At 37.7% G+C, this 72,089-nt stretch overlaps 1 protein-coding gene and 1 long non-coding RNA gene across 2 annotated transcripts in view; one reads left to right on the forward strand and one right to left on the reverse strand.

Moving 5' to 3' along the window:
* Positions 1 to 24, reverse strand: part of LOC118490439 (DNA-directed RNA polymerase subunit alpha-like) — a 3,431-nt gene extending 3,407 nt beyond the window's left edge. Inside the window, exon 1 of the mRNA XM_035988080.1 lies at positions 1 to 24. This exon is cut by the window's left edge and continues 411 nt beyond it. Coding sequence (XP_035843973.1) covers positions 1 to 24 — 24 coding nt within the window.
* Positions 25 to 5,664: 5,640 nt separating this feature from the next.
* LOC118490159 lies at positions 5,665 to 40,366 on the forward strand. The gene is made up of 3 exons (XR_004888413.1): positions 5,665 to 5,806; positions 6,212 to 6,285; positions 40,247 to 40,366. It is a non-coding gene; the product is annotated as an uncharacterized LOC118490159 (long non-coding RNA).
* Positions 40,367 to 72,089: the final 31,723 nt, after the last annotated feature.

Consider the following 72,089-nt stretch of genomic DNA (forward strand, 5'->3'; position numbering starts at 1 on the left):
TACTGTTATTTTCTCTCGAACCATAATAATATTATTTGATCTGATCATTGAATCATTTATTTCTCTTGTTTCTCTTGCTCTCTTGTTTCTCTTGCTATTGAAATATCTTCAATTTTGATTTCTACACACGTCTTTTTTTCGGGGGTCTACAGCCATTATGTGGCATAGGGGTTACATCCCGTACGAAAGTTAATAGTATACCACTTCTGCGAATAGCTCGTAATGCTGCGTCTCTTCCAAGACCGGGACCTTTAATCATGACTTCTGCTCGTTGCATACCTTGATCTACTACTGCACGAATAGCATTTGCCGCTGCGGTTTGAGCAGCAAACGGCGTCCCTCTTCTTGTACCTTGACTTCACTATTTTAGTTATTTTCATTTTAGTTTAGGGTTTGTTCTTTCTTCGACAGAATCCTGAAAAAAAGAAGGGATAATAATAACAAAAATGAAATTTATAACATAACATTCCATAAATTTCAAATATGATTATACGCTGCCCTAAACGGGACTTTTTTTTAATAAATAAATACCTACGCAGAGGTTTATAGAAAAACAAGTCCACGTAGGGACCGATACAAGATAGATGTCCGCGCAGGGACTAAAAGATAAGTCCACGTAGGGACTGAAATGCAATTGTCCACGCAGGGATTAAATTGTAATAGTAAATACAACAATACATAAGGAGACTAATGATCTCGTTTCTTCCTCCCTTTTAGTAGGTTTGCTAGGCCCTTGAGGAATCCACGATTACTCTTACGTTCTTGTTCGAAGTCTCGTTCCACACGGTTTAAACGGTGTAGGATTTCTTCTTGCTCCGGTGGAGAAAAACGTGGCTGCTGCGACGGTTGCTGAACCGGAGGTCTAGGAGGTATTGGATACCCATGAGCCGAGTAATCTGGTCTCCAAGAGGTTCCATGGAGGGCATTGTAATTAGCCGCTACCACGTATGGATCAGCATCGTAGTTATAATTGTAGTGCGTGTGAGTTGGCTGCTCAAACGGATTGTATGCGGTGGAACCGCCATATGCTGGTATAGGGTTATCATAGCCGAAAGGTGCCGGAGGTGCTGCAAATGGTGCAGAATTCACCTCTGCAGGGTGACCCGAAGGTTCACCTAATTGTGGTTCTTCTTCAGGCACTGACGGAAAGTGACTCGCACTCGAGTGGCGAGGGGTGCTGAAATGGAATTCCCCTCCTCGGGTGGACATCCACGCGCCTGATCTTCTACGCCTTGGCGGATCTGGAATTACTGGTTGAACTGGTGGCGGTGGTGGTGGCGTAATTGCCACGAACCGCGAATCCTCCGAAGGATCCTGTTGTTGCTGTTGGTCATGAGGAGAGAAATGATGAGATGGTGTGAAGTACCAATTACATTGGTCAAACCTCGCCTGATAACTATCGGGACCTTGATAGGGTGTTCCATGAAAGGATGACCCATCAGAGATCTCGATTGGATGATTGGGAGTACCCCTTGCAGGCTCGACGGGATCCTTATCTTCATCCATATCAACTGCATTATCTTCAGAAAAGTGATCCTCTGGTCCTAAAGGGTTATACCCTATTGGCTCTTGGACATAATCCGCCGGGTTGAACTGTCCTATGAAGAAAGGAGAAGGATCGCCATAAGAACGATGCGAAGCAGATCGCTGGAGAGGTATAAATGATGGTTGAGGGTTATTGGGGTCATTTTCTGAGTTTGGTCCAAAAGAATGACGGTATGAAGGTGTTGAACTATGCGAGGTAGAATGTCTTGCAGGTTCAAAGAGGTTTCTTCTTCGTCTCTGTGGTTCCTCACTTCTTGTGCTGGAAGGAGCTCGCATGTTTGAAGGTCCAGCCTCGTGATCATTGTGAGTAATGATCGTCCCTTTGCCTCTTCCTCCTCTTCCCCGTCTGATTGCTGGTGGCATAATTCCTGCTTTCAAAACTTTAAATAACAATAAACAATAAAAAGACAAACCGGAATAACAATTCGAATTTGTCCTATGTTCTTGTCTAGACTCAAGTATGTGCAATTGTGTAACTGAGATTAAACACAAAGGCTAGTGTTTAATTCACTCAGCGTTGGCTCTGATACCAACCTGTCACACCCCGATTTCCACGTGTCTCACCGATGGGCCCGGTGGGGGATTACCGTGACGTAGTTGGCAACAATATAGTCAAACCACACAATATATATGAATGCACAGCGGAAGCATAAAGATAATTATATTTCAACCATTGTTTGCAATATCAAATGTATTGTGAATAGTCGAAAAGTATCCACAGGGGATCAAATAAAAATATAAGTTTTGTTCAACAGACGAAGGCATTTTAAGCTTGCGAGACTGTTTATGATGCTAAGGAGAATATCCAGCCAATTACGCATAGTACCTGCATTTAGTCTTTTTGGGAAAATACGTCAGTTTACACTGGTAAATACATTCAACCGACACTTTTGTAAAATGTTTATTAAAATTGATTTGAATGCACAAGGCACAAACTCTTTTATAACTTGGGAGAATTATTTAAATATATAATCTTGTGAACGAATTATATGTTCCTTATGCGTTCAGTAGCCCGGATCAAGTCCGGGTTAAAGATCAATAGACACACCATATCGACTATTTATGCACTGACGAGTGTACGCCTACACTCCGTGCTAGGTCGTGGCCATTTCGTAAAATGATGCCAGGGATATCCGGGACATGGTCATTAACCCCCCAAAGGCTTTTAAGTAACAACACTGTTTAAACGAGCCGATCAAATTTATTCAATTACCCACTCAACGGTGGAGAATTTGATGCCCGATCAAGCGGTATGCTATATACCGTAACCCAAGCCCGTATAACGGAAAATAAGTTAAAAGTATTTACCTTTGCAAGTATAAATCCTTAATCGAAATAAATTGCAGATAACTTTTACTGGTCTCCTATTCTGGAACGGAGGTTTATAATAACCTATTAGAATCCTAACGGTCAGTTTCAAAGGATAGTTACGGTTTAATCGCGTGAAAGGCGAAAACCGTGAATGGAATGTGATTTGGACCCAGCAAGTTTGAAGACTTGTTTTATATAGGTATAATAACCACACTCTGGATTTTGGGGTTAAAACAATATGGTTTGACCCGTTTTGGCTAGTTTATGTAAACTAGTTACATAAGCCGAATCGTGCGCGCAAAAGGCGCAACGGGTAACCGTAAGAGTCCTACACTGGTTTCCTATGTCAATATGCTTTTAAAGAGGTCGTGGTATCAGTAGGATACCTTCCATAATGCTCGTAACGAGTTTAAATCCATTTTATGCCCCGTAGGGGTATTTTGGTCTTTTTAAAGATTATAAAAGAGGTTTATGAGTTCTACAGGAAATTTGAGTTTCCCGAACAGTATATAAAGTCTAAAATACTTTGAGTAGCAACTAGAATCGGGTCAAAAGACCTTGTAGAACTCAAGTTATGGCCGAAAAGGGTATATTCGGTATTTACCGAACCGTTGCCACAACCGTAGGTTATGAGCAGGTTAAAAATAATTAAAAATCTTTATAAATCCCAAAATATTATTTTACATCAGTGTGTAAAAGGTTTGATGTCGAAATCTGGGTTTAGATAGGTGTTATGCTAATTGCGCTATTTAATTACTAAAGTTTTCGTAATTTGCGCTATTTAGCATAACTCCTATTCTGGACCTCGGATTGACGTGAAATTTTAGGGACATGCTTAGAAATCAGTAACTAAGATTATGGTTCTTTCACATGTCCAAAATTCTCGTTTTAAATTAAAAAGGGCGTTACGGTCAACTTTTAAGCATTTAACGGAAAGGTGTAATAGACTCGGACAAACAACGAACCGGTCACAGAGGGTTATACCATCATGTAACCTGGTGCTAAGAGAGTCCTAAGGCATATCTAAATCATACTTTAACGGGTCAGAACTGAAGTCAATGCAAAAGTCAAAGCTTTGCGACTTTCGGCTCCGAACCGGGTCAAAACAGTAAATGGTCGGATCAAACAAGCTTAGACTAGTTAATATACTTATTATCATGTTTTATGAGTGTTTAAACAGGTTACACACCATCTACATTACTGATTATGCAGTAAACCGCAAAATAGCTTTTCTGTTGACTTTTTCTAAGCACGTTTGACTCGACATTCGGACTAGTTAGAGTGGGAATCAGAGGGTGCCCATTTAGGGGTTTAAAGCCCACATGATTACCAACATACAACTACCTTTGTTTCGACAAACCACTGGACCATTTGTGATTTATCGCAAAGTCAATCGTTAATTACGACAGATTGACTTTTAAGCTAAACTATGCATAAACTAAGCCACAAAAGGGTAGGCATACTTACAGAAGCTTGGTGCACGACTAGGGATGATAGAAGAATGCTTTAGAGCTCCAGAGATGAACTAGAATGCAGGTTTGAGGTGTGTTGAACATTGGTGCAATGCATTGGCTTTTATAGTGAATTTCCATGCTTAAGATCATTACAACTCACTCTACAATGGTTCATGGATGATCAGCAGGTGTCCTATAGTGCTAGGGGACATGTAGAGGGCGCCCATGCTTCAATTAATGCAGACAAGATCGTTCACAAGCTCAAACATTGAATCTGTCCAAGAATTCTGCATCTGGGACTCGTACGCGGCCCGCATTAGGATTCTGGCTTGGCTCACGCGGGCCGCCTGAATCCCAATGTCAGTAACCGTATCTTCATAAGGCGCGCGGCCCACATCATCTTGATGGTTTCCTCAACGCGGCCCGCCTGAGGCCTGTAAATCCAGATTTTCAAATCTTTTGTCATGATTAACCTGACCTTTCGGTTTCGAAGGGGTAACTTTGCGATTTGGCCCTCGATTATTTACAATTAAGGGCCTCGTGACTTTTACCCGCATTGTTAAGTCCCCGGTTAGTTTAATTACTATCCGAAAAGCCTTAACTTTTGTTGTTGACGCTTTTAACCCCTCGCATACGAATTTGATCATAACTTTCTCGTTTTAAAACGGAACTTCGCGAAATTTAAATCGTATATTCTAGTGAGCGTATTTTACTGTTACAAAGCCTCGGGTTCGTCAAAGAGTCACTCAGAGGTATAAATTAAACATGTTGACACAATTAACCCCTGTAGCTTGTAATCTCTCACTTTCTCCCGCGTTTCGCTCCGTACGATCCATGATTCATTCGTTTGAAGGTACGAGCATCATTTAGGGTTACTATGCAGTATATTTACCCCCCGTTGACATTTTTAACCCTCGAATTTACATACTTTCAAGGTTTGTCAACTTTAGTCCTTTATTTAGTATTTAATACCACGTGTAAACTCATGACACGTGTCAACACATTATTGTACACAAAATTTCGAGGTGTTACATGTATCGTGACTAATCTTTAGTCTCAAACATGGAAGGAACATATTAGAGATTAAAATCAATTCTTAATATTCTAAAATGTGTGGAGTTAGGGACCGAAATTCAGTCTTGAACGGGTTTTCTACACAAAAAAGGATCAAAATGACATAATGTAAAACCTTGTAAATAATTTTATACAAAAAGTTAGACGTTAGGCTGCAGGAAGGGGTCTAAAATAACATGGTACTCTTGTTGAAACGCACATTATGGGATGTTTTCAATCATTATAAAATGGGAAACTAACTGAACTATGTGTAGATACACACATATATATAGCACCAAGACTAACGTTTAAAAAAAAAACCATTTGTCTACTTTGAGGCTGAATTCAGTTATTCACCATGAACTTTGATTTGATTCCAGCAGGTGTTTGCAGTGGCAAGTTGACACAGAAGCAATGAAGCCCTCCACAAAGGTAGTACCAAGGTTTGTATTCCGTTCACTTAATTTTCAATATCATTTAGACAAAAGAAACATAACATGCTTTTACAAAATTTTAGTTATTTGGTTCCAACTTTCTCCTGCATTAGTCAACCTTTGTTCTTGATTCATCTTGCATTTCATGGCCATATATTTGACTAAATGTCTTCATGAAATTTCATACAATTGTACATACAATTCAATGTAATTTCTTTAGTTTATTGCATTATTTGTGGCTTGTTAGATCAGAGAAACTCATATGTTTTTTCCTGATTAGACAAACTCACATGAAATATCCATAATGATGCATATGTCTAGATGTTTCAAGGGTTCCCATCCTAGTAGTTTATTTACTATAATTCAGTCATATGCAGATTATTTAATCCGGTCACTTGTTTTGTTTTGTATTAGGATGTTATTAACAGATTCTTGCCTATAAGAATTTCAAAGTTTGGGATTTTGGTGCTTGTTCAACGCTTCTTAAGGTTAATGTTTAATCTCTTTTTAAATCATTTAGTTTGAACATATTTTATTATCAATACAAGTAAATTTTGTTCTACATAAGACTTTGTGTTTTTTTTTTTGTAATTTGTAACAACATTTACCAATGACTATAATGCATCAGGTGTTGGGATCTGGGGGTCATCATGATTGTGTTTGTTTGCATAAGACGAATAAGTGCAGCGGAAATGAGTAGCAAACTTTGTAAACATAATCAAAAGAAAGTATAGATTGATAAACAATTGCTATTTCATTGAGTCAAAAGATTTACAATAGAAAGCAAATGATTACAGCAAGCTTACAATCTAAACTCCCCCTCAGCCTGATACACCAGAGTTGGTTGCACAAGATGAAAGGATGAATTGAGGAGAAGAACTCACTCAAAACGATCAAATATAACAGTACAGAATACTGTCATATTTATAGGCAAACCAAACTACTGATCTACCTCAGCTGACGTCACCATGATAGTGACATCTAACGACCTAACAAACTATAAATACTGTTCTATACAAACTACTGACATGTAACATCTGATAAGTAATAAAATGTAAAGCTAAGGAAAACTACTGCTTCACGTTCCACTGTTGTAGCCTTAGTACAGATGTTGAGTCTTCAGTGCTTTCTTTAAAGGTGATCAGTCTTTGGGAGGGCAGTGCTTGAGTCTTCAGCAGTACTTAGGAAACAACAGTAGATAGAGGAGCAGTGTTTGTCTTCAGCAGTCTTTAAGGTATCATCAGTGTTTGGTTCATCGGTTGTTGTAGTTTGAGCAGCACTTAAGATTCATCAGCTGTTAGAAAACCATTGTCAAGGGGAGAGCATAGGGTAAACTGCTGCTTATTGATGGTCCACTGATGAGATCCGGTTTTGGCTTTACATTATCTGTTCCTCTGTTAGGGTTCAATCCCAACAATCTCCCCCTGGAACAGATAATGCCAAAACCCTTCCTTATTCAGGACCTTTATTACTCATCAAGAGTGCCTTAGCTTGTTCCTTAAATTCAGCTTCAAATTCTTTGGCACTCTGGTCATCTTCATCCCTGCACAGTGAGAGCTCAAGGAGATCCTGCAAATCTTTAACACTAAGGCCTAGTGCTTCTTTCCTTGATATATGCTTCACCTCACCATTGGCTCTGACCAGGGTCAATACGTGGGTCTTTTGATCAGACATCCACTTTAGTATTTTAAAGCCTAATGGGTTTCTTGGGAGAGATTTATCTTCTGATGAGTTGAGGGATAATGGCCTTGAAAACACATGCAGACTTTCAGACATTCTTTTGAAAGCTTCTTCAATGACTTTGTTTGCTGCATCTATGTCTTCTGCAGTTTCTTGTCTGGTAAGCTCTTGTTTCTCCTTTTCTATCATGTCTGTTGTAGTGTTTGAGGATGCAGGACTGTTTAATACCTTCTTAAAAAGGTTTTGAATTCTTGCTGAGCTATCCTCTTTTAGACCCATTTTCATGATGGTGTCTTTGAGATACTCTGCTTCTTTTTCTTTGACCTCCTTGTCAGACAGCTGTTTACCTTCTTCTTGGTTTGTCACAAGAGTAAGGTTGTCTGCTGATTTTAGCATTGTTTTGAGGCTTTCAATTTGTTGTTCCAGCTTCACCATTTGTTCTCTCTTCTTCCTTTTCTTCAGCCTCTCATAGGCTTCATCAGTTTGCTGCCTAGACCATTTTGATATGGCTTCAACAGTGTCCACCTTAGCATCCACTAGCTCCTTTTTCTTTCCTTTATATTCAGCAGTGAGATCAGCAATAAGCTTTTTGTATTTACTCCAGTTTGGAGCATTTTTCTTCTTTGAAGGATCATTCTTGATTTTTTGGATCCTTTCAGCCTCATGCTTTAAAGCTACTAATGGCCACTCTTTAAACTGTTGTTCTTCTACAGGATAGAATTTTTCTTTCATGATAAAGGCTAGAAGTTGTTCTCTTAACCTCTTCTTTTGATCAGCCTTTTCTTTGTCTAGCTCTTGTGCATATTCTTCCATCTGCTTAACCTTTGCAAGGTAGAACTCCAGTCTATTAGCAATGCCTTCTTCGCTTAGCCTTTCTTTTTCACTGTCAACCTTAGCTTTAACTTTAGCTTGCCTAGCCTTTATCTTGAGATAATCAGTTATATCTTCTGGAGCTATATAGCCTAATAGTGAGGAGAATTTTCTTTTTGATGGATCTGTTTCTGTATAAAACTGCCTCATTTCATTTTTAATGGCTTCAAGCTCCAGTGGATACTTTTCAGCATTCGGATCATGTATCCCTTCATCGGCAGTGATTGGCTTTATTTTTCTGCTAAAGAGCTTTGGTTGAGATATAGGAAAGGATAGAGCAGTGGTGGATGGTTGACTAACAACTGTTGAAACAACTGGTGTCTCAACTGCTGTTGTCATTAACACTGCTGATGTGTCAGCAGATGTCTTCTGCTTTTGAGCAGGGGATGGGGGATGTGATGGTGGTGGTGACTCATCACCAGGAATGAAAACCCTTCTCCTTTTTAATGGTGGGGATGTGACATCTGTGCTTGTAATCATTGTAAACAATTCAGTTATCAATGAAATAAAGTTATTTGATCCCTATGTTTGTTTGTTTATGTTTGATGTTTTTCATGTTTTGACTTTTATTCGATTTCAAACTATATATCGCTTTCTGGAGAATTATACACAAACCGGTGCGTAAACGTAATCAGTTAACCACGACAAATACTCCGGAACATCAATTTATGCTTAACATACCTTAAATAACCTTTACATAACTTAGAAATAAGTTTCGAAGGCTTTGGTATGGCAAAATCTAGTTAATTCGCTTACAGGGACTAAAATTGACAAACTGCGAAAGTATGCCAATCTGAACTGTAACGAACATTCCGGAACATGATCATAAGTTAAGCACACCTTAAATATCCTTTACATAGCTTAGAAATAGGCTTTGAGGGGTTCGGTGTGCTAAAATAAACTTTTGGGTCATTTAGGGACTAAAAGTGTCAAAAAGTGCATAAGTTTGCATTTTCGCGCATAACTTACGTTCTGAATACATCCGGACATCCAAAAATTTATGTAAGCATTAAAATATTATGTTTTAGTGTTTGGCTTGTCAAAAATTCATTCGTCATGCAATTTGGATCGTTTTTCGCGCTTATGCGCATTCCGTCGTAATTAACCGAACAACGCAATCGTACGGCCAAACGAACTGACATCCGGCATATTTTTGAGCATATTTCAAGTCCCCTATACTTTAACTTCATTTTAGAGCTTAAAAATGGGTTTGACGGGTTTTAGAAGTGCCAAAACACGTCCATACGTGCACAGGGGCCAAATCTGCCAAAACTGAAAGTTAGCTGGTCTGCAGGGTCCTTACGGACCGTATGGACATGCTTACGGTCCGTAAGCAACCCCCAGAACAGCAGAAAGTGTTTTCCAGCTAGATCCAGCTTTTACCCACTTGTGCACATGGTTTTGGGGTTCCTATGGGCTGGTTTGTGTGCCCATCAAGGTACCAAATCAGGATTTGACAAATGTACGGCCTAGATCGTGCCCTCTTCTCCAAGAAACGATCCTAACGGTAGTGCTTCACCTATATATACCCCCACTCTTTTCACTCATTTCCCACACTTGAATTCTGAGTTTGTTCTCTAAGTTGGGGTGTTTTAGCACTTCATACCTGAGAATACTCGGAAGTTCAATCTTGCGGGGACCCTTTGTAAGTATTCCTTCGTTCTTTTATTACTTTTCGAGTTCGAAAGTCAAACTTTGTTTGACTTTCTGCATTGACCAGTTTATGGTCAATGCGAAGTTTGTTTGAACTTCATAACGTGAGCGTAATCACGATGGTTATAGTTCCTAGTAACTATACCTACTGATTACCACGTTATCTAGGCTCAGTGACGAGTCGAAGTTTTGGCCAAAATGCGTTTTCTCGCGTATTTTGTAACCAAACTACTCTAGGGTATTAAAACCGTTTGTTTTAAATACCAAACCTGTTTTCTAACATTACTAAACATGTTCTAGCATGTTTAGCTCGTCGCTTTTAGATTTGTGCTTGTTTAGGGTCGTAAAGGTAAGCGATCTAATCAACCGCTTATGCTTACAAACCCGACCCATTTGGTCGATCCTTAGGATCCGACCAAACATTTTAGGTGACCATAGTTGTGTAGGGAATAACCTTCCGAGGTTATACCTTATGGTCACGACGTTTAAGTAGTTGTATGATAAGTAGTTCTTATGCCTTAGGTAAATTACCAAAATACCCTCTTTGCGCCAAAATTCATTTTAAGCCTATGTAACATAAATTTTGACATCTAAACTGATTTAGCAACAATATTAAGCATGTTAAGGCATAACTTGCTTGTCATAGGACTAGTTAAGCATTCCGAACGCGTTTTACGCGAGCGACGCGTTAAAGTAGCATAAGCTACCTAAACGGGTCGTAACGGGTCAAAAGCACTTAGGATAGGTTTCGTTTTAGTACGTAGGCTTTGTCAAACCATATTACATAAGTTCCCATACTTATTTGGTTTACAAACCCTCGTACTACCCGATCCTCTGATAGGTCCGTTTATTAATGTAGATACCTATATAGGTGCCGTTTGATTCCGTGATATTCTAGCATTGCTTGGTGGTTATCCTACGACTTCTAAGCAATCTCAAGTGAGTACATAGACCCCTCTTTTACTGTTTTTCTAACATTTTGGGGTGAAACACATGTGCCTACTTGTTACTTTCATGCTTTCCATGTTTTCACAACTTATACTTGCTATGTTCATTAGTACACTATTAGTACATGATTTCATTATGTTTTGCTATGTATGTTTACTTAACATGCTAGCACATTGATTTACATTACGTTGCTTTGCTACATATGTTTACTTGGCATATTAGCACATTGTTTTACATTACGTTTTTGCTATGTATGTTGACTGAGCATACTAGCACATTGATTTACATGACTTTTCTGCTTTGTATGTTTACTTAGCATACTTAGTACATTGTTTTTCACATAACTTGTTTACATTTGGTATGACATTTGGTTTGCATAAACGGTTCTTTACTACATTCATTAACATTAGCTACGCCGCTCGGTAGTAAGTAATGGTACCATAGGACTTGACAAATCCCGTTCCTAACATCCTGGGTTGGTTTGGACGAAAGGAATGACTGAATCCTAAAACATTTTACTTTGATAACCTTTACTCTAAGGTTATCCTGCTGTCTCAAGGCTTGAATGTAATGCGTTAACTTACCACATAAATGTTTGTATCAATAAAACAAGCTTTTACTTGGCAAAACATAACTTTTTGATTTATTCAAAATACTTTGTTTTGTTCCTTTTTACTTATGGTTAAGTATTCTCATTTTGTTACTTACCATACATAACTTTTGTTTATACTTAACTACATGACTACGTTTTGGGTTTTAAACATTGACAATGGTTTAGACAAGAACATTTGATGATTGGTTTGAACATGAACTATATACTTTGGTGGTTTGTTTAAGTGACTTAAGTAACGATATGTGTGTAGTATGCTACAAGCATGGTGGATACGCCGCTGGTACTTCCTATATATAAGTGCTTGTATTATATTACATGACATACCGTTATTTAAATCATTCAATTTTGGACTTATACATTTTTGCAAATAACATATTTTTCACAAGACTTTGTTTTACAAAACAATTTATTCCATACAACTTATTTTTACTTGGTTATTCTTTTAACCATACATCATTCTTTTATACATACATATTAACTGATTTGTTATCGCTTTTCAAACATTTTATAAGCAAACACTTAAACTAGATTCATGACAAGTTTTCATTAAACATTTTCTTAAACCTAAGTCATGAATCCTATTTTCATAAAACCTATGTTACTCACAGGCATTTTTATGCTGACGTACCTATTTTCACATGTGTTTCAGGAGCTAATGCATAGGATGATCGTGACACGCTAGGGTGGACTTGGGCCTTAGTGACATAAAACAGAGCTAGACTTAGTTTAATTACGTTATGTACTCCTTAATTCTGTGGTTTTAAGACAATGTAACATGTTGGTTCTTGTTTCGAACGATGTATTCCACCTTTGGGTGATGAATAAAATATTATTTAATTACCTTAGTTGTGGAACAATAATTCTGTTACAACACTCCCCGACGTTTCCGCCACGATTTGATGTTTTACGTGGTCGGGGTGTGACAGAAGAGTTGGTATCAGAGCCAATGGTTATAGGGAATTAGGTTATTAGTAATGCTCTGACCTAGACTATAACCTTTCTAGGACCCTAACACAAGTTGTCTTGTGTTTAGATCTTAAAACATGCACTTCACCTATCCTTAGGTGATCACCAAAACAAGAACCCAGTTTTCTAAAACGATTTTTGAAAAACAATCCTCTTTTTTCAAATGATTTATTATATGGTTTTGAACCCTTTTGATTTTTCAAATTGATTTTGGAAATTTATCATTTGTTTTGATGATTCTTTTGGGCCTTGTGCCTTCCAAGTTTTCAAAATCTCGTCAAAGTTTTGGGTTCTAAATAGTGTGAACACGTGCAAACTGGAAGGGTGAATGCCTGTACCCTGGGTTTTCTGTCTAAGGCTAGAGTGTTCGTACAAATCCACATAATCGGACCAGTCACTCTTACCTGGGAACTCTTGGGGTGAGTGTTCACTTATAGGCGAGCATGTCTTCGCTAAGCATTATTTATGGACCCATTTACTTTGATTAGTCACTGTGTGTCATTTGTTTGCTTTGTGATACGGACAAATGACCACCATCCTTGCTTTGTTGATTTTGTTTCATCTCGTTCTTTTCATCTAATCATCTCACTCGTTTCCTCTCGTGTTTTCCTCTTTTTAGCATGCCTCCTAGACGCGAAAATCAGCTACCCAATGCCGAACTGGCAGAAATCATCGCACAGCATATGGCTGCTGCATTCCCGAATCTTATTGCTCAGTTTAACCAAGCCAACATCAATCAGAACGCTCCTTGTAACTTCAAGAGCTTCAATTCGGCTAAACCACTCAAGTTCAGTGGTACTGAGGGGGCAACTGGGCTCCTTCAATGGTTTGAGAGCATTGAGAATACTTTCCGTCATGCTCAGTGTCCTGATAATCGCAAAGTTGAGTTTGCTTCTAGTGTTCTTCAAAAGAGGGCGTTGATATGGTGGAACGGGGTCATGAGGGATCGTGGTGCTGAAATTGCTTTAGCACAAACATGGGCTGAGTTGAGGACTCTCATGATGAGTGAGTTTTGTCCTCGTCATGAACTGCGAGCTTTGGAAAGGGAGTTCGATGATCTGAAACAAGTAAGTGGTGAGCACCGGGCGTATACTGATAGGTATGAGGAGCTGAGTTTGTTATGCCCAACAATGGTTACCCCACTTGACAAGGCTATCGAGAGATACATCGATGGTCTACCTGACTCTGTGCAAGACATCGTTACCGGTAGTAAACCTACCACTGTTCGTCAGGCAATCGAACTATCTGCAACGCTGACTGAGTCGCAGATACGAAAGGGTAAGTTGCATAGAAAGGGTGACAAGAAGGGTAAGAAGCAGGATTCTGAGAAGAAGGAGAGTAAGAAAGGTAAAAGCAAGAAGGGGAGTGATGCGGGTTCTTCGAAGGGTTTGAGGAAGCGGAAGGCTTCCCAGAACTATGCCATTACTACTCAGGCTCAAGCTGCTCAAAATCAGCCTGCACAACCTCTTGCCAAGAAACCATACTTTGGCAATGCACCTTTCTGCAATAAGTGTAACGGACATCATCAACCACACCACCAGTGCCGTCAATGTACTAACTGCGGAAGACCTGGTCATCTTGCTGCTACATGCCGCATTCCTGCCAATTTGAATCGGGCAGCTCAGAACCCGGCTCAACAAGTTGCTCAGCCTTTTGCTCAGCAACAAGGTCAAGCAGCACGACCTCACTTCCCACCAGGTTCTTGTTACAACTGTGGGGATCTGACCCACTACCGTAACCAGTGTCCAAGGTTGATAAATGCGAACCCGGTTCAAGCTCAGGCTCGTGGACAAGCTTTTAACATGAATGCTGTTGAGGCGCAAGCAGACAACGAGGTGGTGAACGGTACGTTCTTTGTCAATAATCAACCTGCGTCTGTTCTTTTTGATTCAGGGGCCGATAAGAGTTTTGTGTCGTTATCTTTTAAGCCCTTACTTCGCGTGTCTAGAACGAAACTAGGTAAGCCTTTGACTCTTGAAGTTGCGAGTGGTGAACCCCTTGTTTTTGATTCTGTTCTTCGCAACTGCCAGTTGAACCTAAACGACCATCTTTTTCCTATTGACCTCACGCCTATGCAACTTGGAAGCTTCGACATTATTGTGGGTATGGATTGGTTAGCCAAGCATCGCGCAGAGGTAGTTTGTTTTGAGAAGATCGTTCGTGTACCGCTTTCGTCAGGTGAGACACTACAGGTTCGTGGTGAAAAACCTGCTAGTAGCCTCAAGCTTATGTCTTGTTTTCAAGCTCGGAAGTATCTGCGAAAGAACTATGTGGCCTTCTTGGCACATGTTACAGCAGATAAAGACCAAGGTAAGTCTATGCAAGATATCCCTGTTGTTCGGGATTATCCGGAGTTGTTTCCTGAAGAGTTGCCTGGTCTACCTCCAGCACGCCAAGTCGAGTTCCGTATCGATCTTGTACCTGGTGCAAATCCTATTGCCAGAGCCCCATATCGTCTTGCACCGTCTGAGATGCAAGAGCTATCTAAGCAGCTTCAGGAGCTTTCTGACAAAGGTTTTATCCGTCCTAGCTTTTCTCCTTGGGGTGCTCCCGTTCTTTTTGTCAAGAAGAAGGATGGATCCTTCAGAATGTGTATCGATTATCGTGAGCTGAATAAGCTTACCATCAAGAATCGATATCCCCTACCTCGCATTGATGACCTCTTTGACCAGTTACAGGGTGCTACATGCTTTTCGAAGGTCGATCTTCATTCTGGGTATCATCAACTTCGTGTGCATGAAGAGGATATTCCCAAAACAGCATTCCGCACTCAATATGGGCATTATGAGTTCACAGTCATGCCATTCGGTTTGACCAATGCTCCTGCTGTTTTCATGGACTTAATGAATAGGGTCTGCAAGCCTTATTTGGATAAGTTCATCATCGTTTTCATTGATGACATCTTGATTTACTCTAAGACGCGAGCTGTTCACGAGCGCCATCTTCGTCTTACTCTGGAACTCCTAAAGAAAGAGCAACTTTTTGCCAAATTCTCCAAGTGTGAATTTTGGCTTAAGGAAGTTCAATTTTTAGGACATATTGTCAACGAACAAGGTATTCATGTAGATCCCTCCAAGATCAGTGCGATTAAGGATTGGGATACGCCTACTACTCCTACTGAGGTTCGTTCTTTTCTTGGTCTTGCGGGTTATTACCGCCGCTTCATCGAGAACTTCTCAAAGATTGCAGTTCCTCTAACTGCTCTAACTCAGAAGAACAAACCCTTTGAATGGGGTTTTAAACAAGAGGAAGCATTTCAGACCTTGAAGCAGAAGCTTTGTGATGCACCTATTCTGACTTTGCCTGAGGGCAATGATGATTTTGTTGTTTACTGTGATGCATCGAAATTGGGTCTTGGCTGTGTTCTGATGCAAAGGAACAAAGTCATAGCCTACGCATCAAGGCAATTGAAGGTACATGAGAGAAACTACACCACTCATGATCTTGAGTTGGGTACAGTTGTCTTCGCTCTCAAAATCTGGAGACACTATTTGTATGGCACAAAATGTGTGGTTTTCACTGACCACAAAAGTCTCCAGCATATCTTCAACCAGAAAGAACTCAACATGAGGCAAAGATGTTGGGTCGAACTCCTAAACGACTATGATTGCGAAATTCGCTACCATCCTGGTAAAGCGAATGTTGTGGCTGACGCATTAAGTCGTAAGGAACGTACTGTGCTTCATTGTGTTCGTGTTCAATCTGCTATTCAAGCTCGATCAGATATCCAAGCACGTATTACTCAGGCTCAACAGGCTTGTGTTTCACAAGACTTGATGGGTAAGGAATTACCCTATCACATTAAGCCTGATCTTGTGCTGAAGGAAGATGGATCGTATTATTTCATGGACCGTTTGTGGGTCCCAAGCCAAGATAATCTTTGCACTTTGCTTATGGATGAGGCCCATGAGTCTCGTTATTCTATTCATCCTGGCTCAGATAAAATGTATAAGGATCTTCGTACTCAGTATTGGTGGCCTGGTATGAAGAAAGACATTGCCTTGTACGTTTCCAAATGCCTTACGTGTCTCAAGGTTAAGGCTGAACACCAACATCCTTATGGTCTTTTGGAGCAACCTGAGATCCCAGTTTGGAAATGGGAAAACATTGCTATGGATCTCATTACTAAACTTCCGCGCACTAAGAAAGGTCATGATGCCATCTGGGTAGTTGTTGATCGTCTTACAAAGTCAGCGCATTTCCTGCTGATCCGTGAGAATCTATCTGCTGAAGATCTGGCTAAAATCTATGTGGATGAAATTGTATCTCGACATGGTGTTCCTTTGAACATTATTTCTGATAGAGATGCTCGCTTCTCTTCTCGATTTTGGAGAACCATGCAATCTGCTATGGGGACCCAACTCAATCTGAGCACAGCTTATCATCCACAAACAGATGGCCAAACTGAAAGAACAATCCAGACTTTGGAGGATATGCTTAGAGCTTGTGTGATCGATTTTGGTGGTAGTTGGGATTCACATCTTCCATTGATTGAATTCTCCTACAACAATAGTTATCACTCCAACATCAACATGGCTCCTTTCGAGGCTCTCTATGGTCGAAAATGTCGTTCACCAGTCTGTTGGAATGAAATAGGTGAGGCTCAGCTTACTGGACCTGACCTCATTCTAAAGACAACTGACAAGGTTAAGAAAGTTCGTGATAACTTACAGGCAGCTCGAAGCCGTCAAAAGAGTTACGCGGACCAACGACGCAAGCCCTTAGAATTCCAAGTCGGTGATCGTGTATTACTTAAGGTCTCACCTTGGAAAGGTGTGATCAGATTTGGAAAGAAAGGAAAACTTGCACCTAGATACGTTGGACCATTCAAGATCGTTGAAAGAATCGATAAGGTAGCCTACAGACTTGCATTACCTCCCGAACTTGGAAATGTTCATCCAACTTTCCACGTATCCAATCTCAAAAAGTGTTTAGCTGATGAGAACCTCCACATACCACTTGACGAAATCCGTGTTGATAAAATACTACATTTTGTTGAGAAACCTGTGGAAATTATGGATCGTGAAGTCAAATGGCTTAAACGCAAGCGCATTCCGTTGGTTAAAGTTCGCTGGGAATCTAAACGTGGACCTGAGTTTACCATGGAACGTGAAGATCAAATGAAGGCGAAGTATCCACATCTTTTCTCACGAGTGTCCTCTAAACAAATTTCGGGACGAAATTTCCGCAAGTAGGGGAGACTGTGACATCTGTGCTTGTAATCATTGTAAACAATTCAGTTATCAATGAAATAAAGTTAATTGATCCCTATTTTTGTTTGTTTATGTGACAACCCGAAGTTTCAAGGTTAGTATCTCCGATTTGCGATATCCTCGTTCTTGTTCTAATCTATTTACTCAATCCGTAACCTGTTGAATGTGCTAACACATTTTGGTAGTTAGGCGTTGTGTGTGTGTTTGTTTGATTAGGAAATATCACGTGTATCATGGTAGATTGAACTCAACTCGAACTTAACAGGCGAAACCGATTAATGAACGGTTGGGCTAGACTCGAAATACAGTTACGTGTGGTTCGGAATTACCGGCCCACACCAACAGTTGGTTTAGAAGGCATAATCGGGCCCAAGCCATGACTTGCCATTACTTTGTTTAGTAAACATAACCGGCCCATATAACCTTTATTTGAAAAATCAACACCGGCCCACTTATTAGGAGATGGCATCAAAATATAACGCACGTAACCCTTTTCTTGACCAACAGTTACAACACAATAACCCTAAACTCCCCTACTTGTGACGGCAGTGAGGCACCCTTCCTTCGAAGCACTAGAATCTTGTGGTTAGTAGCTTTCTTTTTGTATAACTTGCATTGCAAATCCTGCTATAAGATGATTATGGTTGTGTGTTTAGTATAACGTAAATAAGGATAGAATTAGGGATGCATGATGGGGTAATCATATCTTAAAACATGGGGTAATCATATGGTTGTGTGTTAGAAATCCATGAATCTGATTTTAATATTGTAAAACATGATATTACCCCATAATACTTTACAAACTAGATTATACTATGATTAATAATCAAGGATCATACAACCGGTTTTGATTGTGGGTGCAATATTTGGTCCAATGATTGAAGGCACATGACCCATAGGAAATTTAATGAGGTTGGCAATTGGATAGAATCATTAGCCTGGATGGTAGAAATGACGGCTGCATTCAACTAATACCTTGGTTTCATGAAGGCATGTGCACTCTTTCATTGTAAGTCAAAACTAGGTGGAAGGGATAAAATGGAGGTTATGGGGAGGTGGGAACCGATTGGGTAGGCTGATGATGAATGTGATCATGTGTGATGGTTTCTCCAATGTACTAAGTTCATAAATGTGATTTGATAATATTGGGTTACGTGTAGGGTGTATAACAATTCTAGTTTAAGTAAAGCCACATGGTAAATATAGTATAATATTCATCATTGCTAAATAAGGTTAAACAAAACTCAGGGAAGTATTGTTGCTGAACTGGGTTGACCAATTGAGTCACCCATGTAAATGGGTTGTGGAAACGCATACAATAAGGGGGGGGGGGGGGTTTGGGCTGCGGATATATGCGGATCACCATACACCGGCTGGGCTTTGGGCTTGGGAATGTAAAACAGTCATGGCCTGCTTGACCCAGGTCACTCGTGTGCCTAACCCGACAAGGCCGATGGGCCACACTTTAATTAGATTGATGAGGTTGCTATGCTTGTTAGTCGATTAGGCATAAGAAACAAAGTAACGGGCAACCTGATTAATTATTATGCGACATGTGATCCATTGGAAATCGTACACTTGTTATGATAAACGGTAGGAATATGTGTCGTAATTATTTGTCGCTTGTGAATTATGTGACAGTTTATGTGATACAATGTGAATACAAAACTGATGTATGACGATAATCATTCTAGGGTCGGTCGGTCAACGGTAAACCAGTAACACGTTTAACCGAGCAAATCAAGGTGAGTTCACTACATTCGAGCATGCGTCCCAGTGGTTGGGGACAGTCAGTGGTTTTGGGTAAAAACGGGTATATTGGTTAATATTCTCACCTATCATCTTTTGTAAGTCCCTCATCGGGTATTAGTTAGTAGCGCTACTTAGGTTTGGCACCCTCACACCGCTCCTGTAGAGGACGGAGGTGAACTAATGACCCAGTCTGGCCCAGTACTAGATAGGAGTACGTGGGAAGGGCAGTCGTGTAATTCAGGAGCCGTCATTGTTCGGAATTGAGATATTAACAATATTACTTGCGTTGGTTATTGAACTGTTTTACATGCAACGGGTAACAACATTTTCTAAAACTGTGAACTCGCCAGCTTTGTCTGATACGTGTGTTACATGCTCGCAGGTCCATAGGTGCTTAGAACGCAGGAACTTGCTGGCTGGAGGGCGAGAGTGGTCATGGTTACATTAATAAACTTATTTATCAGACTTTTATTCATTGTGGGTGTTTGGATAATATTTACAGTATGATACATTAACGCTTCCGCTGAACTTATGGTTTTTGAACAATTTAAGTTTGGGATTTCAGTATTATTAAGTAATGGAATTTTATTTCAACTTGTGATTCAATGTAATTGGTGGCTCATTACTAGTCGTCACACGCCTAACAGGGATACTCCCTAGGTGGTAAATTGGGGGTGTGACAGTTTGGTATCAGAGCCGCTGGTTATAGTGAATTTGGTTTTAAAACTGAGTTATAAAACCAGACTATAACTGAACTGATACGACATTGACCATGACACTCAGCTCCAGGCAGCAAGGTTCGTCTCTTGTTTACGATTACATAGCATAGTTAGTACATACTCCTGATTAGTATCACACACGAATGCATACTTGATGTTACAATACGAATTATTATGCTATCTGTTTATACTATGTGTTTTAAGAGTAGGACTCTACTTGAACATACATGCTCTATGTTGTGATGTCAACGGTTGTACTGCATGAATTTGGGGAAACCTTTTAACATGAGTGGGGAGGAACTGAGATAAGCATGCAAATCGGGTTATTATTATGGGTGCACACATAATAACAACGTGGGGTGCATGTGAGTCCCAGTAAATCTCGACTAGTGTGAAAAGGAATCCCACGTTGTTAGTCAATCTTATATTGGAACCTCGAAAACTGTGAATACTATAGTAATACTTGACGTCTGCTTGAAATGGTCTGTTAAATCGTTCCTTCTTCCCATATTGTAGAATCATGAACGGACGTGGTGGAGGTCGTCGTGGTGGACGTAATGGAGGCCGCGGTGGTGGGCGTGGCGAAATTCATATGACCCAAGCTGGGCTAGAAGCATTACTCAACGCCCAGGTGGCTGCAGCCTTGGCAGCTTATCAGGCTGGTATGTCATGTACCAAACATTCTTTTCCTTTGAATCGTAAACACGGGTCTTACTTGTTGGTTTATTTTCCATCGTTAATAGGTCAGCCAGCGCCACAAAACCAGCCTCACCCACCGGTCTGCACTTTTAAAACTTTCATGGATTGCAAGCCACAGACCTTCAGTGGCACTGAAGGGGCTGTGGGACTTATACGCTGGTTCGAAAAGGCGGAGTCAGTATTTGCGATATGTAACTGCCCAGCTGGGGATAGAGTAAAGTTTGCAGCAGGCACGCTTCAGGATGGTGCCTTGACCTGGTGGAACGCCCAGGTCCAACTGCTAGGTATTGAGGCGGCGAACGCCACCACGTGGGAGGATTTTAAAGAATTGATGAGGGAAGAATACTGTCCTCGAGATGAAATAGCGAAGTTAGAGAACGAGTACTATCATCTGACAATGGTGGGGTCTGAGATCGAGGCGTATGTGAAGCGGTCGTATGAGTTAGCTGATTTGTGTCCGAACTTGTCCCGACCCATGCCGCGAAGAATCGAGTTGTTTATTAAGGGGTTACCTCCACGGGTGAAGGGTTTAGTTACAGCAGCGAACCTCAATAACCTAACCCAGATTGTTAGGCTGGCACATAAAATCGTTGACCAGGAGGTGGAGAGCGACTCATTGCCACCTCGTATTTCTAGCACTACCACAGCTGCCACTACTTCCACTACATCAGCTGCTGATAGCAAACGTAAGTGGAACGATACAGACAAGGGGTCCAACTCTACACAGCCTCAGAAGAAGACGGATACTGGCAGCAACCGCAGTTCCAGTCAGACAGCATCAGTGAATCAGAATTCGAGTAACAAATCAGGGCAGGGATCATACGCAGGGAAGCTACCCTTGTGCAGCAAGTGTAACTATCATCACAAGGGACAGTGTGCTCGTGTTTGTCATCGATGTAATCGACCAGGGCATATGGCTAGGGATTGTAGGGCCACTTTTCCAGCTCAGCAGCAGTCATCACAGCAGTCAGGTAGACAACAGACTCAGCAGAACCAGGGTACTCAGAAAGGGTGTTTTCAGTGTGGAGCTGAGGGGCACTTCAAGCGAGACTGCCCTCAGCTGAAGCAGAACACAGGTGGTAGTAACGGGAACAACAATGCGGGTAATGTCGCGCGTGGGCGCGGGTTTGTGCTGGGAGCCGGCGAAGCGCGGAACGACGACAACGTGGTTACTGGTACGTTTTCAGTGAATGGTGTTATTGCTTCTATTTTATTTGATTCTGGTGCCGACTGGAGTTACGTGTCTCTGGGGTTCAGTTCTCAATTAGGGTTAAGTCCTACACTTCTCGTAATGAAACACATAGTAGAAATCGCAAATGGTAAAACAATCGAAGCTACACATGTTCTACTTGGGTGTAAAATCGATCTTCTGGGTCAAGTATTCGACATTGACTTAATACCTATTACTCTTGGAAGCTTCGACGTGATCGTTGGAATGGACTGGTTGTCCAAGTATCAAGCGGAGATTCTCTGTAAGGAGAAGATCATACGTGTTCCCCTTCCTAGTGGGGAATTCTTATCAGTTCAGGGTCATCGCAGTGGGACCCCGGTTAGCATTGTTTCAGCAATGAAGGCTCAGAAGTATCTACGTAAGGGTTATCCTGCTATTTTCGCTCTTGTCACCGATTCACAGTCTGACGAAAGGAAGATTGAAGATCTTCCAGTTGTTCGTGAATATCCTGACGTATTTCCTGAGGAACTCCTTGGTTTACCTCCACATCGTCAGGTGGAATTCCAGATCGACCTCGCCCCAGCGGCAGCCCCGGTTGCTCGTGCTCCTTATCGTCTTGCGCCAGGGGAGTTGCAGGAATTGTCAAACCAACTCCAAGAGCTATTGGATAGGGGTTTCATCCGACCTAGCTCTTCCCCTTGGGGAGCCCCAGTTCTATTTGTGAAGAAGAAGGATGGGTCCTTCCGGATGTGTGTAGATTATCGTGAACTCAATAAGGTGACGATTAAAAACCGTTATCCTTTGCCTCGTATTGACGACCTGTTTGACCAACTGCAAGGGTCAAGTTTCTATTCGAAAATCGACTTAAGGTCGGGATATCATCAGGTGCGAGTCAGAGAAGAAGACGTTCCCAAAACAGCGTTTCGGACGCGGTACGGTCACTACGAATTCTTGGTTATGCCATTCGGGTTGACCAACGCACCAGCGGTCTTCATGGATCTCATGAACCGCGTGTGCAAGCCCTACCTTGATGACTTCGTTATCGTTTTTATCGACGACATTCTAATTTATTCCAAGAGCAAGGAAGATCATGAGCGGCATCTGCGCCTCATCTTAGAACTCCTGAGGAGGGAGCAACTGTATGCAAAATTTTCGAAGTGTGATTTTTGGATACGGGAGGTGCATTTTCTGGGGCATATAGTTAACGAATTGGGCATACATGTGGATCCTGCCAAAATCGATGCCATTAGAAATTGGGCGGCACCAAAGAATCCTTCGGAGGTGTGGCAATTTCTCGGTCTAGCAGGGTACTATCGTCGTTTTATTCAAAATTTCTCGAAGATCGCTCAGCCACTCACTTCATTAACACAGAAGAAGGTAGTTTATTCATGGGGAGCGAAACAGGAGGATGCATTCCAACTCTTGAAACAAAAATTATGCAGCGCGCCGATTCTATCACTACCAGATGGTACCGAGGATTTTGTGGTTTATTGTGATGCTTCGATTCAGGGTCTCGGTTGCGTGTTGATGCAACGCGAGAAGGTGATAGCTTATGCTTCTCGTCAGTTGAAGGTACACGAGAAAAACTACACGACACATGACTTGGAACTAGGAGCAGTGGTCTTTGCACTGAAGATTTGGAGGCATTATCTCTACGGCACGAAATGCACCATCTATACTGATCACAAGAGCCTTCAGCATATCTTCGACCAGAAAGAATTGAATATGCGTCAGCGTCGCTGGGTAGAGTTGTTCAATGATTACGAGTGTGCCATCAAGTATCACCCGGGTAAAGCTAACGTTGTAGCGGATGCTCTTAGCCGCAAGGAACCGAAACCGAAGCGTATTCGTGCCCTACAGCTTACTATTCACTCTGATTTGCCTGCTCGGATCCGTACAGCTCAGATTGAAGCGTTAAAGGAAGACAACATCGAGGCTGAAGGATTACGAGGTCTACACAAGAAGAGGTTTGAGCAACGGACTGATGGTATCTACTATTTCATGGAACGAATATGGGTTCCTTTATTTGGTGATCTTCGAGAGCTTGTGATGGACGAAGCACACAAGTCACGATATTCTATTCACCCAGGGTCCGATAAGATGTATCAGGACCTCAAAGTTTTGTATTGGTGGCCGAATATGAAAGCTCTCATCGCAACATACGTGAGTAAGTGCTTGACTTGCGCTAGGGTCAAAGCAGAGTACCAGAAACCTTCGGGTCTACTCCAGCAGCCGGAGATACCCATGTGGAAATGGGAACAGATCGCTATGGATTTTGTTACGGGGTTACCGAGAACTCAGGCTGGGAACGATACTATATGGGTGATTGTCGACCGTCTCACCAAGTCAGCACACTTCTTAGCGATCAAGGAGACAGATAAATATTCGCAGCTCGCAGCGGTGTACCTTAAAGAGGTGGTTTCTAGGCACGGAGTGCCGACTTCTATTATTTCCGATCGAGATCCCCGTTTTACTTCGGAGTTATGGCAGGCTATGCATAGGTCGTTTGGCTCACGCCTCGATATGAGTACAGCTTATCACCCACAAACGGATGGTCAGAGTGAACGCACAATTCAGACGCTAGAGGATATGTTGCGGGCATGCGTTATTGATTTTGGAAAGGGGTGGGAGAAGCACTTGCCGTTAGTCGAGTTTTCCTACAATAACAGCTACCACACCAGTATCAAGGCAGCACCATTTGAGGCACTGTACGGGAGGAAGTGTCGTTCACCTCTTTGCTGGGCTGAAGTGGGTGATAGTCAGATCACAGGTCCTGAGATAGTACTCGAAACTTCAGAGAAAATCGTGAAAATCAGAGAACGTATGGCAGCTGCTCGTGATCGTCAGAAAGCCTATGCAGACAAACGTGCCAAGGAGGTAGTGTTTGAAGTGAATGACCGAGTTATGTTGAAAGTCTCGCCATGGAAAGGGGTTGTGCGCTTTGGGAAACGTGGCAAGCTGAATCCACGTTATGTTGGGCCGTTTAAGGTTTTGGAGCGCATCGGTAAGGTGGCTTATAGATTGGAGTTACCTACTGAACTGGGTAATGTTCACGATGTATTTCATGTGTCGCAGTTGAAGAAGTGTTATGCGGACGACCCATTAACGGTACCTTTTCAAGAGTTAAAGATCGACGACAAGCTTCAGTTTATTGAAGAACCCATCGAGATCATGGACCGTGAGGTCAAAGTGCGTAAGCACAGCCGTATTCCCATCGTTAAGGTTCGTTGGAACTCAAGACGTGGACCGGAGTTCACGTGGGAGCGCGAGGATCAGATGAAACTAAAGTACCCTCACCTCTTTCCCAAAGACAAAGAAGAGTCAAGCAAAACAGGTGAATCTCGGGGCGAGATTCCTTTTCAAGTTGGGGATGATGTCACACCTGATCAAAACCCGCAATAATTCTGAAGTCTTACTTCATTCTTCGTGTTTACTCGTCAAATTTCGGGACGAAATTTCTTTCAAGTTGGGGATGATGTGACAACCCGAAGTTTCAAGGTTAGTATCTCCGATTTGCGATATCCTCGTTCTTGTTCTAATCTATTTACTCAATCCGTAACCTGTTGAATGTGCTAACACATTTTGGTAGTTAGGCGTTGTGTGTGTGTTTGTTTGATTAGGAAATATCACGTGTATCATGGTAGATTGAACTCAACTCGAACTTAACAGGCGAAACCGATTAATGAACGGTTGGGCTAGACTCGAAATACAGTTACGTGTGGTTCGGAATTACCGGCCCACACCAACAGTTGGTTTAGAAGGCATAATCGGGCCCAAGCCATGACTTGCCATTACTTTGTTTAGTAAACATAACCGGCCCATATAACCTTTATTTGAAAAATCAACACCGGCCCACTTATTAGGAGATGGCATCAAAATATAACGCACGTAACCCTTTTCTTGACCAACAGTTACAACACAATAACCCTAAACTCCCCTACTTGTGACGGCAGTGAGGCACCCTTCCTTCGAAGCACTAGAATCTTGTGGTTAGTAGCTTTCTTTTTGTATAACTTGCATTGCAAATCCTGCTATAAGATGATTATGGTTGTGTGTTTAGTATAACGTAAATAAGGATAGAATTAGGGATGCATGATGGGGTAATCATATCGTAAAACATGGGGTAATCATATGGTTGTGTGTTAGAAATCCATGAATCTGATTTTAATATTGTAAAACATGATATTACCCCATAATACTTTACAAACTAGATTATACTATGATTAATAATCAAGGATCATACAACCGGTTTTGATTGTGGGTGCAATATTTGGTCCAATGATTGAAGGCACATGACCCATAGGAAATTTAATGAGGTTGGCAATTGGATAGAATCATTAGCCTGGATGGTAGAAATGACGGCTGCATTCAACTAATACCTTGGTTTCATGAAGGCATGTGCACTCTTTCATTGTAAGTCAAAACTAGGTGGAAGGGATAAAATGGAGGTTATGGGGAGGTGGGAACCGATTGGGTAGGCTGATGATGAATGTGATCATGTGTGATGGTTTCTCCAATGTACTAAGTTCATAAATGTGATTTGATAATATTGGGTTACGTGTAGGGTGTATAACAATTCTAGTTTAAGTAAAGCCACATGGTAAATATAGTATAATATTCATCATTGCTAAATAAGGTTAAACAAAACTCAGGGAAGTATTGTTGCTGAACTGGGTTGACCAATTGAGTCACCCATGTAAATGGGTTGTGGAAACGCATACAATAAGGGGGGGGGGGGTTTGGGCTGCGGATATATGCGGATCACCATACACCGGCTGGGCTTTGGGCTTGGGAATGTAAAACAGTCATGGCCTGCTTGACCCAGGTCACTCGTGTGCCTAACCCGACAAGGCCGATGGGCCACACTTTAATTAGATTGATGAGGTTGCTATGCTTGTTAGTCGATTAGGCATAAGAAACAAAGTAACGGGCAACCTGATTAATTATTATGCGACATGTGATCCATTGGAAATCGTACACTTGTTATGATAAACGGTAGGAATATGTGTCGTAATTATTTGTCGCTTGTGAATTATGTGACAGTTTATGTGATACAATGTGAATACAAAACTGATGTATGACGATAATCATTCTAGGGTCGGTCGGTCAACGGTAAACCAGTAACACGTTTAACCGAGCAAATCAAGGTGAGTTCACTACATTCGAGCATGCGTCCCAGTGGTTGGGGACAGTCAGTGGTTTTGGGTAAAAACGGCTATATTGGTTAATATTCTCACCTATCATCTTTTGTAAGTCCCTCATCGGGTATTAGTTAGTAGCGCTACTTAGGTTTGGCACCCTCACACCGCTCCTGTAGAGGACGGAGGTGAACTAATGACCCAGTCTGGCCCAGTACTAGATAGGAGTACGTGGGAAGGGCAGTCGTGTAATTCAGGAGCCGTCATTGTTCGGAATTGAGATATTAACAATATTACTTGCGTTGGTTATTGAACTGTTTTACATGCAACGGGTAACAACATTTTCTAAAACTGTGAACTCGCCAGCTTTGTCTGATACGTGTGTTACATGCTCGCAGGTCCATAGGTGCTTAGAACGCAGGAACTTGCTGGCTGGAGGGCGAGAGTGGTCATGGTTACATTAATAAACTTATTTATCAGACTTTTATTCATTGTGGGTGTTTGGATAATATTTACAGTATGATACATTAACGCTTCCGCTGAACTTATGGTTTTTGAACAATTTAAGTTTGGGATTTCAGTATTATTAAGTAATGGAATTTTATTTCAACTTGTGATTCAATGTAATTGGTGGCTCATTACTAGTCGTCACACGCCTAACAGGGATACTCCCTAGGTGGTAAATTGGGGGTGTGACAGTTTATGTTTGATGTTTTTCATGTTATGACTTTTATTCGATTTCAAACTCTATATCGCTTTCTGGAGAATTATACACAAACTGGAGCGTAAACGTAATCAGTTAAACACGACAAATACTCCGGAACATCAATTTATGCTTAACATACTTTAAATAACCTTTACATAACTTAGAAATAAGTTTCGAAGGCTTTGGTATGGCAAAATCTAGTTAATTCGCTTACAGGGACTAAAATTGACAAACTGCGAAAGTATGCCAATCTGAACTGTAACGAACATTCCGGAACATGATCATAAGTTAAACACACCTTAAATATCCTTTACATAGTTTAGAAATAGGCTTTGAGGGGTTCGGTGTGCTAAAATAAACTTTTGGGTCATTCAGGGACTAAAAGTGTCAAAAAGTGCATAAGTTTGCATTTTCGCGCATAACTTACGTTCTGAATACATCCGGACATCCAAAAATTTATGTAAGCATTAAAATATTATGTTTTAGTGTTTGGCTTGTCAAAAATCCATTCGTCATGCAATTTGGATCGTTTTTCGCGCTTATGCGCATTCCGTCGTAATTAACTGAACAACGCAATCGTACGGCCAAATGAACCGACATCCGGCATATTTTTGAGCGTATTTCAAGTCCCCTATACTTTAACTTCATTTTAGAGCTTAAAAATGGGTTTGACGGGTTTTAGAAGTGCCAAAACACGTCCATACGCGCACAGGGAGCAAATCTGCCAAAACTGAAAGTTAGCTGGTCTGCAGGGTCCTTACGGACCGTATGGACATGCTTACAGTCCGTAAGCAACCCCCAGAACAGCAGAAAGTGTTTTCCAGCTAGATCCAGCTTTTACCCACTTGTGCACATGGTTTTGGGGTTCCTATGGGCTGGTTTGTGTGCCCATCAAGGTACCAAATCAGGATTTGACAAATGTACGGCCTAGATCGTGCCCTCTTCTCCAAGAAACGATCCTAACGGTAGTGCTTCACCTATATATACCCCCACTCTTTTCACTCATTTCCCACACTTGAATTCTGAGTTTGTTCTCTAAGTTGGGGTGTTTTAGCATTTCATACCTGAGAATACTCGGAAGTTCAATCTTGCGGGGACCCTTTGTAAGTATTCCTTCGTTCTTTTATTACTTTTCGAGTTCGAAAGTCAAACTTTGTTTGACTTTCTGCATTGTCCAGTTTATGGTCAATGCGAAGTTCGTTTGAACTTCATAACGTGAGCGTAATCACGATGGTTATAGTTCCTAGTAATTATACCTACTGATTACCACGTTATCTAGGCTCAGTGACGAGTCGAAGTTTCGGCCAAAATGCGTTTTCTCGCGTATTTTGTAACCAAACTACTCTAGGGTATTAAAACCGTTTGTTTTAAATACCAAACCTGTTTTCTAACATTACTAAACATGTTCTAGCATGTTTAGCTCGTCGCTTTTAGATTTGTGCTTGTTTAGGGTCGTAAAGGTAAGCGATCTAATCAATCGCTTATGCTTACAAACCCGACCCATTTGGTCGATCCTTAGGATCCGACCAAACATTTTAGGTGACCATAGTTGTGTAGGGAATAACCTTCCGAGGTTATACCTTATGGTCACGACGTTTAAGTAGTTGTATGATAAGTAGTTCTTATGCCTTAGGTAAATTACCAAAATACCCTCTTTGCGCCAAAATTCATTTTAAGCCTATGTAACATAAATTTTGACATCTAAACTGATTTAGCAACAATATTAAGCATGTTAAGGCATAACTTGCTTGTCATAGGACTAGTTAAGCATTCCGAACGCGTTTTACGCGAGCGACGCGTTAAAGTAGCATAAGCTACCTAAACGGGTCGTAACGGGTCAAAAGCACTTAGGATAGGTTTCGTTTTAGTACGTAGGCTTTGTTAAACCATATTACATAAGTTCCCATACTTATTTGGTTTACAAACCCTCGTACTACCCGATCCTCCGATAGGTCCGTTTATTAATGTAGATACCTATATAGGTGCCGTTTGATTCCATGATCTTCTAACATTGCTTGGTGGTTATCCTACGACTTCTAAGCAATCTCAAGTGAGTACATAGACCCCTCTTTTACTGTTTTTCAAACATTTTGGGGTGAAACACATGTGCCTACTTGTTACTTTCATGCTTTCCATGTTTTCACAACTTATACTTGTTATGTTCATTAGTACACTATTAGTACATGATTTCATTATGTTTTGCTATGTATGTTTACTTAACATGCTAGCACATTGATTTACATTACGTTGCTTTGCTACATATGTTTACTTGGCATATTAGCACATTGTTTTACATTACGTTTTTGCTATGTATGTTGACTGAGCATACTAGCACATTGATTTACATGACTTTTCTGCTTTGTATGTTTACTTAGCATACTTAGTACATTGTTTTTCACATAACTTGCTTACATTTGGTATGACATTTGGTTTGCATAAACGGTTCTTTACTACATTCATTAACATTAGCTACGCCGCTCGGTAGTAAGTAATGGTACCATAGGACTTGACAAATCCCGTTCCTAACATCCTGGGTTTGTTTAGATGAAAGGAATGACTGAATCCGAAAACATTTTACTTTGATAACCTTTACTCTAAGGTTATCCTTCTGTCTCAAGGCTTGAATGTAATGCGTTAACTTACCACATAAATGTTTGTATCAATAAAACAAGCTTTTACTTGGCAAAACATAACTTTTTGATTTATTCAAAATACTTTGTTTTGTTCCTTTTTACTTATGGTTAAGTATTCTCATTTTGTTACTTACCATACATAACTTTTGTTTATACTTAACTACATGACTACATTTTGGGTTTTAAACATTGACAATGGTTTAGTCAAGAACATTTGATGATTGGTTTGAACATGAACTATATACTTTGGTGGTTTGTTTAAGTGACTTAAGTAACGATATGTGTGTGCTACAAGCATGGTGGATACGCCGCTGGTACTTCCTATATATAAGTGCTTGTATTATATTACATGACATACCGTTATTTAAATCATTCAATTTTGGACTTATACATTTTTGCAAATAACATATTTTTCACAAGACTTTGTTTTACAAAACAATTTATTCCATACAACTTATTTTTACTTGGTTATTCTTTTAACCATACATCATTCTTTTATACATACATATTAACTGATTTGTTATCGCTTTTCAAACATTTTATAAGCAAACACTTAAACTAGATTCATGACAAGTTTTCATTAAACATTTTCTTAAACCTAAGTCATGAATCCTATTTTCATAAAACCTATTTTACTCACAGGCATTTTTATGCTGACATACCTATTTTCACATGTGTTTCAGGAGCTAATGCATAGGATGATCGTGACACGCTAGGGTGGACTTGGGCCTTAGTGACATAAAACAGAGCTAGACTTAGTTTAATTACGTTATGTACTCCTTAATTCTGTGGTTTTAAGACAATGGAACATGTTGGTTCTTGTTTCGAACGATGTATTCCACCTTTGGGTGATGAATAAAATATTATTTTAATTACCTTGGTTGTGGAACAATAATTCTGTTACAACACTCCTCGACGTTTCCGCTACGATTTGATGTTTTACGTGGTCGGGGTGTGACAGGGGAGGCTGGTGATGTATTGGGTGGATCAGTGGTTTGTGACTGTGACTGACTGACAGTAGTTGAAACAACTGGTGTTTCAACCACTGTTGTCATTACAACAGATGTTGTAACATCTGTTGTCTTCTGCTTTATGGCAGGAGGCAGTGGTGGTGATATGATTGTAGATGATGATAGTGGTGGTTTTTGTGTTATAGACACAGATGATGATGGTGGTGGAGCAGTAGTTGTGATGGTGTGTGTTGAAACAATAGTTGTGTGTGTTGGAGGTGTGTGTGTTGATGTAATGGCAGCTGTTTGGCTACTGTTAGCAGTTTTTGTAACTACTGTTGTATCAGCTGTTGAAGTTTTTGTGGTCTTGGGTTTTTCTGGTTCACTTTATATCCCATCTTCTATACCTTTCTTTTTCAGCTTGGTTTTCTCCCCCTTTTTGGCATTATCTGCCAGGGGTGTATCCATGAAGAAAATGGTAGATGGACCTTTCTCACTCTGAGCAGTCTTTTGTATGCTAGCTTTTATAGCCTTGATGTCTGCTTGAGTGTCTTTGAACCGAGATTCCACCATGTTGGTCAGCATTTGTACTTGATTAGCATGCTTTTTAGCAGCCATTTGTTGCTGTTGTTCAAGCATGGGCTGGAAGATATTCCAAAGCTCATTTGCAGCAAATGCTTGTGGAGCAGGTGCTTGAGCAGGAGGAACAGTTGATTGGGCTTTTTGAGCTTCTAACAGCTGCTGCACCATATCTTTTATTTCGGCAACAGAAGATTCTAGATTTTTAACTCTGGCCGTCAATTCATTGTATTTTGAATCATCACCTGAATTAACAGGATCATCTGAATCCCCACCAGCAGTGGTTGTATCAATGTGTGACTTAGGAGCTGTAGCCCAAAAGTCATCCATTGATGCCCCTTTTTCTTGGTACTGGGGACTTCTTTCTTCAGCACTCGATAATACTTTGATGTTACCAGCAGTTAAAGATAACTCACTGGTGGTTACCGATGTTGCCATGGAAGAAATTGCCTTCAAGGGAGTCTTAGTTATGTAACAACTGTCCAACTGAAGATCTGTTGATCCATCAGTTGTAGTTGCTGCTCCACTTGAACTACCACCGAGAGTTACTTGTAACTCAAGGGGTGTAACCTCCTCAGCTGTTGCTGGGTTAGCAGAGGCATGAACATCAGACCCAGTCACTTGTGGAGGTATGCTTTCAGTAATAGGTGACAGAGAGGAACTGGTTTGTGTCTGTGCCATATCAACTGCATGCAACAGGGGTATTATTGATTGTGGTAATATGATTGGTGAGGGTATGGGTGTTGAAAGAGACATGTCCTTGGGATCAGGACTGTGGAAGACGAATCCGAGTGGATACAGAGCTTCATAATGTGGTGTCCCTGTGCTTACAACCTGATCCTTTTGTGAGAATGCAGGAGGAGTTTTAGGCTGGGGTTGAGATCTTTCTTCCATCTGCTGTGAGGAAGTAGCAGCAGTGGTTTCTTGTGACTTTTGTGTTGTCACTGGCATTGACTCTGGGATCTCATCTTCCAGAGTTGTCTTTGGTGTGGGTTTGGTGGGTTTTCAGGAAGTTTTTCTTTTGGTCTTTTTGGTGGCAGGTGTTGGTTTCAAAGCAGTGGGTGTGCTACTTTGATCACCTGGAGCAGTGGGCTCAGCAGTGGTTGCTTGAGGATCAGTAGCAGTTTCTAAAACCTGCTCAGCCTCCTTTGTTTTTAATTTTATTGGTGCCATCATTCTCGAAAATGTTTCAATTGTTAAACAGTTTATTTTGAATGAGACACCTTGTTTGGGCAATTCTGCATCTTTCTCAACAAATTTTTGTTCAAAATAATAGCTTAGAAATCTTGGAAAGAGCAGAAATGCTTTATTATCAACGTTCTTTACCAAATCATCAAATATTTCCTGGGAGTAGTTATAGTTTTTATCATTTAAAATTGCATACCCCAGGCTTTGGATTTTCGTTGGTATCTCATTAAAAGACGTTGTTTTATTAGAAACACACATGAGCAGTGTGTGGAATAAAAATCTGGGTGCAGAAGGGAAGTAACCCTTTTGTAGGGTATCCCTATTTGGTTGTTCTGCATAGCCCCTGTTCATGAAATCCTTTACCAACTCGTCTTTTGTAAATGAGGTTTTTCCATTTAAATCATCGAGTTTAAAGGTTTCAGAGATGGATTTTGGTGAGATGTTTACCTTCTTACCCTATATCGAGGAGTTGATGGAGGCGATGATATCTCCTTGTTTTTCAAGGGTGGCTTTTTTCCAGAACTCTCTCTGGGTATCAAGGTAAATAGGAGCGTCTGCTGTTATCAAAGTTTTGTACTTTGATGCAGAAAGGATGTCAAGGATGGAGTCAAAAGTGTGGTTATCGGTAGGTTTTGTGAGTATACCTACATAGTTGTGTGGAGCTTTGTAGCAGATCTCCGGTGTTTCAGCGGCCATTTGAGTGGCATCTGCTGTTGTGGAGGAAGATGATGGTTTTGATTTTGATTTCAATTTTGGTTTCGTCATTTTGGATGAAGAAGATCGAAGAAGTTTTTGGAGTTATGAGAGGGAAACTACTATGAGAAGAGAACTTTTGGAATTCAATTCGACAGTAAAACCCTGTTTGGATTTAATCAGGGCTTTATTTAGGGAAAAAATGATTGCTGATGTGGCAGCGGTTATTTTGATCTGAAGGCTAAAAACTGACCACGTGTCAAACATCTGATGGAATGGTAAATAATGGAGGACAGTTGTTTTGACAACTACTGACGGATCAAGTATCAGTAGTTACAACGGTAATAAAATGAAACAGTGGATGGAACAAAGATTTTAAACATCAGTGTTTTGGAGACAACCGAGGTTGACACTTTAGCAGTGGACAAACTTTAGAGAGCAGATGTTAAGGCACAACAGCATTTTAGATACAACAGTGGAAAAGAGAATGAGAATCATTTTTAACAACTGTTTGTGCTGCAATGTTTTGACTTTTGACAAATACTTTTAGCACCTGTTTGTTCAGATGTAGAAAATGATTTGTACTTGTAAAAGCACAATCTCTTGTCTATCATCTGTTGAGTACCAGAAATGCTATTCTTAACAAAATACATTTTAGATGTATAATATCAAGATTAAATTGTCAGCAGTTATCTTCAGAATTTTGTTCAAGGTTTTGCCATCTGTCTATTTTCTAGACAGTGGTTTAGCATTCCAGATGATGAAGACATTTCTACATGAGCTGCTCATTTTGTGTCTAATTACATGAACTAGATCATGAGTATCTCAGTAGTCTAAATCAATTTGCAATCAATTTATGATCTGTGAAAATCAAACTTGAGCTTAACATGACCTTGATATGTGTGTCATTTCCTTTTGACCAGATTTAAGGATAGTAATTTCACAAAAAATAAGGAAATTACATCCTGACCAAAGATGAACTTTTACTATCAAAAATGAGTAAAAGTACAAAATATATCTTATAAAAATGAAATATATCTGGCTTTATTTAGAGAAAAACACCTTAAGAAAAATTAAAGAAAGTTTTGAAAATAATCAAAAGGATCTGACAATTTTCCAGTAAATTCATGATCATATTATTCTCAAGTTATTTTGACCATTGTGTTGGGGTCATTTACTTGTCAATTGATTGAAAGTTTCTTTTAAGCATAATCACTGGAGATTCCAGTGTTACCAGAACAATTTCTACATTGATGAATGCACACAGTTGCGTGATGATGACCACTAATGATCTAACTTTTAAATCTCAAAAGTGTTTTATGCTTATATGTCACACCCCGGCCGCGTGTAACGTGCAACCGCGGCGGAAACGCCGGGGAGTGTTGTGGACAGAATTAATTGTTTCATAACCATGGAAACCAAAGTTACATTTTATTTATTAAACACGAGTGTTACATTGTTTCAAAACAGGAAATACAAAGTTCATAACATAATTAAACTAGTCTATCTTCGTTTTTAGGCTCTAAGGCACAGGTCCGCCCTAGTGTCACCATTGTCATCCTACACAATAGCTCCTGAAAACACATGTGAAAGTAGGTACGTCAGCATAAAAATGCCTGTGAGATACATAGGTTTTTGTGAAAATGGGATTCATGACTTGAGTTTAAACAAATGTTTAATAACAGTCAGTCATGAACCTTGTAATTTGTCTTGCTTTGTAAACCATTTGAAAGAAAAAAAACGATAATATCAGATGATATGTATAGATAAGTGTAAGGTTAAACGAGTAACCAAGTAAAATGAGTTGAATAAGATAAGTAGTTTGTAAAAATAATGTCTTGTGAAGAGTATGTTATTTGTGTAAAATGTAATGTGTCTAAACTGAAATGACTTAGATAACGCTACGATATGTAATATTTTACAAGAATTTATATATAGGAAGTACCAGCGGCGTATCCACCATGTTTGTATCATATTACATACGCCACGTTACACCAACCATTTACCCAAACCAATCACCATGTAATTTGTTCATGTATAAATCAATTGTCAAGTGTTATTGTGTAAACCATGTCGAAATGTCTATGTTCAATGTAAACTACCAAGTATGTATATCAATGTCAAAATGTTTATGTTCAATGTAGATAATGTAATGTGTACCCAAAATATATCTTGTATGGTAATCGAGATGTATCAACTCAACCATATGTAAAATGCACAAAACAAGGTGTTGAAGTAAAACATGGTTTAAATCAACGTTATGTTTCGTGGAACAATGCATGCTCTACTGATATAAACATTTGTGTGGTATTGTGCAATATGCATACATCCAAGCCTTGAGACTGTGGCGATAAACCCTTAAACAAATTAATGGTTTATCTAAGTTATGTATATCGAATTCGGTCATTCCTTCCAATCCAATCAAACCCAGGATTTCAGGAACGGGAGTTGTCAATTCCTATGGTACCACTACCTACTAACGAACGGCGTGATCAATGTTAATGAATGTATTGTTCCATGTTAAACAAACCAAATGTCATACCAAAATGTAAGCATGTGAAAACAATGCACTAAGTATGTAATCAAATGAAAATACCAAGCGTGAAATGTAATATAAAACAATGTACTAAGTATGCACACAATGGACATACATAGCATGAAATGTATTGTAAAACGATGTACTAAGTATGCACACAATGGACATACATAGCATAAAATGTAATGAAATCATGTACTATAATGTACTAATGAACATAATAAGCATATGATATGAAAACATGAAAGGCATGAAAGTAACAAGTAGGCACATGTGTTTCACCCCAAAACAGTTTGGAAAACAGTAAAAGAGGGGTTCAATGTACTCACCTGAGATTGCTTTGAATTCCTTGTGTAATAATCACACAATGCTAGAGATCACGGGATATCAAACGGCACCTAATAGGTAGCTATATTAATATACCGGACCAAAATCGGAAGGATCGGATAGTATGCGGGTTTGCAAACCAAACGAGTATGGAGACTCGTGAAATATGGTTTAACAAAGCCTACATACTAAAATGAAACCTAACCTAAGTGCTTACGATCCATTACGACCCGTTTAGGTAGCTTATGCTACCTTAACACGTCGTTCGCGTAGAACGCGCTTGGAACGCCTAACATCGTGGCCATATGTTATAACCTCGGAAGGTTATAGCTATGGTCACCTAATGTGTTTGGTCGAATCCTAATGATCGACCAAATGGGTCGGGTTCGAAAGTATAAGCGATGGTTTAGATCGCTTACCTTACGACCCTATATAAGCACTATACTAAAAGTGACGAGCTAAGCATGTTAGAACATGCTTAACTAAGTTTAGAAAACAGGTTTGGCATCAAGACAAATGGCTTTGATGCTCACGAGTAATTTGGTTACAAAATACTCAAGAATGCGCATTTTGGTCGAAACTACGACTCGTCACTGAGCCTAGATAACGTGGTAATTAGTAGGTATAGTCACTACGGACTATAACCATCGTGACCACGCTCACGTTATGAAGTTCTAATGAACTTCGGGTTGACCATAGGCTGGTCAATGTAGAAAGTCAACAAAACGTTGACTTTCGGACTCGGAAAGCGAATAAAAGAACGAAAGAATACTTACGGAGGGTCCCCTGAATGCTAATCTAGATCAAAATAGCTCAGGTATGAAACAAAGGTTCCAACTTAGAGCTTAGATCAGTGCGTACACTTGTCGAAAAGTTGTGGTTACTGAAAATGACCCTTAGTGAGCTGAAAGGGCAAGTGAAAACATGTGGTTGTGGTTTAATCAGCTGAGATTTGCTAACTAATCGATCTTATCTGATCTGCATGTCCCACGCGGCCCGCGTCAGGATTCACACAAGGCTCAGGCGGGCCGCCTGGCCCTGTCTGATCCGCCCAAACTTTCAGCAATTACAGTTTTAGTCCCTGTTATGTATTTAAGCCATTTCCGACATTTCTAAGGCCCGTAAAGCCAACTTTAGGGCCCTAAAATGATGCCTAAACATTGTGGACATGAAACATGCTAAAAAATGTGTCGGATGTTGGTTCCTTTGGCCGTACAATCGCGATGTTCGGTTAATTACGACGGAATGCGTATAAGCGCGAAAAATGATCCAAAATACGCGACGAATGGATTTTTCTCATGCCAAACACTAAGGCATAATATAAGGATGCTTACATAAATTTTTGGATGTCCGGATGTATTCAGAACGTAAGTTATGCGCGAAAGTGCAAACTTGTGCACTTTTTGACACTTTTAGTCCCTGAATGATCCAAAAGTTTGTTTTAGCATACCAAACCCCTCAAAGCCTATTTCTAAGCTATGTAAAGGATATTTATGGTATGTTTAACTTATGGACATGTTCCGGAATGTTTGTTACAGTTCAAATTGGCATACTTTCGCAGTTTGTCAAGTTTAGTCCCTGTAAGCGAATTAACTTGTTTTTGCCATACCAAAGCATTCAAAACTTATTTCTAAGTTATGTAAAGGTTATTTAAGGTTTGTTGAGTATATGTTGATGTTCCGGAGTATTTGTCACATTAAACTGAGTACGTTAACGCACCAGTTTGCGTATAATTCTCCAGAAAGCGATGCAGTGTTTGAAATTGGACAAAAGTCAAAACATGAAAAATGTAAAACACAACCAAACAAACATTGAGATCAAATAACATTGTTTTATTAATAACTGAACTGTTCACAATGATTACAAGCACAAATGTTACATTATACTCTTTTGCTTTTGATTCAAAAGTTTTTGAGATAGCTACACTTTGAGATTTGTTCATTTTTCTTTTCCCTTTTTACCCTTTTTATTCATATGTTCAGAAATGCTCACTAGGAGATCATATTTTGAACATACTTTGTCCATAATCACTTTGAAGCAATGTTTTGAGAGATCTGACCATTATTTGATCATGCTTAGATCTCACATTTACCTATGATTAGGACAGTTTTGACACCTTATTTTCTCAATGTGTTTTGGACGAAGTTGATTTGGTCCTTTTGAAGGATACTCAACTTGCCTTTGAGCACATGAGAGATTTTGCCTAAAGTTTTATTTCCCCCTTTTCTATGTCAGCAGTATTCTAGTGTTTTGGATGAACACAAGTTTTGCTGAATAGAGGTACATACTTTAGTGTTTATTGAAAACATCACAAATATCGAAACAACAATTGAAATCAATTTTGAAAACGTCGAACAATCCCACAATTTATCAGCTATTTTACGGATTCTGAAAATTATGAGTGACATATGCATGAAAACACTTGTTGTGTGAGATTTGTGTGTCATATGATATCTTGGTTGATTTACAGAGTTTCTAAATAACCACTTTGACCATGATTTACTCGTTACTCTGTCTTTTTCAACTGAATGCAACCAACCTTTAGTATCAATAACTTTTGAGCTGAACCGTTATGTCAAATTGATTGTTAGATCGAATTTGACTGTCCAAGCTCTGATACCAATTGTTGGGATCTGGGGGTCATCATGATTGTGTTTGTTTGCATAAGACGAATAAGTGCAGTGGAAATGAGTAGCAAACTTTGTAAACATAATCAAAAGAAAGTATAGATTGATAAACAATTGCTATTTCATTGAGTCAAAAGATTTACAATAGAAAGCAAATGATTACAGCAAGCTTACAATCTAAACTCCCCCTCAGCCTGATACACCAGAGTTGGTTGCACAAGATGAAAGGATGAATTGAGTAGAAGAACTCACTCAAAACGATCAAATATAACAGTACATAATACTGTCATATTTATAGGCAAACCAAACTACTGATCTACCTCAGCTGACGTCACCATGATAGTGACATCTAACGACCTAACAAACTATAAATACTGTTCTATACAAACTACTGACATGTAACATCTGATAAGTAATAAAATGCAAAGCTAAGGAAAACTACTGCTTCACGTTCCACTGTTGTAGCCTTAGTACAGACGTTGAGTCTTCAGTGCTTTCTTCAAAGGTGACCAGTCTTTGGGAGGGCAGTGCTTGAGTCTTCAGCAGTACTTAGGAAACAGCAGTAGATAGAGCAGCAGTGTTTGTCTTCAGCAGTCTTTAAGGTATCATCAGTGTTTGGTTCATCAGTTGTTGTAGTTTGAGCAGCACTTAAGATTCATCAGCTGTTAGAAAACCACTGTCAAGGGGAGAGCATAGGGTAAACTGCTGCTTATTGATGGTCCACTGATGAGATCCGGTTTTGGCTTTACATTATTTGTTCCTCTGTTAGGGTTCAATCCCAACATCAGGTAATCATGTAACTTGGAGACTAATGAATCTAACTTGGAGCACTAATGAATCGTAACAAGCCAATGACAAAACTGAGGAAGACGGAAAACGGGAAGAACTCATGATACCCGCAACAAACCCGTGAATGTGACACCCCAGGAAAACCAAGAAACCAACGCAACTTAACTAGCTTCCTCAGTAACCACGTGCTAAATTTCGGGACGAAATTCTCTTAACAGGGGAGAATGTGACAACCCTCCAAATTACATGTATCCGTACGATTTATTAATGTTAATTAAAGTGCTTGTTGACTGTGCTGAATTACTTAACTGCTTTCTGATTACTGTGTCATACTCTCATGTGCTTGTTAACATACTAGTCTTGTGCAGAAAAAGTTACTAAATAGTCATGTGTGCTTTCCTAAGTGTTGAGAAATTAAAAAGAAACCAACGCAACTTAACTAGCTTCCTCAGTAACCACGTGCTAAATTTCGGGACGAAATTCTCTTAACAGGGGGAGAATGTGACAACCCTCCAAATTACATGTATTCGTACGATTTATTAATGTTAATTAAAGTGCTTGTTGACTGTGCTGAATTACTTAACTGCTTTCTGATTACTGTGTCATACTCTCATGTGCTTGTTAACATACTAGTCTTGTGCAGAAAAGTTACTAAATAGTCCTGTGTGCTTTCCTAAGTGTTGAGAAATTAAAAATGTTACAAAAAGATATATATAGGACACTATATGGAATAACTTAGCACTTTAACGGAACAGTATCCAACCGAACAAACGGACATTACCCGGGGCACCAAAATATTGTTAAAAATATTGTTTCACTTTTTCTGAGCTAGTTATGGTCCCCGAACACTTAAACATATTACACAAAGCATGAAACATACTAGACACTAGATATAACACTTAACACCCTACTAATCACCTACTTACCAATAATTTACAAATAACCCCCCCTTAATTAGAACCGGCCCCACGGGACCCCACCCAAATATTTGCCTAAATCCTTCCTATATCTTCCATAATAAACTTTGGGATTTGATTAAGATTTACTTTGTACTTTGGGGAGCACAAGAGCCATTGGGTAATAAGGTTTAAACTTATATGTACCTTTCATCTTCAACCTCACAACTCAACACCTCACTCTCCCTTCCTTCCCTCTAGTCTCGGCTGAGATCAAGGCCACCACCACCACCATTTTTCACTTCCATTCCATCCATTCTCTAGTGATATTAAGGTGTATCAAGGTGAATCACGAGGTGTGGAGCTCACGGAACATCAAAGACCTTCTTCGTTTGCTATTAACCACCACATTTCTTCACTTGAACTTCCCTAGCCTTGAGCTAGTGGTAACAACTTAGATCCTTTCATTTTTCATCTTGTTTAAGTGGTTAATGATGTATCATGAACCAAAAACATTAAGAACATTAATGAAGCATATGAAGAAAGCATGAACATAAACTAACTTGATGATGAAATAAGAAGGAAACTTGATAAAATGAAGTTGTTGTAGTTATGTTGTTGATATTGTGATGATTACTAGCAATATGATGTTTGATCATCATATGAAGCTTGTTAAGTTATGATTAAAAACATGACTTAACAAGTTAGAGGTGATTATGTGTACATAAAATAATCATCTTCTTGTTAGAGCATGAATTTGGAATAAAAGTGATTTTTTTTCTTAGAAAATAATAAACCTAGTGGACTAGTAAACTTGTAAACTCAAGACTTGTGTATGAGTTATTTTAGAAAACCAAGTTTAAAAGACGGTTTTTGAAAAAGGATGATTCTTACATATACTTACACCATCTTTGAAATAAACTAAGTATATGGATACTAGTGAAACATGAAAATATTGTAAATAGATATTTTTGTAAAATAAGTTCACTAGTTGTGAACATCTAGAAACCCCGAGAGTAAGATTTTAACAAAAATAAACACACTTTGGAGGGTAACTAAACCCACTAAACACCCCACTAAGTTACTACGCATTTTTTACTAAAAACCAAGTTCATGTTATTATGTAAAGTGCATTGTTTTGCACTTGACTAGTGTACTATTGTTTAGTAACTTGTTATTGATTGTTGAATGATTTTGGAAAAGAAAATGATATGCTTATGAGCATGGACACCTCCATTTATAAAGGAAACTCTGGTGAAATTTTCTAAAAATTCCAACACTTAGAAAATATTTTTTTTTCTAAACAAGCGTTACAAGTATATTTTATAACTTGTGTTTCGAATATAAACTTCGCCATAATTTTTGTAAATACAAAGTGTCAGAGGTTGGTTTTTGTAAATAAAAAAATGGGTAAATATATATATTTAGAATATATATCTTATACAAGAACACTTGTGTGGATACTTGTTTATTTTATGAGATAGTTATATTATTTTAGGGTAAAATAATGTAACCTAACAATATAACTTGACATTTGAACTATGTGGTATGTGATAGAAGTAATGAGTAGATAAACCGTACGTAGGATACGTGTTATGCATGCACAAGAAATTGATTGTTATCTGTACTTTATTAGGACATGCTTGATTTCTGATTATTAGAGTAACTAATCTAACCGAGCAAACCAAGGTGAGTTCACACACTTTCTAAGGCATGGGATTCCCAATGGTTGGGAATGGGTTAAAGAATTTAAAACGGAATCTACATATCCTCCTTGGGTAGGATATGTACGGCCATCCTCCATAGCTAGGATGCCAATATTAATCCTACGTATTCTCCTTGGGTAGAATACGTACGTTCGTCCTCCTTGGGTAGGACAACAACCTTAAAACTTACTAGACAAAACTCTATCATTAAGTCTCTCATTTTATATCGACTTAATCGCCGAGGCCGATGGCGAGCGAGTCATTAGTTAATAGCGCTATTAGGTTTAACAAACCTCACACCGTGCCGTTCGGACGGGCGTGTACTAATGGACTATGGCAAACTGTCAGTGATGATAGACACTGATGTAGGGCACAACTTATTTTCATTAGTAGTCGATATGTACGGTCTAGTGGTTCACATGGGGAAGCCCCCACTGATCATGGATATGGTTTGGGTAATATAGAAGGAACTGGTTAATCATACTTTCAACTATGGGGTAACCTCCACGACAATTAAGCCAACGAAAGACAAACCATGTTTTCGAAAACAACTTAAAACTAAACAACCAAACGTGAACTCACTCAACTTTGTTGTTGACTCGTTGTTACATGCCTTACAGGTCGTTAAATGCTTATGGAGCTTGCACGAGGAGGCGGTTGTTGTGGAATATGGATTGTTATGTTCCGTGTTAAACATTTAATCCTTATGAACTTATTAAACCTACGTTTGGACTTTAAACTTATGAACTATGAACTTATGTTTTGGGTTTTACCTTTAATGCTTCCGCTGTTTAATTTGAACTTGGTTAACTAGCCTTTGGTCACCAATTGTATTGTGGTTGGTTTTATTTACTTAATTACGTTGTTCAACATGATTGGTGGCTCGATCCTGGTCATGTCACGCCTCCAAGCGGTGATACTCCGCATGGTGGATTTTGGGGGTGTGACAGATTGGTATCAGAGCCATTGGTTATAGTGAACTTGGTTTTAAAAAAGGGAGAAAGCTTTTTGACAAAACCAGACTATAACCTGTACAAGTGCTCAACGATCCACAATGACGCTTCATTCCACGTGCAAGACTCAACATCCTAGGTGATATGGTTTATGTTTATATTACCTACTTGTTAATTACATGGTACATTGTTCATGATAAGCATTAGTTAATGTGATAACGGCTATTTGAACCTTGTGTGCTTACTCTCTTCTGTCACTCCACACTTACGCACCTTGCGACACCTTTCTTACGTATGTTCCTTCGATGTGAAGATCATGAGTGGACGTCTCAACTTGACTCAGGGTCAGCTGACGGCTTTGATTAACGAACGGATTGCTGAAGCCTAAGCAACCCAAACAGGGAGTCAACCCATGCACCCTCAAACACGCATGGGCACCTTCAGGGCGTTCTTGGAGTGCAAACCTCCCACTTTCAATGGCACTGGAGGGGTAATCGGCCTTCTACACTGGATCCGGGGAATCGAATATACATTCTAAGAGAGTGAAAGCCCTGCCAGCAAACGAGTAGAGTACGCTACTGGCATGTTGCAAGGGAAAGCGTGTTCTTGGTGGAACGCACAAGTTCAGATGCTCGGGTTGGCAGACGCGAATGCCACCCTCTGGAGCGACTTCAAGGATTTGATTAAGGAAGAATTCTGCCACCTGGACGACATTCTGAAACTTGAAATAGAGTATTATGGGTTGAAGATGGAAGGATCAGAGATTGAGGCGTACACAAAGAGGTCTAACGACTTGGCTGCCTTATGTCCTAACTTGTCACAACCCATATCTAGACGAATCAAGCTATACCTCAGAGGCTTAGTCCCGGAAATCCAAGGGTCTGTAATTGCGGCCAACTTTTCCACAATCCAGCAAGTCGTTCGTTTGGCGCACCAGCTCACCGGCCAGGCGGTGGAAGAGGGCAAGTTGCCCAAACGTAACTTTTTCCAATGTAAACACTCTTAAAAGTAACAAGCATATTTGAGGTGATCACCAAGGTGAGGGTCCTAGCTCTATACGATAGGGCCCGCACAGGAAACTAGTACAGCAAGGGCTGAACTACCAAAATCAGGGGGGATACCTTGGGAATAAACCGAGATGCCGAAAGTGCCAGCGACACCACATCGGGTCATGTGCAGGATCGTGTTGCCAGCGGTGCAAGAAGATGGGACATATGGCTAGAGACTGTAGGAGCCCATATCCTGCAAACCGGAACCAGCAGCAGCAACAACAGGGTAGCAAGAAGGGGTGTTTTTGATGTGGTGCTGAAAACCACTTCAAGAGGAACTGTCCGCAGATGAGACAAAATCATGACAACAGCGGCAACCAGGGCAACGGGAACAATAACGGGGACAATAAGGATAACCGCAGGATTAGTGAGCATGAGTTCCTGAATGGACACGATGAAGAAAGAAACAACCCCAACGTTGCGGCGGGTAAGTTCCTACCAGACAATTTCTTTGTTTCTATTTTTGTTGATTCGGGTGCCGATGATAGATATGTGTTCCTAAGAGTTAGTCAGGTGCTTAGGCGTACCCCATTACCCTTAAAACACCAAACATGTTGTAGAGCTAGCTAATGGTGAAAGTCTTAAGGGCACACACATAGTTAAGGGTTGAAAACTTGTCTTAGCTGGTCAGACCTTCTCTATCGATCTTATTCCTATCGTACTTGGTAGCTTCGACGCTGTTATTAGGAAGGATTGGTTATCTCACCAGCAATCGGAAATTCTTTGCAACGAGAAGATTGTCCGCATCCCTCGTCCCGGTAAAGGACCCCTAGTGATTCGAGGCAACAAGAGTGGTGCTGTTGTGGGCATCATCTCTTTCCTTAAGGCCCAGAAGTATTTGCGAAAGGGCCACACTACTATTCTAGCCCTCGTTTCTGATATATCCTCGGAAGAAAGGGAGATGGAAGACATACCTATTTTATGTGATTTTTCTGAGGTATTTCCTGAGGAATTTCCTGGTCTTCCGCCTTGTCGTCAAGTTGAATTTCAAATCGAGCTAGCCCCTGGAGCGGCGCCCATAGCTCGAGCACCTTATCGTCTAGCTCCATCAGAACTTGAAGAACTGTCCACGCAACTACAAGAACTCTTGGAAAAGAGTTTCATACGTCCTAGCTCTTCGCCTTGGGGAGCTCCAGTGTTATTCATAAAGAAGAAAGACGGTACCTTCAGAATGTGTATTGACTATCGTGAACTTAACAAGGTGACCGTGAAGAATCGTTATCCTCTTCCACGCATTGATGACTTGTTCGACCAGTTGCAAGGGTCGAGTTATTACTCTAAGATAGATTTGAGATCGGGATACCATCAGCTGAGAGTCCGAGAGGGGGGCGTCTCCAAAACAGCATTCAGAACTCGTTGTTGGTGCAGTCATCTGTCGTCTTCGTCTGATGTCGAGTCTCAGTCTCGGAGTGGATTTGATCAAGTATGACATCAGTATACAAGAAATTGAAAGCTGGCCGTTTGAATGAAGCCTTTCCGTTTGAAGGATATCTGGCCGTTTGAGAAGACGTGGCCGTTTGAAGTAATGAAGGTCGTTTGAGGAGTGACCGTTTGAGTGATGAGTGACCGTTTGAAGCATGTTTCAAACGGATAAGCTACTAGTATAAATATCATTCAAACGATGACATTTGTAACGATTCGGAAATTTGATACCGAGGTGCTGCCGGTATTTCCTCTCATTGTAGACGTTGTTTATTGAATGAAAAGAGGATTAAAGTGATTTTCTAGCTGTTTTCAAGTTCGTTTCTTAGTTTCCGCCTCTGAAACGAATTAGAGCTCTTCCAAATGACTTATTTAGGTCGCAAAACCGATCCTACAATTGGTATCAGAGCTCAGGACGAGGAGTTCTTGCCATATTCAGCTTGAAAATCTGATTTTCTACACCTTCTTTCTTCAAACCGATACTTTTTACGGTTAAAATCGGCTCAAATCTTCACACTATGTTCGGAATTGACATTTGACCAACCCTTGAAAGTTTCAGCTTAAAATTCGAAGTAAAAATGGTGAAAATTGACTGAAAACTGGTGTCCGTTTGAACGAGAATAGTGCCTGTCCGTTTGAAACTACCCAGTCGTTTGAGTGATCGTTTGAAATTTACATGACCGTTTGAAGCTTGGGTCCCATCGTTTGAAAACTGTTGTCCAATCGTTTGAGATTAGAACCTATCGTTTGAAACCAGATCTGTCCGTTTGAAAGACATTCTGTCGTTTGAAATCACATCAGACCGTTTGAAAACTTCTTGACCACTTGAGATAAGATCCTGTCGTTTGAGTTTTTGTCTGACCGTTTGAAGTTGTGTGCATTTGAGAAAGTATTCTGTTTATCATGGATTCTGAGTTTTATAACGCTTTTGCAACACCGATGTCAGTGACTCAAAGTGCTATGATTGAAAATGAAACCAGAACATCTCAGAAACCACCCAAACTCATGGATATTGATGACTATAACGTGTGGTCTGAACGTTTTGGAAATTGGGTCAAGGCTTATCATCTAGATGCGTGGGAACACACTGAAGAGCCGTATGTTAAGCCCACAAAGAACGATGTTGTGAATGGTACTCCGTTAACACTTAGAGAGATGAGTACTGCAGATAAAAAGAAATATCGAGATGAGAAATTGATGGTGAGTCTGCTTCAGCAAGCGATAAAAGAAGATATTTTGATATTGCTTCAACATGATGGAACTGCACATTCGATTTGGACAGAGTTGGAAGCAAAGTTTACTGGAAGTGACGATATGCTTAGGAATAAGATGTCTCTCATGAAAAAGGAATTTGATTTATTTAGGGGATTGAAAAATGAAAGTACCAAGCAAATAATTGATAGATATTGTAACTTGGTGAGAAATATGACGAAACTTGGTGTTAAGAAAGATACTGATGAATTGATTGAAAAACTTGCAGATGCGCTACCATATGAAACATGGGGAACATTTCTGATGATGCTGCGGTCAAACAAAACAGATTATAAGAAAATGACACTGGGAGATTTCATCAAGCATCTGGAAGCTCAGGAGATGGAGCAGAGGAAGATCGCTAGAATGAAAAACTATGATGGAGAACAGGATATCAGTTTGTACTATAAGAGTGGTGCTACTGATTCTACAAAGTATTCTCCAAAGATCGAAATTGCTTACAGTGTTAAAGATTCTCCTGAGAAGAAGGCATCTCAAGGATCAAACAACACAAGATTTTCATCATACGATCCTAACATCTATGTAACAAAGAATGGTAGAAAAATTCAGTGTAACATTGTGTTAAGCCTTGAAAATGATCAAGACTACACTGAAGATATTGCAAAAAATCAAATGTCTTTGTTAGGGATAATTTTAGAGTCTTATAGTTGCTTTGTTGCAGGAAAGATCGGAAATCCAATGCTCACAAAAGAGGATTACGATCAAATCGATGCTGAGGAAATGGAATTGATGGATATCAAATGGTGTATGGCGAGTGTAATGAGACGTGCTGAAAAGTTTAAACAAATTACAGGCCGGGATGATTTTCGTGATGCAAACGTTTCAGCTTTGGGTTTTGATAAATCTAAAGTTACGTGTTTTCGTTGCAGGGAGAAGGGGCATTTCAAGAGGGAGTGCAAAAACCGTGAAGCTACCGGAGCCCAGAATCCTTTCGGAAACAACGACTATCACAAGAAGGCCATCTATCATCAAATCACACCACCAGCACAGCAACAGGCACAAACAGCTCATGGAAGAGATGTGGTTGATAGAAAGGCATGTGTTGTTAGTCAGGGAAAATATGATAATTTTACCTGGGAAAAGTATCTTCCAAAAGACAGCAGAGTGTGTTGGGCTGAACAAGATGATGAAAAGTTGGCTGAAGGTTTTACTTGGGATGATTTTTGTCCGGATCAAGATCTCATGGCCAAAGAAATGTCCAAAAACATTTCTCATGCTTTCTTTGCTAATGCTTATGACTTGGTGCAGAAAGGTGCAGAAAAGTCATGGAAGCTGCTGAAGAAAGACGAAGGAAGAACAAAGAAGAGGAAGAAGAGGAAGAGAGATTGAAAGCCGAAGCAAAAGCTGAGAAGAAGAAAAGAGCTGAGTTCTTACAATCAAGCAGAATTGTCAAAGAGGTTCCTGAATTTGAAGTGAAAATTGATGCAGAACAAGTTGAAGTTTCAGAAAAATGCATGAACTGTGATTCACTGATCAAACAAAACAATGAGTTGTTGCACAATATTCACAAGTTAAAAGAATCGTATGATACAATGAACAGAGAGATCAACAAATATACTGATTCGAGTGGTGAACAAGCAGTGGCGATGAACACATTGAAAGTAGCATATCTTAGACAGCTTGATGATGCGAACTTTCATATTAAGAAGTGTGCAGATCTAGAGTTGGAGTTAGCAACACAAAAGATAGAAACTGAGAAAGTTAAAAAGTTATTAGATTGCTACTCATGTTCTTCTCTTGTTGTTGACAGGATTTATCCAGTCGTGGAGAATTTAAAGACGTTTGAGGAAGTGAAGACGTCTGAAGAAGAGAAATCTGTGACAAAAGATGAAGAAAAAAATGAAAACTTCTGGTAAGAAATCAAGTGTGGTCTATAACAGATGTCCGGCCCCGGTCGAAAATGGATATTCACCTCGAAATCCAAATTCTGAAAAAGTCAATAAAGCAATCAATTTACAATGGGAGTCTGGGCCGTCGGATAACTTGCCAGAAAGTATTGATGTCACGTATACGTCATCAGACACTGATCATGAGTCAAAGTTGATAAAAAGTGTGGTAGATCAGGTGTTAGACAAAGATGACAGTGAGGAGTCAAAACCGGAGTCCAAATCCGAGTCAAAGTCTGGGTCAAATATGTCAAAGCCGACAAATAAAAAGGACAAACGGGTTTATGATAACGAGTTTTTACTTTTGAAATCTAATTTGAATGATGAATCGGTCAAAGTGGCATATACTTTGAAAGGTTCTGACAAATTATATTCTGACGAGAGTTTTCCAATAAGAAGTGTCAGATTTGAAATGATTCAAAAGGTTTTCAAAATAACAGAAATTAATATTTCTGAAATAAAAGATTTAAATCTTTCCGGAAAACCTAAACAATACACTTCAAGAGTTCAACAAAGAATTAACAAGAAAATGGGTTACAATTGTGGTTATAATTTCCAAAAGAAACTAAACCATAATCGTAATTTCAAAAAGAAAGGTCTTGGTTTTGTTCTACCGAAAAACTATAAAAATGAAAAAATGTATAAATCAAAAACTATGTTTGTTTCAGGGAAAACGTCAGAAGCTGAAAAAGAACAATCATTTAGAAGACAGACAAATCAGGAATTCCTTGCCAAGAAGCAAGAAGAACTGAAGAAGAATGAAGATCTGAAGAAGATTGAGAAGAGAACGTGTTTTCAGTGCAAGATTGTTGGTCATGTGGCGAAGGATTGTCCAAAGACATTCAAGCCAAAACAGGAAGTTTCTGGAAAAATGAAAGAGAAAGTAGTTGAAAAGACTGAACTGTCAACCCGGAAGTTTACTGGCTTTGAAAATTCAACTTTTGAGAAAGGAGAATGTTCAAAGAGTGCTTCAAAAAGGAAAGATAATGTGCCAAATCAAAAATGGGTTGTGAAAGGTTCAGGTAATAGTTCCGGTGATGAATCTGATTCCATAAAATCAGAGGAGCCACGTGTTGAGAAAAAAGTTGAAAGATCAGTTCCAACCATGAACGATGAGAATTTTCCACCGTTGTGTGCTGAAAATTTTATGAAGAAAGTTGGAAAAGTTGAAATTTCAAATCAATTTTATTCTGACAAGAAAAAATTTGATGTTGAAAAGACTTTCAACGGAAATGTGAAACGAATCTTTGGACAAATGGTCAACGGTAAGGCCAAAAGTATCAAAGATTTTTATGCTTCCAAAGGACGTGTTTACAAGTCTGTTGAAAGAAAAGATGAAAAAGATGTTGTTACACCCAAGGAAGGTCAGGCTTGGGTGGATATATTTTTCAAAGAATAAAAACCTGACTTGCCAGAGATCCCAAGTTGGTAATCGTGGATCATGAATCGGCATTTTTTTTAATCTGTGTTTAAAGTTTTGCAGGATTTGCCGGAGCTCCCAGGTTTGTAAGCGAGGAGTAGAAATCGGCACCTTGAGAATTCAACCAACAGATGGTATTTGGTTGAAAAACAGGTTTGAGTTGTATGTTGGTGATTGTTATAAGTGATTCAAAATTTGAACTAGGTTGATCGTACAAGTGGTTAAATCAAGGTCATTAATTTGAATTTGAGTTAACTATCATTCAAAAGATTGGTAAAACAATGTGATGATTTGATCCCCAAATTTTACAAGTGGTAAAATCAACAAAACTTATTTTCCGGAAAAACCATTCTGATTAAAACAAACTTAAGTGTTTTGAAATCATTATGGGAAAATAGTTTGTTGTGAGGGGGAGTTCTGATTGTTTGAGCCAAACGGATGGAGAATTGAAGCGATTTAATATCAGTTGTCATGTTCTGTATAGTTTGTTTTCAATTTTAATTAGATGTATTTGAATTTTAGGGGGAGTAAGAATTTTTAGAAAATCCAAAAACATCAGAAAATTTGAAAAAGACAAAAACATGATAAAACTGAAAAATGAGTTTTTGTTGCGTAAAAGAGGAAATGATAGTACATCAGTGGACTATCACGACACGCTAAAGAATTGGAAAGTTTAAAATGTGATAAACAATCCTACTGTGGATATGTCAGTAGGTTTTCACACATTTAGTAAACTGTAATGAGATATAAACCTAAAATCAAACTTGCTTATTCTGTAGGTTAACAAAACTGCTTGGATATATAGGTAACCCCTGAAATCTTGTTTGAAAGGTCCCGTATTCTGAGATACTAGGTCTTTATACTCAGTGATATCTGGGGTATTATCCCGGGACTTCTGCTGTATGGAAGTATTGACCTAGTCCCCGGATAATGCTTTTCGCAAAATGCTTGAAATATAGCATCGCCCTCAGCAAGCTGATGAAACAATAAAATTGATAGTCGCTGCTGTTGTAATCAAAAGATCCTCTAAAGGGGACCCACCTAAAGTCGAAGCCGTCATCTCTCTGCGTATACGGAAGTATCGACCTGAGCTCTCACGGCCCTCGCACATAACCCCTTTACAGATATCAGTTGTGGTATACTCACATGTAAGACTAAATATTGGGATCTGGATACGGGAGTATATTCGAGTAGTGGGACACACGGATAAGTTTAAGTATCTAAGACACTAATTGCGTATCTCGAAACAGTTGAAATCTGTGTGAAAATTTAAGAGGACAAACATACTGACAATCTAGGTAAATTGTTTAGAACTTAAAATGTAATCAAGCTTAACGGTGTTTGTGATATGTCTCAAAATCTGATATGATCCTCTTGCACGAACTCACAAAAATATTGTCTGTAAATATTTCGTTTCTACATTTACTTCTATTCAAAAATTCAAAAAGATTTTTGGTGAGTTTTAGCATAAAATTTTGAAAATTCAAAAAGATTTTCGACAACTGATATTGAAAAGCAGATTTTCAAAATTCTGAGTGCTAAACATGATGAGCAATATTTGAGGGGGAGTGTTTGTTTGGAATTTAGCGTTTTCATAATCTAACCCTAAAATGGTTCATCTGGTTGGAAGATTTGTAATTGTTTTGATAGAGAGTCTGAATAGTGCGAGTGTTTACATTTGAAATATGTATGTGAGAGAAATTTACTTTGAGGTAGAGTTTTTGCAGGATAGGATGAAAAGTTGCTAGACAGAAAGCCATACAACGATCCTAAAGCTGATGATGCTGATGATCTGAAGAAATGCCAGCATATCGCAAGGGGGAGTCTGAAGACCTGCAAGAATAGACTGAGAGTGAAGCTCAGAGACAGATCAAGACTGAAGATTGTGAAGACTCGACACTTCAGACGCGTCAACATCTGAGGGGGAGTCTGTTGGTGCAGTCATCTGTCGTCTTCGTCTGATGTCGAGTCTCAGTCTCGGAGTGGATTTGATCAAGCATGACATCAGTATAAAAGAAATTGAAAGCTGGCCGTTTGAATGAAGCCTTTCCGTTTGAAGGATAGCTGGCCGTTTGAGAAGACGTGGCCGTTTGAAGTAATGAAGGTCGTTTGAGGAGTGACCGTTTGAGGCCTTCCGTTTGAGTGATGAGTGACCGTTTGAAGCATGTTTCAAACGGATAAGCTACTAGTATAAATATCATTCAAACGATGACATTTGTAACGATTCGGAAATTTGATACCGAGGTGCTGCCGGTATTTCCTCTCATTGTAGACGTTGTTTATTGAATGAAAAAGAGGATTAAAGTGATTTTCTAGCTGTTTTCAAGTTCGTTTCTTAGTTTCCGCCTCTGAAACGAATTAGAGCTCTTCCGAATGACTTATTTAGGTCGCAAAACCGATCCTACACTCGTTTCGGCCATTACGAGTTTCTGGTTATGCCTTTCGGGCTAACAAATGCACATGCGGTCTTCATGGATCTCATGAACAGAGTGTGCAAGCCTTACCTGGATAAGTTTGTCATTGTATTCATCGACGACATCCTGATCTACTCGAAGAGTCAGGAAGAACACAAGCAACACCTGAGGCTTATCTTGGAACTTCTTCGAAAAGAGCAGTTGTATGCCAAGTTTTTGAAATGTGACTTCTGGCTTCACGAAGTCCACTTTCTAGGCCATGTGGTAAACAAGGATGGGATTCATGTTAATCCATCCAAGGTTGACTCGATCAAGAACTGGCCTGCACCCCGTACACCAACAGAAATCCGCCAATTCTTGGGCTTGGCGGGATATTACAGAAGGTTTATCAAGGATTTCTCTAAGATTGCGCAACCTCTCACTTCACTGACTCAGAAGGGAGTCACCTATCATTGGGGTGATGCACAGGAATCTGCTTTTCAGCACTTAAAGGATAGACTTTGTAGCGTGCCTATCCTCTCATTGCCTGAAGGCATAGACGATTTTGTGGTTTATTGCGACGCCTCCATCCAAGGACTTGGTTGCGTGTTGATGCAACGTGACAAGGTCATTGCCTACGCATCGCGCCAACTTAAAGTTCACGAAAGGAACTACACTACGCATGAGTTGGAATTGGGAGCAGTTGTTTTCGCACTTAAGATATGGAGACATTACCTGTACGGTACGAAGTGCACCATTTACACCGATCATAGGAGTCTCTAGCATATCTTCAAGCAAAAGGAGTTAAACATGCGACAACGCCGATGGGTCGAGCTCTTGAACGATTACGAATGTGCGATCAAGTATCATCCGGGCAAAGCCAATGTTGTGGCCGACGCCCTCAGTCGAAAGGATACTGTACCTAAGCGTGTACGTGCATTGCAGCTTACCATTCACTCTAGCCTCCCCGCTCAAATACAAGATGCTCAGGTTGATGCGTTGAAAGAAGAAAACATCAGGGCTGAGTCCTTACGAGGATCGAGGCAGTGGCTAGAACAAAAGGAAGACGGCGCCTACTATGTTAACGGACGCATCTGGGTTCCACTCTATGGAGACTTACGCGAGCTTGTGATGGATGAAGCACATAAGTCTCGTTATTCAGTACATCCTGGTTCGGATAAGATGTACCACAATCTCAAGACTACGTATTGGTGGCCTGGTATGAAAGCCAACATAGCAACCTACGTCAGTAAATGCTTGACTTGTGCTAGGGTCAAGGTCGAATACCAGAAACCATCGGGCCCACTCCAACAACCAGAAATCCCGAAATGGAAATGGGAGCAGATTTCCATGCATTTCGTTACTGGCCTGCCTAGATCTCAGCGCGGAAATGATACCATTTGGGTGATCGTGGATCGACTGACCACGTCTGCACATTTTCTAGCCATCAAGGAAACGGATAAGTTTTCTACTCTAGCAGACATCTACCTAAAAGAAGTGGTATCAAGGCACGGAGTGCCAACCTCCATCATTTCTGACCGTGACGCGCGTTTTACCTCTGAACTGTGGCAAGCTATACACAAGTCCTTTGGTTCTCGATTAGACATGAGCACGGCATATCATCCACAGACGGATGGGCAATCTGAACGCACCATCCAAACCCTCGAAGACATGCTTCGGGCATGTGTAATCGACTTTGGTAATGGCTGGGAAAAACACCTCCCGCTAGTGGAGTTTTCGTATAACAACAGTTACCACACCAGCATCCAGGCCGCTCCGTTTGAGGCATTGTACGGACGGAAGTGCCGATCACCTCTTTGTTGGGCAGAGGTTGGCGATAGTCAAATCACAGGCCCAGAACTTGTAGTGGATACAACCGAGAAGATTGCTCAGATACGACAACGGATGGCGGCAGCTCGTGACCGTCAGAAAAGCTATGCTGATAAGCGAAGAAAGCCACTCGAGTTCCAAGTTGGGGATCGGGTGCTACTCAAAGTCTCACCTTGGAAAGGTGTGGTTCGTTTTGACAAATGAGGCAAGCTCAATCCGCGTTATGTCGGACCATTCGAAATCATTGAGAAAATTGGCAAAGTCGCTTACAGGCTGAATCTACCTAAAGAACTCAGCGGAGTTCACAATATTTTCCACGTGTCGAATCTGAAGAAGTGTCTGTCAGATGAGACCCTCATAGTTCCCTTAAAGGAACTCACTATCGACGACCAGCTGCGATTCGTCGAGGAACCAGTGGAGATCACTGATCGAGATGTTAAGATCCTCAAGCGCACCAGAATACCTCTTGTTCGAGTTCGTTGGAATTCCCGTCGTGGCCCAGAGTACACCTGGGAACGAGAAGACCAAATGAAACTCAAGTATCCCCATCTGTTTAAGAAAAGTGCAACCACTACTGAGGCTGAAGCTAATGCAGAATTTCGGGACGAAATTCCAAACCAACAGGGGGATGAGGTGACACCCCAGGAAAACCAAGAAACCAACGCAACTTAACTAGCTTCCTCAGTAACCACGTGCTAAATTTCGGGACGAAATTCTCTTAACAGGGGGAGAATGTGACAACCCTCCAAATTACATGTATCCATACGATTTATTAATGTTAATTAAAGTGCTTGTTGACTGTGCTGAATTACTTAACTACTTTTTGATTACTGTGTCATACTCTCATGTGCTTGTTAACATACTAGTCTTGTGCAGAAAAGTTACTAAATAGTCCTGTGTGCTTTCCTAAGTGTTGAGAAATTAAAAATGTTACAAAAAGATATATATAGGATACTATATGGAATAACTTAGCACTTTAACGGAACGGTATCCAACCGAACAACTGGACATTACCCGGGGCACCAAAATATTGTTAAAAATATTGTTTGACTTTTTCTGAGCTAGTTATGGTCCCCGAACACTTAAACATATTACACAAAGCATGAAACATACTAGACACTAGATATAACACTTAACACCCTACTAATCACCTACTTACCAATAATTTACAAATAACCCCCCCTTGATTAGAACCGGCCCCATGGGACCCCGCCCAAATATTTGCCTAAATCCTTCCTATATCTTCCATAATAAACTTTGGGATTTGATTAAGATTTAGTTTGTACTTTGGGGAGCACAAGAGCCATTGGGTAATAAGGTTTAAACATTATATGTATCTTTCATCTTCAACCTCACAACTCAACACCTCACTCTCCCTTCCTTCCCTCTAGTCTCGGCCGAGATCAAGGCCACCACCACCACCATTTTTTACTTCCATTCCATCCATTCTCTAGTGATATTAAGGTGTATCAAGGTGAATCATGAGGTGTAGAGCTCACGGAACATCAAAGACCTTCTTCGTTTGCTATTAACCACCACATTTCTTCACTTGAACTTCCCTAGCCTTGAGCTAGTGGTAAGAACTTAGATCCTTTCATTTTTCATCTTGTTTAAGTGGTTAATGATGTATCATGAACCAAAAACATTAAGAACATTAATGAAGTATATGAAGAAAGCATGAACATAAACTAACTTGATGATCAAATAAGAAGGAAACTTGATAAAATGAAGTTGTTGTAGGTATGTTGTTGATATCGTGATGATTACTAGCAATATGATGTTTGATCATCATATGAAGCTTGTTAAGTTATGATTAAAAACATGACTTAACAAGTTAGAGGTTACACATAAAATAATCATCTTCTTGTTAGAGCATGAATTTGGAATAAAAGTGATTTTTTTTCTTAGAAAATAATAAACCTAGTGGACTAGTAAACTTGTAAACTCAAGACTTGTGTATGAGTTATTTTAGAAAACCAAGTTTAAAAGACGGTTTTTGAAAAAGGATGATTCTTACATATACTTACACCATCTTTGAAATAAACTAAGTATATGGATACTAGTGAAACATGAAAATATTGTAAATAGATATTTTTGTAAAATAAGTTCACTAGTTGTGAACATCTAGAAACCCCGAGAGTAAGATTTTAACAAAAATAAACACACTTGGGAGGGTAACTAAACCCACTAAACACCCCACTAAGTTACTACGTGTTTTTTTACTAAAAACCAAGTTCATGTTATTATGTAAAGTGCATTGTTTTGCACTTGACTAGTGTAATATTGTTTAGTAACTTGTTATTGATTGTTGAATGATTTTGGAAAAGAAAATGATATGCTTATGAGCATGGACACCTCCATTTACAAAGGAAACTCTGGCGAAATTTTCTAAAAATTCCAACACTTAGAAAATATATATTTTTTTTCTAAACAAGCGTTACAAGTATATTTTATAACTTGTGTTTCGAATATAAACTTCGCCATAATTTTTGTAAATACAAAGTGTCAGAGGTTGGTTTTTGTAAATAAAAAAATGGGTAAATATATATATATATATATATATATAGAATATATATCTTATACTAGAACACTTGTGTGGATACTTGTTTATTTTGTGAGATAGTTATATTATTTTAGGGTAAAATAATGTAACTTAACAATATAACTTGACATTTGAACTATGTGGTATGTGATAGAAGTAATGAGCAGATAAACCGTACGTAGGATACGTGTTATGCATGCACAAGAAATTGATTGTTATCTGTACTTTATTAGGACGTGCTTGATTTCTGATTATTAGAGTAACTAATCTAACCGAGCAAACCAAGGTGAGTTCACACACTTTCTAAGGCATGGGATTCCCGGTGGTTGGGAATGGGTAAAGAATTTAAAACGGAATCTACATATCCTCCTTGGGTAGGATATGTACGGCCATCCTCCATAGGTAGGATGCCAATATTAATCTTGCGTATTCTCCTTGGGTAGAATACGTACGTTCGTCCTCCTTGGGTAGGACAACAACCTTAAAACTTACTAGGAGGCGGTTGTTGTGGAATATGGATTGTTATGTTCCGTGTTAAACATTTAATCCTTATGAACTTATTAAACCTCCGTTTTGGACTTTGAACTTATGAACTATGAACTTATGTTTTGGGTTTTACCTTTAATGCTTTCGTTGTTTAATTTGAACTTGGTTAACTAGCTTTTGGTCACCAATTGTATTGTGGTTGGTTTTATTTACTTAATTACGTTGTTCAATATGATTGGTGGCTCGATCCTGGTCATGTCATGCCTCCAAGCGGTGATACTCCGCATGGTGGATTTTGGGGGTGTGACAATGAAGACAATGACTTATAAGTATTATGTTATCTTGGTTGTTTTTTTTTTTAATTTGTGTTCTAGAACTCACAAGTTATAATTTTTTATTTGTTTACATGTATCACTCTATCTAAGCATATTTCCTACATAAATTGTGAATTCATAGAAATTTGTAATTTTTTTTGGTACTATTTGGTTAGATTTGGTTTGAGACGTGTTATTGGAAATTAGCTTTTATACTTTTAATAAGTATAACAGAGACTAAAAAATTCACTATTAGAGATTGATTTTTCAGTCTCTAAAATAAATATATTATGAACAGAAATAACATGGCATTAGAAACTAATTATCAGTCTTCAAAACATTTTATTAGGGACTGAATTAACATGGATTCACGAACCTAACGAAACGTATTAAGGACCATATCGACATGTTTAGAGGACAGACTTCCAGTCACTAAAGTTAAACATTGGGGACTGAAATATCATACTATCCAAGACTGATTTACAGTGACTAAGTAAAGTATTGAGGACTGAAATATCGTGGTTCCAGGGTACATATCAACGACTGAATTTTTATATATCGAAGAGTGATCATTAGTCCCTAATGGTGTCATACAATGGAGACTGATTTTTAGTTACTAAAACCACTATCTAGGACTAGGTATCCGGGACTGGTTGGGGACTGGCAAATCAGTCCCCGATAACCATTAGGGACTGATTTAGATGCATCAGAGACTGTTTTTTTAGTATCCAATACTCATTTTTTTGTAGTATATAATTAAAGAAAACTTACAAATTCAGGGTTGCTAGTAAGAATATCATCAACAGACTTTCCTAATAACTTCCATGCTTCACGATCAAACAAAGTAAGTGTAACAGAGGCAGAAGGGTCTTGAACTCTAAGTTGAATCTTAAACCTATTGAATGTGGTAATGTCCATATTGTAAAACAAAATAAACGTCGTGCATGAAAAAATGAGGGTTCAAAAGGTATATTGACTTACTTGAGAGAAGAAGTTATAGTTTTAAAAGCACAACGATCAGAGAGACAGGTAAGAACCTCCTTTGTAACAGCTGAACCTGATTCCTGGGTGTCATCACTCAGATTAACAACTTTGTTGATCTTCTTGTTACATCTGTTACAACCCTCATAGAACCATCCTTCATCTTTGTAAACACCCATTATATTACCCAGAAATGACCTTGTAAACCTGCATATTTATATGATAAGATAAAAATATATACAGTAAAGTTGTAGTGTAAACTTTTCAATTATCAAAAAATTATACCGTCTTAAGCGAAAAGACATCACAAATATTGAAAAAATCTTTGCTCTGCAAGATTTCCTCTTCAACAGATTTTTGCCATGGAACCAAGGCTCGTGGATTCACTGACTTCAATAGAATTTGCAAACAAACTGTTGAAGAAAAAAAATAATGTATATTTTAATAAGGTATACGTTCATCATAATATTGATAATAATTTAATCGATAAGGTAAATAAGAAATAATGTGTACAATCTTTTTTCATACCTGTTTCTGAACTCATCGACTTCAGGACAATCATGATTGCAAAAAAGACGACTAAACGTGTATGAATTGTTAACATACGCAACCCCTAGTAAGAAACAGTAGGAAATTAGAAATGAAAAATATATAATATAAGAAAAATTAGACTAAAAAAAGTTACTAAGGAAAGAAAACAAATCATTCCACCACTTGACCTTGCCAAACTGCAATATAATGATTGCATGAATATTTTTTTCTTTGATACTCTCAAAAAACGACAAAACTTGATCACAGTATTGATCCCACAGAGTAAGAAATACTGTCCGACCCCTAAGTAATTAATCAAATTCAAAAAAAATTGGTATAAATAAAGTTGCATAAGTTTCATTATATAAATATGGTAAAAAACTACAAACATATGTTTGCTATCAATTGTAATAATAATATGTATACTGGATTCTAAGATAATCGTTAAAATGCTTACTCTAGATCAGATATCTCTATGGTAACTTTAACAGACTGCTTTCCAGTTGATTTGTTAGTTACAGTCTCTTTTGGAAATGATCGACTCAAATAACCAATAACATCTACAACAATACAATATCAATCAATAAGATGAGGTTACTAAATGAAAAAAAATATTAATGAAAAAAACAATAACATATTTTGAAAAAAATATTTCATATACATACCAACTGTAGGGTTTGAAATAGCATTACTGTTCAAGATGTCTGCAAAACTCAAGAAATCAAAGCCATACGGTGATCCACCAATATCTTCACATGGAATAACTTCGGTTGTACCCTGGAAACATAGCCTATTTTGATTGTCAACATACCTGTACGTAGAGTTATTAAAACCTATAGTTGGATTCCTGATAATCAAACATTTCTTTTCAACTAATGACGGGCGAAATTGTGGTAAAACTCTATTCAAGCATGTTGCCTCCATCTTTGTCCCCTGTATAACGTATGAACACTATACTTAAATAAATATAAATAAAATAGTATTAAATATAGTATAATAAAGTATAAAATTTAAAAAAAATCATATATATAAAGATAAATTGATAAAAAAATAAATAAACCTCTTCATCAATTAGAATCATGTCAAATGAGTATAATTGACTGGGATTCCTCCTTTCAGGGTGTTCCCAAACCCTGATCGCCCTAACCTTGACAGAAAACTGCTCTTGAAATGCATCAACAGCTCTCAACATAGTAATGTTATGGTTCTCCATTATATCTATCAGACGGCATAAAACGTATTTCAATATACGAATCAGGAAAACTAAAGAACAATGAAAAATAGTAAAACAAACAAAATGCGGAAACATTTTCGAAGGAAAAAGAGAGTTTAAAAAAGTTGTTTTTATTCAAAGAAGTTTATCATATGGTCCTATAATATATAAGAATTGTAAGATGAAAGATTAAAACGTAACCAAATAAATGCAGTAATATGAATGACACAATGCGGAAATGAATGGAGTTTTGAAATAATATTTATAGTACCAAAATGAAAAGGTATAGAAGGGAACAATCAATCATTATAATAAACATGATAAATATTGAACAATCAAGAATCAACAATCAGCAATCAGCAATCAAGAACCAATCAATAACATCTTCTACATCAATACCAAAAATAATAAAACATATGAATATGGATAGTATCAATTTGAATATTCTTTAAAACAATAGATTAAAGAATTTTTTAATATATATTTTAGTTCGAAACTTTAAAATTGATTATATTGATAAAATCAATTTGCAAATTCTTCCCAAAAATAAATGAAGATTTTACATATTATTAATAATATCAACACAATTTACGGTTGTTATATAATTTAAATAATATAGTAACCACCCTTCCTAATAATTACATATTATTTCTAAAAATAAATAAACCTATTTTAGGTGAGCTTATAGATGTAAACGAACAATATGAAGAACACATATATATGAATCACATCTCTGATTTACATTTTTTATATATAATGTATAATCAAAATCAAAATATTTAGGTTTATAACAATTGCTAAAATATTAAATAATTATATGACAAATATTATATTGCCTATTATTATTATTATTATATATTTTTAGGCATAATACAAAGAGTCATAAACAGACATGGTAAAATATCTTAATATGTTAATTTATACTTACTAACTATGATGTTAAAAGTAGTTATTAACAAATGTTTCTATATGTAATATGGTTTAATATTTTAAAATTTATTTCTTTATGGTTTATTTGGATCAATCTTTTTTAACATTGTAATTCTATTCTAATCATACACAGTAAAATTTTAATATAACTTTCTATTGCGATAATTGGCAATTCAATAATGGGAATACAAAGTACTTTAAAAAATATTTTAAATATGATGTCCGAATAATTGTTCAGACCATAGGTAAGATAATATAAATTGTAGTAACTTAAAGTTGAAAACCATATATTTTCTGCTAAAAATGAATAAACATAACTAACTTAATATATATCATATGAAAACCACAAAAAACAAAACCATAATGTCAAAGAACTACTAACTATGGTTCACAGGAGAAACAACCCTTTCTACACTCAAAACTTGTTCAGTTTCATCAAAACAAAAATAAACCGTGTCATCCACCTTAATGCCAGCAATGTTCATGAATCTCGACCACCTCCTTAAAGCATAACAATAACCTTCGAGTCTCTCTTCACGTATCGTACCATTAGGAAACTCCTTCGGAGGATTAAGATGCAAAAGTCTAATTGTGATACTTTTAAAACCCAAATCCAGTTTAGCCTTACTCGAAACATCATTAGGCAGCCACTGTATTGTATTTCAAAAATGAAATTAATAAGAACATCAATCTTAAAATATTTATGTATTATGTCAAAAAAAATAATATAATATTTAATATTTAGTAGTAACTAAAAAGATATTACAACTTACAAAATAGTCAGCTGCCATACGAACAAACCGAATAATATGTCCATTGGCTTGTTCAGCAACAGCAGGCGGAGGCACATCTTGAACAGAATCAATAGGTGCAATATCAACCTGAAACTTACATATAAAATTTGTTAGATTTATTAATTAAAAAAATATAGTATTAAATTTAAATATAAAGAATGAACAAAAATTATACTTACATCGTCGACATGTACATCATCAAAGTTTAATTCAATACCATTTTTATCAAATATTCTTAAATGGAAAGAATGACCAAACCATTTTGTAAATAAAAAATAAGAACCGACCTCCAATTGATATTGAGTAACAATTACATCAATACCCGCTGTAAAACAGACTTTACCATTAAAAGTTTCAAACTTAACATGAAACTCTTTGTTGCCTAAATAGATAGTTGAAATTAAATCAGCAAATGTATAATCATGTGACTTTGGAAGGATACAATCAGGTATCACCTGTAGGAATGAAAACAAAAATTAAATAAAACATTAGACTTGTAAACAATTCTGAAAAAGTATAAATATAATAACAAAATAAGAAAAATATACATATATTAAAAAATAATCTTACAGTCAAATGAAAAGCTGTAGATACCATGGATGACTAGAAATAGATAGAACTCACACCATTTACAAAATATGTTAACTTGAATCTTGTAGAATCTAAAGGAGTAAAGATTACAAAACTGTCAGATTTAATTCCTAAATGTGTAATGACATCAGACCAACCATTGAAAAGGAAAAACTTTCCTTTTGCTTCACTTATGTAAACAATAAATTTACGCCCGTTGTCTGTTTCTATCATAACATTAGTAGGAGCCTTATAGACACCCCATAATTTAGTCGTCGCGTCAGAGGGAAGAGCCTTATAAAGCAAACAATTGAAAATAAAGTATAATTAAAAAAAATAATAACAAAAGGAAATTAATGAAAACGAAAAATATATATATGATTGATGTTAGAAATTATCAATTACCATAATAAATTCATCGGCTCTATTCAAATGCCTACAGAAAGATGGCTCCCTGATACTGATTAGAAAAATATATATATATATATATATAAGATATTATTAATAAACATAAACAACAACTATATAAACAATACAGATTATAAAATTCTAAACACAAACACAAAATTTAAAATAAACCTAAACAATTTTAAAAAACAACAACCATGTAGAACAGACAAATAACAAAACAGACAAATAAAATAAACAATTAAAAAACAACGATTAAAAAGATATATTAAATGAAAATAACAAAACAGATGATATATAGAATAATAGATTCAACAAACATAATAAAACGGATTTTATACATAAAAGAATTATAATTTTACATGAATAAATTCTAATAAACATATTATACCAAAAAATTACTTATCAAATCATAGCAATCAAAAAATTATAAATAACTTCCAATTTCCAAAAATTTATACAGATCTACATATCAAACACAATAATTAAAACTTATAGTACAAAACATAATGTAGAAGATAAACATAAATTACCTTGATGAAGTTTCCGTCATATTCAAAATCTACAAACAACGGTTACAAAAAAATAACGCATCAGATTACATATTCCAAAATTTTAAATTTCAAAGATAGAGGATGATCTTACAAATAAAATTACAGATTCAAACAATGGTTACAAAAAAACCCAAAGATCAGTGATAAGAAGAAACAAATTACAGATTCAAAGATTACGCATTACAGGAATAACATACATACCTTGGATGTTCGAAGAATCGGTATAACAGCTGATGAAGAATCAAACTATAGAAAGGAAAAAAAAAACCCTAAAATCAGAAATAAGAACAAATACAATTACAAATTCAAACATTACATATTACAGGAATAACATACATACCTTGGATGTTCGAAGAATCAGTATAACAGCTGATGAAGAATCAAACTATAGAAAGGAAAAAAAACCCTAAAATCAGACATAAAAACAAATATAATTAGAGATTCCAACATTACGTATTAGAGAAATAACATACATACCTTCGATGTTTCAAGAATCGTTGTCCGATCTGATGAATAATCGAACGATAGATAGAAAGGTAAGAAAACCCTAAAAACACAAAGAGTATAAGAGAAGAAAGGTGAATGGGAAAGTTGATCGGTTTGTTCTATTAAATATGGAGCGAATATTGAGGACCCGAATTCGTTGGTGGATCCCGTGTCGGGTTATTCAAGGAAAATGAGGAGAATGATGTTTTTGGCGGGAAAAACAGATTTAGAGGCCCTAGGAGGTGGACATGTGTCCCCTAATTAAGGCTTTTATTAGGTTGTATAGATATGTAACAGCCCAAAGGTCAGATTTAAATGCAACCATTAAATAAAAATTTATATTTAAAAACCTGATACATTTAATGATTTAATAATGAAAAACATGTATATGGGAGATGTCTCTTCATGGGAAACCAAGTAAAATTAAATATGTAGAAAACCAAAGAACAAAATTTAAACTTTCAAAAAAAGATGATCTTTATTAGCAGACGTCTCTTTGTTTATCCTATCAAATATTTCAAACACTATAAAGGATCATGATTAATCTACTTGAAAACATCAAGACTTCAATTTTTAAAAAACCCTTCATCCTAAAACAAAACGTCCAAAACCACTCACAGTCTTTCTAAATGGCAATCAAAACCTTCTACCACTGGTCGGATACTACCGATCTTAAAATTGAATACTCAACATGGTCACTCCATGAACAGAGAAAAGATGAATAACTCAACAAAAAAGTTGCATTGGTGGGTGATAAATATTATAAGCAGACGTGGAGTAGCATTGCACTGCTGGATGAAGTTGTCTGTTCTACTCCATCAGAGTTTAAAGAAAAAGCAGAAGAGTTTATCACACATCTGCTGAAACAGGATCAGAAGACCTGTGATATGCTAGCTGATCTGCAAATTAAAACAAAAAACGAAATTGCATGGAAGAAGGCGAGAGAAATAGATATCCTAGGAAGTGTTAATTGTGATGTTTAATTTTTAATATTTTTCAAAGTCAGAATTTTGTAATACTATTTAATATCGAATGAAGAACTGTTTATTGAAAACCACAGAATTTTGTAAACTCAGAATTTTCAAATTCAGAATCTTGTAATGTTTATGGGAGTCAGGTACAAATCCGACATTCGTAATAATATAGAACATTCGTAAATGTTTTATAACAAAGATTGTTTGATACCAAATAACAAACACAATTATACAACTCATTGTATTTATTAATTTCATCAAACGAACAACTTTATAATATTCCTTTAATATTTTATCTGTTTAATAATTATTCAACATGAATAATATCTATACATATCTCCAGTTAAAAAAAAAAAACAATTCTAGGTAAAAAAGTTACTAATAACACTTATACATGTTGTTTAAAATACGTAGTTATTCATTTGGAATTGTATTTGGAAAAATGAAGATGGGTAAACTTTTAAGTAATATAATATATAAAGTTTGGAAAAAGATAATAGGGAAAATATTTTTAAAATAAAAAAAAACCTCCATATTAATATTTGAAAAAATACATTTTATTTGGTTTATCCCAAAATTAATTAATATGGTGGAACATACTTTTAAACCACAAATACTCATATAATATTTACCTTCATATTAATTTTGAAAATATTAGTTTTAAAAATTATTTCCTATGATAAACGGAGGATGGGAACAACTTTTACAATATAATATTTGAAAAAAAATTCCTTTTATTTTAAAAGTAAAATTTTTAAATTGATACTTATGATATTTATTTAAATTTTAAAAATTAAGTAGGGATAAATGTGAATAAATACATTTTAGGCGAGAAAACTCTATAAAGATCATTCCATAATATGACAAGTGTCCTAAAACTGATTTTTTTATTATATGTATAGATTCAATTTCCTATCACAATTGCTTAAAATTTAAAACACAATAACTAACAAAAATTTAGATAATTTAAAAAAAATTTAGATATTTAATAATCACAATTGCTTAAAATTCAAAACACAATAAGTAACAAAAATTTAGATATTTAACAGTGGGGAGTAGATTTCAACATTTAATCACCGTAACTATTCATAATTTTGAAAACTTTTATTCCAGTACTATGGGCATCATTTGTGATCTTCGTGCTTCTGAATGTTAATAAAGTGTGGAAGCGAAGGGTAATAAAGTGACTTAGTGATTTGGTGGTTTCGTATCAATGTAGTTCTTTCCATTTACGTTTTTTTCTATTCATATGTAGTCAAATTGGCTGAATTTATGAAATGTGTATAGAGCTTTATTGGAAGAACCGAGATGAGAGGGTTTTTGAACTAAAGTATACGGATACAACCATGTATACTACAACTCTGAAGTGTGCAGCCGAACAAATGCAAATATCAAAATCAATGATGTTCCTAGCAGAATAAATGGAAACCACTTTTGATCGAATTCTGGTTTGATTCGGTGATCAAAGAACGCTAAGGAAAGGGCATGTAAGTAAAACAGGTTTTACATTTGGTAAATAATTGTGTTATTGAAATACACACTAGATACATAGCTTTCAATATATCCTTCATAGATCTTTTTGAGGTAAAGGCTTTAGTGTTTCATTTTTCAGTTTCGTCGATAGCGTGATTTGTTGTCTAGCAGTCAGCTCACAATTGGTAAGAAGTTCACGCCTTCATTACCTAATTTCAGGTATGAATTTCAAGGAAATCTGCCATTTTGTTTATTTAAGCTATATATGTTTTTATAATCAATGACTGTTAGAACATGCATTTGTTCGGGTTTTCACCAACTTCGATTTCATCTTAAAGGTATGAACTATTACATTCAAAACACTAAATGTAGAGGTCTGGTAACTAATTTTTGTTCAATTTCTCCTACATATTTCTAGGTTTCCACCTTTAGATCATCTATAATTTGGCTTGCTATAAAATTTGTAGTAGTAGAATAGTTGAATTCCTTGTCTAAAATTTATGAGCATGATGAAAATTCTGGATTTCTTCAATCGCTTATGAGCACTGGCTCCTTGACTTCTTGGTTCTTGATGTTTTTTTTGTGCTTCTTGATTTCAGAGATAAAGATTGAAGACAGGTGTGTTATTACTCATGTTCAAGATAACATCCTTTGTGTCTTCCTCTCTTCTTGCGCACATGAACACGAAAGAGGTTATCTTGAACATGAGTAATAACACATTTAGGGTTGACTGTGACGGTGAATAAAAATGAATGCAAAGTACAATTCTCTTTTTCTTTCAAGATGAGGCTATGATGATTTTGTAGATCTGAGTAAAAACATGTTGAATGAAGATAGCATTATGGCATGGTAAGGTTGTAGGATGGCAGTTGTTCATGCAACCTCTCTTGCAGCCATGGTGTTGTCATCTTGATGCACGATCTGAGCCTGGCATTCTGACAATGGTGTTGGTCAATTAGACCAACTCCACGTGATGTTGCTTCCCGCTGAATCGATAGAAATGGTGTAAGGGTTTCGATGACCTTCAATCGTCGATGATTTACAAACCCAATGCGACTGATTAAATATTTAGTTTTCAACATATGGGCTTGGGCTTTTGAGACAGTTTTAATAAACAGGTCTTGGGCTTGGACCAGATTTATAAACAAAGAATATTTGTCTTAGTAAAAATAAACGCAAAGTGCAATTTTCTTTTTATTTCAAGATGAGGCTATGATGATTTTGTAGATGTGAGTAAAAATTGAATGAAGATAGCATCATGGCATGGCAAGTTTGTAGGATGGCAGTTGTTCATCCAACCTCTCTTGCCGCCATGGTGTTGTTATCTTTATGCACAATCTGAGCCTGGTGTTCTGACAATGGTATTGGTGAATTAGACACACTATTCGGTCAAAAACTCCATCAGAATCTATTTGGTCATCAACTACACTATTCACAAATTCTGATAAACGGTTAGAAGTGGCTGTTAGAAGTGGCTGTTAAACAGTTGAGCTGAACAGGATTACAGGTAAGTTTTGTAAGAAAATAGCTTGACTTTAGATCTTTTGACTTTTATATGTCAACTGTAATACTTTAATTTAAAAATGATTTTTGAAAGTTCTGGTTCTTGATAAAATTCTGTTCCAAATTATGTTGAATTATAATTCAACGTTATTTTGGAACTAAAGATGAAATGACATGTGAGTAGATTCTGAATTTGGAAGTAGTGGTTTTGACTTATTAAGTCAAAAGTGGTTTTGACTTATTAAGTCAAAAGTGGTTTTGACTTATAATTATGACTTAAAACCTTTTCTGAAAACAGTTGTTTTCATGATCATAACTCTAACAAAATCTTTTCATTGATTAAAGTTTTAATTTTTGTATTGAGTTGGAGCCGGATAGGTGGCTTTGGAAGGTTTAAAAAACAGAATTGATAAATTTAGGGAAAATGCGCTTGAAAGATGATAACGAAATAGTTGAAGATTTCATTTTACAGCTTCGATGAATTCAGGTATGTTTTTAAATAATGTTTCCTAGATGTTTGAAGACCAACAAATGTCGAAAGAAGTAGCATTGTAGACATTTGTCATTCTTTGTTGACCTTCAAACATCTAGGAACCTTTATTTGAGAACATCCCTGCATTTATCGAAGCTGTAGAATGAGATCCTCCACTGTTGGGTTATCATCTTTCAAACCCATTTTCCCTAAATTTATCGATTTTGTTTTTCATGCAGTTTTATCTAACGGCTTTGGAAAATGCTGCGGTTTTTACAGGAGAATGTTTCTAAAGGCATATGTGTTTGTTTTGAAAATCCAAATTTTAAATATTGTTTTGTGTTCATATTTTCATTTATATTGGTTTGGAACTAAGTGATGTATTAGATAATATATTTATAAGAGTAAAATGCAATTTGCGTCCATGTGGTTTGTGCGAAACATTAACCTGAGCCCCTAAATTCATTTTTTCGTTTTTTGAGCCCCTGAGCTTATGAATTCATAACACTTTGAGTCCCTCCGTCAGTGTGCTGTCTGTTTGACTGTTAGTGACAGGGGTAAGACCGTCTTTTGGCATATATTAATAACACTTTGCGTCCCTATGGTAAGAGTGAAATATCAATCTGTGCCCCTAAATTCTTTTCGTGCTTTTTTGTTAAGAAATCATTGATTTAATAATTAAAATTAATTCCTTTTAGAGAAAAATGCAATCTAATAATTAACTCTTTTTAAATAAATGCAATCTAATAATTAACTCTTTTTAAATAAATGTAATCTAATAATTAAATGGAGTTTTTTTTTTCCAAAATGGTGTAGTTTGAAAATTTATTTACCAAAATGGGTAGTTTCAAAAATATTTACCAAAATAGGTAGTTTCTAACTTTATAGTTTCTAACTCCTAATCTTATTGGATAATAATATCAATTCTTCAACTAATTATTCAATTAATCATTTTTTAGAATGAATGTTGTTAGTTTTATGTTTTATATTCTTTACTTAAAAAATGAATTTATTTGAAAAAAAATCCATAATACATAAATAAATACTTTTTTTTTCTTCTTCACTGTTTTAATCACATTTTTTTGGCTCAGAATACCTTCTGATACCTGTTACTTTTCTTTGAAAATAAGTAATAACTTTTTTAGTATACTTAAATTTTTTGTTTCTATTAAATTTTCTGTTACCTGTTTCTATTATTTTTAGTATACTTAATTATTTTTTGTTTTTAAAATAATAAAGCTTAAAAGTAAAAATATAAAAAAATATCGTACATAAACAGTTGTCTAAATAAAAAAGTTTTATGATTAATTGAATTATACTATTTTCAGTTTAGTTTTGCTAAGGTAATTAACATACAGATTTTATTTGATGTATTTGTATGAACTACTACAGAACCGAATATTTAAACAAATTGTTCTTTTGTTGTTTACACACACATATATTTCGCTTAAAGTTGTATATTAACCAATATCGATACGTGTTTTATGTCCATCAAAAACCATATAAACGAACGATTGAAAAAGAATACTGATGGTAAACTTATATCAGAATGTTGCGAAAAAAAATAAACGCACCTGCGTATTTAATTTTTTTAAATAGGAATGAGAAACTATAAAATTAGTAACTACCTATTTTAGTAAATACTTTTGAAACTACCCATTTTGGTAAATAAGTTTTCAAATTACACCACTTTGGAAAAAAACTCAATTAAATATATACTATTTATAACAAATTATTAAAGCCTAAATTGTATATTAAATGTAAACTTTTAATACAATACAGAGACAAAACTTCGTACCAACTTCGTAGACTTGACGGAACTTACAGACTCGATAACAAAAGACTGTAACATACAATACAGAGACAAAACGTCATACCACCACAAGCAATTGTGGATCTTTACTGACGGGTGCACTTCTGAATGTAGCAGATATGAATGAATATAACCCCAGTGACAGATATGTAATTACCGAGCTCTGGAATTTCAAGGAAAATCGAAGAGCTACACTAGGGTTATATTCATTCATATGCAATTGATCGTTTTGATCAATCGGTTCCTTATGTGCACCGCACCATCTTCTAGGAGGTTATCAAGTGTTCTCGCCTTCGTAGTTGGTGTTTTGCGTATCTTTACATCCACAACCATTCTATACAATAAAAACATCCATAGTAAGAAACTCAGATTTCAACAAAACCCACAAGAATCAAACAAAACCTCTGTTTTGAAATCCGAGACAAAAACCCACAAGAATCAAACATATTTTCACAAAAACATCACAAACAAACCTTTTGTTTTGATACTACTACGATAGCATAGAACAAAAACAAAACAAGCAAACATGTTATGCACAGTAGGTAATAGAAACTTTCCAAGAACAAACAATATTTTCACAAAAACTTCACAAACAAACCTTCTGTTTTGATACTATTACGATGGCATAGAACAAAAACAAAACAAGCAAACATTAAACAAAGTAGGTAATAGAAACCTTCGAAGAACAAACAATATTTTCACAAAAACTTCACAAACAAACCTTCTGTTTTGATACTACTACGATAGCATAGAACAAAAACAAAACAAGCAAACATTAAAAAAAGTAGTTTCAGCAACCCATTTTGACCAGAGTAACCCATTTAGCTAACAAAAAAAAAAAACCCAAATCAACCCATTTATTGACACTTTTTCTTGAATGTTAACCAATTAATAAGTTTATTCACTGATAAAGATTTGGTTATCAAAAACTGAAACCAAAGCAGAACAAAGAACTGATTATCAAACAACTC

Source organism: Helianthus annuus, chromosome 3, assembly GCF_002127325.2.
Source record: "Helianthus annuus cultivar XRQ/B chromosome 3, HanXRQr2.0-SUNRISE, whole genome shotgun sequence".
Classification (NCBI taxonomy): domain Eukaryota; kingdom Viridiplantae; phylum Streptophyta; class Magnoliopsida; order Asterales; family Asteraceae; genus Helianthus; species Helianthus annuus.